The sequence below is a fragment of the Perognathus longimembris genome, chromosome 8 (assembly GCF_023159225.1).
Source record: "Perognathus longimembris pacificus isolate PPM17 chromosome 8, ASM2315922v1, whole genome shotgun sequence".
In the NCBI taxonomy this organism is placed as follows: domain Eukaryota; kingdom Metazoa; phylum Chordata; class Mammalia; order Rodentia; family Heteromyidae; genus Perognathus; species Perognathus longimembris.
The window spans coordinates 65007512-65079600 of NC_063168.1; positions in this window are offsets into that span (position 1 = coordinate 65007512).

The window sequence follows — 72089 nt, forward strand, 5'->3', positions numbered from 1 at the left end:
CTAAGATGTGATCTATTTTGGAGAATGTTCCATGTGCTGCTGGAAAGAATGTATATTCTGGTGTTACTGGATGGAATATTCTGTAGACACCGGTTAAGTCTAGTTGGTCTATGCAGTCGTTTAGTTCTGAGATTTCTTTGCTCAGTTTTGGTGTGTTGATCTGTCCAGAGGTGACAGTGGAGTGTTAAGGTCTCCAGCTATCAATGTGTTTGGATCTATGAGTGTTTTGAGAGTCAGTAGTGTTTGTTTTATGAAGTTGGGTGCTCCTATATTTGGGGTGTAGATATTAAGGATGGTTATATCTTCCTGTAGGAGAGATCCCTTTATCAGGATGTAGTAACCTTATTTGTCTCTTCTTACCATTTTTAATTTGAAGTCAATTTTTATCTGATACTAGGATTGCAACCCCAGCCTGCTTATGGAGGATGTTTGCTTGGTAGATTTTATTCCAGCCTTTCACTTTTAGAATTTGTTTGCTTTTGCTGGATAGATGTGTCTCTTGGAAGGAGCAGAAAGTTGGCTCTTGGTTTTTGATCCAACTTATGAGCCTATGTCATTTAATTGGAGAGTTAAGTCCATTAATAATGAGAGTTAGGATTGAGAGATGATTACTTATTCCTTTCATTATAGCTGTGTTTTTAAAGGCTGTGTCTTCCCAATTCTTGTTCTAATATACCAGATTTTCTATTTAGGGGTCATTTCTCTGTAGTGTGATTTTGATTATTTTTCATGCGTAGGACATCCTTGAGGATTTTCTGTAAGGCTGGTTTGGTGGAGATAATACTGTTTCAGTTTTTCTTTACTGTGCAAGACTTTTATTTGACCTTCGATTATGAATGAGAGTTGAGCTGGGTACAGTATTCTTGGTTGACAGTTATTTTTCTTTAGGGTGTGGCATGCCTCATTCCAGGCTCTCCTTTCTTTCATTGTATCTGCTGAGAAGTCTGGAGTAATTCTGATTGGTTTTCCTTTATATGTGATTGTTTTCTTCTCCCTAGCAGCTTTAAGGATTCTTTCCTTTGTTTCTATTGATCCTGTTTTGATCACAATGTGTAGGTGGGATGTCCTATTCTGGTCTGGTCGGTTTGGGGTTCTAAATACTTCTTGTATCTGGATAGGCTTATCCTTCTGGATATTAGGGAAGTTCTCTGATATTATTCTGTAGAACATATTGCCTATTCCATTAGCTTCTTTCTCTAGGTTTTCCTCGATATCATTTAACCTTAAATTGGGCTTCCTGATTGTATCTCGGAACACCTGAAGCGATGTTTTGCTGATTGGATTGGTTTTGTATTATTTTTTGTTATTTCTCCATAAAGTCTAGGGAATCTTCAGTTCCTGAGATTCAATCCTCTGCTTCTTCTAGTCTGGTTTGTATGCTAGCTACTTGATTTTGAATCCTTCTTCCTTCTGAATGGTCTTTCTTGATGGCTTCCATGTCTTTGCTATAATTTTCTCTTAGGTCCTGTATGGACTTCTTACTTCAATAATTTCATTCTGAAATTTTGTTTGTGCTGTCTCTCAAATCTTTAGTTGGGTAGCAATCTTTTCATATTGCTCTTGAAGTTCATTTATCTTTCTATTTGTGGAAGCCGTGAAATCCTCTATTAATTCATGGGCGGATTGATGTACTGATCTTTGGTTTGCCTCCTCACGCTCTAGAATACTTGTCTGAAGAGATTCAAACTTTTCATTTAACATTTTTGTCAGCAGTGTTTGTAGAGCATTTTGAGGGTTTTCTTCTAGGTTTTTTTTATTGACTGCTCTGTTTCCTTCTTATTTTGAGTGGGAGATGAGATTCCCTGGCTTACCATCTTTCTTGTGCTTCTTCTGCCCACTTGGATTGAAAATGCCAATTTACAAGCACCTGTGAGCACCATTTAAGATCCAAAGCAGGCCTTACCAAGCCCTGTTGTATAAATCTTAGAGGTTCACAATCATATACAAATACTTTCCCTCTCTTCTTTGTATATAAAAGCAGATTTGGTGTCTCTACAAAAGGCAATTTTAATATAACAACCAACCCTGAGCCCTCTATTCAGTAGTTACTTATTTACCGTTACAACCAGATGAGCAAATTTGTTCTTACATTCAGTCCTTTTTGGACTGGTGGGATTTCTCTATGAACCCCTTTGACTCACTTATATTGAACATGGATACTCTCTATCTAGTCTGCCAATAACCAGGGGTCAATGGAGTCTGCAGGTCCTGGAAATAAATTTAGGAGGGTACGTTAGAAGTAGTGAAGATAATGGAGGGAAAAGTACAGGGGAATGATGATTCTGGTTTAGTTTTAGTAAAGTGGAAAGGTGGAGAAGGGTAGAATCAGAAGAAAGAACAAGATTAAAATGATAAACAATGGAGAGTCAACAGAAAAGAGTAAAGGTATTAGTCAAAGGAAAGTAATTTTAAAGGAAAAAATTTGAAAAGAGAAAGAATGAATAAAGAAAAGCACAAACAAGAAAAAAAATTATAGCCAAAACAAACAAACAACACAGAAATGAACGATAAAAAATAAAACAGTAAAAACAATTGGATAAGAAACAAGAAGAACAAACATGCGAAGTGAAAGGGAGTCTTCCTTGATCGGGTGGGCTCTTTCCAGCCTCTGGTTTCCTGGCGATGGTCTACAGTTGGCTTTCCTGCTGCTTGGCTGGTTTTATTTGCTTTCAGCTTGGAGGGGGTGGATCTGCTCTGGCTCTCCTCCCCTAATAGATAAATTCTGGTGTTCTGTGGTTCCCAGAGCTTTCAGGTAGGACTTGGGTGTCTTCTGTAGTTGGGGGATGCTGAACAGTCTTGGGAACTGTGGCTCCTCCTGTCTGCTGTGGGGCCACTGCCTTTAACGCCTCCTTCTGACTGTGCTTTGGACTCAGCAGGGCGGGGCACCTTGGGCCTGGTTTACCTGGCTGAGAGCTGCTTGCCCCAGGGGAGTTCCTCCCACCTGGGCAGGGATACCTTCTCCTGGGTACAGTTGGTGTGGAATTCAGCTCAGTTTGCTGGTGGGAATTGGGCATCCTCTGGTTTATCGGTCTTGGGAACCATTTGCTCTCCCGTCTGTTCTGTGCTGCCAGTAGCTGCTTGCCACTTTTGGTTTGATTTTAGAAATTCTGTCTGCTGGGGAGTCGGCAGCCACAGAGTCGGTAGGGTGTGGCGGGGTGATGGTGGTGGTGTTGGTGCACCTCTTGCTGAGTTTACCTGAGTCTATGAGTCTTGGCCGGGGAATGATCCTCCTGCCTGGGTGGAGCTGGCTCTCACCTTGCAGTTACTCTTGCTATTTTCAAAGATGGCCCCTTCATCCTCGCTTTCCCCTGGCCTGCTTTATTTCCAGTCTGCTCTGGCCTGGTGTATGCCAGAGTCAAAGATGGTGCTTCGGTCTGGAGATGGGAAAAGGGCTCCCCTCCAGATGCTGCTTTGTGAGTGAGAATGTCTTTCGTGGGGTACTCACCCTTTCTCTGCAGTTTTGGCCCTGGGATCCGTGACTGTCTGCCCCTGTCTGGAGGATTTCTTCCTGGGGGCCACTATGTGCTTTAGGTGCATGGAGTGCAGGGTGCTGTGCCGGCGCTGGTGCCGGTGTCTTGTGGGACGCCACCCAGAGCTTAAATTCTTGGTGGCTGCTATGAGCTTCTTGCCATCCTTGATGAGCTCCTTGCCATCCTTGATGAGCTCCTTGATGAACTTGTTGGTCCTCTCGAGCTCCACTTCGTGGGTGTGAATACTCTCCCAGAACCATGGGCAGTCGAGGTAGCAGTGGCTGAACTCCAAATTACTTTATTTTTTAAAAATTATTTGTCACAGCCAATAGTTTTTTTTTTTCTTGCCACATTCAGGTACCTTATAATTGTTGAAATTTGATGGTGACCTCCCAGATACCTTATTAATAGTGAGCCAGTGGGGCTCAGCAAAGCTTGGGTTTTGAGTAATAAATCATACTGTAGAAAAGTGCCATGTTAGCCCTTTTGGAATTTAAAGGAATATTATAACCAAGATTGCAGGTCTGCTTGGGAGAAGAAGGTAGTGAGGGTGAATAGGGATGGGGACTCTTTTTTATTGGACTGACATGTGCTGAGGTTATTAAGAGTTTGTTGTTGTAGGTGGGCATGGGGCTTGAACTCTTGGCCTGGGTGCAGTCCCTGAGCTCTTCAACTCAAGGCTAGTGCTCTACCACTTGAGTCACAGCACCACTTCTGGGTTTCTGGTGGTTAATTGGAGGTAAGTGTTTCACGGACTTTCCTGTCCAGGCTGGCTTAGAACCGTTATCCTCAGATTTCAGCCTCCTGAGTAGCTAGGATTGCAGGCATGAGCCACTGGTGCCCAGCTTATTAATTATTTTTAATCTTACATCACTAATTGATGTTATTATTTCCAGTTATAACATAATTGAATTAAACAATGTGGCTTCGAATGCCAGGCTTAGTTACAATGTACTCAAGCTAGTTGATATCCATGATTTAGGTTATTTGAAATGAAAGATAGGATAAACTTCAAAGTAGCCAATGACATTCAAGGCAGCAAACATAAATTATAGAGGACTCCATCTGTAAGAGAAATAAAGTCCATGAAAGCTATCCTGTGGATTCCAACTAGTCAATTTGCCACCATGGAATCCAGTCTGTTTACCAGAGAAATTCTTCAAGTTAGTAAATATGATTATTTCTACAACAATATTGAGTTAGTATGCTTTTTGAAATGTAATTTCTCTTCTGTAAACATTGTTCCTAATACTATGCTGAGGGGCAGTAGCTATTTAGAAGATGCTAGTTACATTAGTATTCTTGGACCATATGACCTAGTTCATTGTTTGCAAACTGCCTTGGGTAGAAGCCTCTTGGACAGTTTAAGTAAAATGTGAAGTTCATGTTCAATCATGTATGAAATGGTACCCATTAGAATGTGTTTTAGAAACAAGTGTTGGGGAGAAATAGAGGGTTCTCGGATCCCAGAATAGGAAAGACTACAGCCTGGACAAGCTAATAACTAATTACATCATCTCACATCATAGGGACTGGCTAAGGAGATTGCTCAGAAAATTAAAATATATCCTTTAGTTCTTTCTTTCTTTCTTTCTTTCTTTCTTTCTTTCTTTCTTTCTTTCTTTCTTTCTTTCTTTCTGACTCTTTCACTTTTCTGTCTTTCTTTCTTTCTTAAAAGGACAAGTAGAAGAATAATTAAAAATGGAGTTAAATTTCTAATTCAACTCTTTGCTTAGTTAACATTAGTAGAGCTACCTTTAATAGTACAAACATGATGTATTAATGTGACACTTAATTCTTCCACAGGAATAAATGAATTACAAATTTGTGCAAATGAACAGACCACCTGCCCAGGCATCTCTTCCACACGCAGGTGCTAGAAGCAAGATGTAATTTGTCAATCCTGAAATTCCAGCCTGGTCAGTGCTACACACAGTCCTACAAAGGGTAACATTGCACCCGTGCTGTAGTTTACAGACATAACACTTTTCTAGCACATTTCCAACCATGTGTACATTACCTGGGACTTCAGAATTACACAGATTGTACTGTTCATATATTCCATAATTTTTAAAGATGAAAGACTGGAGGTCTGCTAAAGTGTAGTGAGTCTTCATTCTCTCCAGTCAGCATTGGAACTGGAACAAAAGTAGTGAAGAGCTCTCAGAGTTGGGCTGTATGTGTCCTCAGAGAACCCGGCTCCTTGGGATTTAACAAACCTACTGTAACTGCTTTCAGGCAGAAAGAAGCCAGGAAACAACATTATTGACCTCTGTTAGAGGGAAGCCCCCTAGTAGATCTAACAAAAGTTCGTGTGTAATGGATGTGATTTTTAGAGACTCTCTGTAAGGCAAGATGCCTTTAACAGCATGTTTGAAATTATAGCACTTTGTTCTAGTTTCACAGTCAATGCTCTGATGGCTGTGGGGCCTCTCTTGGGTTTCTTCTTTCCTTTCTGTTCTGTGAAAACACATACTGCATTACACTGTTATTGTCATTGTTGTTAAGGAGTGAGAGAGCATGAGTTTCTACCTGCTCATCGGTACAGGGTAAAGGCAGAAAATCCTGCTGGAGTCTAATAACAGTGCATAAATAATCCAGTCATGGTAAAGTGGATCTTAAAAAAATATGGCGATTTATAAAAGCACACCAAAGTTGTCATCAACATGAGGTAGCTGCCAATTAACTTCTACAGAAAACACAAAAGGGCACAGTATTCCAGTGTAAAAAAAATAAAACCAGATAAAGTAACTGTCTCAAAAAATAGATCAGAAACAAAAGTGAACATACCACATAGTGTTCTTCAAGATATGTTAGCAAAGGGTGCTGCTGTTCAGGCTTTCATGTTTTTTAAAGGAGATAATAATAGAGCTATTTTTTGCACAAATATGTTTACTTAAGTCTCCAGCCATTGTGCCTTTATAGAGTGATTCACTATGTTTTTATTCACAAAGAATTTTAATTAAATGGAAAGTACACTAACCATTCCTATCATGCATTGTACTTTATTTCCTTTACAACAAACTACTACCTCACATCAGACATTCATACTGTTCACTTTTTTCAAAATCACCTGCACCCCGAAGAAAAGTGAGCAAGGGCAACACACATCCCTGAGACCAAGAGGAAAATTTTCTGGAGATCAGATGAGAGGCTATACCTTTTCCAAACAACTCATTGGTGTGTTCCAGTTCAAATCCAACTACTCGACTGAGATTTGTGCCCAAACAAATATGCAACAGTCACAAACCGTGTTCCTAGCTTTACATTCTGAGTGTTGAATGTGGCACTTGCATTTGACAAGCCAGAAGGTTAGAATCAATCCATGCTTTCCATTATGTTGGGATTTTGAGAAATCTCTTTTGCCTTCTGATTGGTTCAAACACAGAATCAATGAGAAAATATTTCGGTCATGAATGTTGTGGAATAATTACCCTTTGCCCAGATCTCACCTTCATAGCTCACCCTTGCATTAATGTGCTCTTCATGGAGAGCCTGATTACACATCTAATATCCAGTTTATCTATCAAACTTTCCTGTTTCACCATACCTTTAAACAATGCTCTCCTAAAATCACATGGATCATCATCCATGTGTCTTTGTATTTGATCATATTTTTTACCATATAATTTCATAAATGTAAGCCTACACTATCTCTGGTATTGTAAATACTATGAAACAGTAGAAATGCTGTGTCCTATTTCAGCATTCAATATATTGCAGGAAATAAAAGAGACAGACAATTAGCATATATAATAACAAGTACTTTGTAGAAAAATTAATTGGAACAAAGAGATAGAGTGCTTGAGTATTGTACAATATTGAAGAGAATAGTCAGGAAATTCTTCATGGAGAAGGAAATGTTTAAGCAAACATCTGAAGGATGTATAATTAGACAAGCAATTATTAAACAGCAGTTGTTTCTCTACTCCCTAGATAGTAAAATAATAAACAATCAAATAAATAAATTAGATTCTTTTTGGCTATATTATTTCTAGCTCATGTTAGGCATTAAATACTTTAAGTGAGCAGCCCTACTTACCATTTTTGTCTTTAATACGCAAAGCAGTTTCATAGTGCTTATGAAAGAGTGGATCAATAATTGAATACAAGAATAGACTCATCATTTGCATGATTTTCTGGGCATTTTAAGCCTTAGTTCATCACCCAAACTACTACAGCAGGGCTAATAAGTTAATGAAATATACCATGGGCTCCCTCTATTTCCTGGACCCTATGGCTAATACCAGAGATTTCTCTACCTGTTTTACTTAGCAAACTTTGAAAAAGGAGATGAGTTATGTGGGGTCAAGGCATTTAAAAGAAAATGAATTACCCTGCAACTTTTTCTTTTCTCTTACTGGGGCAATCCTGGATGCCATGCTTTGAGATTGGAATGTCAAAAGTAGAGAGTTTTCAACTGCTTTAAGAACAGTACCATTAATTGTAACAGATGGTGGGAAGAGAGAAATAAGCTTGGATTTCCTAAATTATTGTAATCTTCAAAATTATTTATTACCCTAATATTTTACACTCTGTTATTCCCCAATGAGAATAACATTTTTGGAAAATTCTGACCAATATTCTTCAGATTCACTCTCGACTGTGGAGTAGAAGCAGTATTGAGTATATTGCAAGTTCTTAAGAACTGTGGAAGTATGCTTAAGTTCATTGGTAACTCATAATATTGGTGTTAGGTCAGTTCTAGGGAGGCGATGAAGCTTTCCAAAGATACCCAGGTGGTTTCCAGATATACTTGGAGGAGGCTTCAAGCAGTTTCTTAAGATTTTAATTATGGATCCATCCTCCCTGGTTGAATTGTAAGCTGGTGTTAGTGACCATCTGTCTGGTGTAGCTCAGAGTGCTGATATGTTCCTAGCTAGCTAGAAGTAACTGGAGAACAGAAACAACTATGGCCAAGGAGCTCCAGTGTCCACAGCAAACTTGAGTATTGATTCTCATCATTTGAAATAGCTTATATAACTGCTCTGTGTCCTTCAGGATAATATGAATCTTCGAATATTATTAGTCTACTCTCTTCATAGCATGGAGCAATTACATTTACTGAGACAGCATTTATGATTTCCCGTTTTACTTGGCAATTAAAAAGCAATGTTATAAACAGAAGAAAGCAACTGAGACTTGTGTGAACACAAGCATCTTTAGGATGGTTTCAGTGTCAGAGTTTGAACTACAGTTTCTGCATTTTTTATTAGTTTTTAATAATCTGGTCTTAGGATCTATCAGTTACAGCATGAATTTTAAAATAAAGTGAAAGAACTAGATTATGCAAGTAAAAAAAGACAAGTAGGTGCAGAATCAATGTCAGGTAACTACATGTAAAAACATACACACATATTCACCCATAAACAAACCACACTGCTGACATTACCTACCACACACTGTGCACTAAACAGTACAGATGACCCAACAAATATCACTAGAATTGGAATCTGGAAATTGACAGAATCACTTCATTGTTTCCCATGAGCTGATTTTTTTTCAGTACCTTCTTCCTTTCAAAGACTATTTTTAACATGTCTCAGTGCTATTCATAACCAATCTTCTAAGAATAGTATATGTCATTTGCTGGATTAATCCATTCACTCCACTTTCATTGTGCATCCAAAAGCAATTACCTTTTCTCTATTCCACTCCACTAATGCTGTCTTTTGGCGAAGATCCCACTGATTATCTGATTGGCAAAGTAAGGAGCATTTTCTCTAACTTAACTCTGATAGACTTAAATATCTTGACCGGTCCCTATAAAGCCTGTGTTATTGTCCCTATTGAGCCTGCCTGTGTCTTGTGTGTTATTTTCCCAAGAGTTTAACCCTTAATGAAAGGGTCAATTCATTCTGCTTCCCAGGAATTGAATCCATTCTTGAGACTCACAATGTCCTTTACATGGATTAATGACACCTGCATCTGTACTTTGAACCCCAACTTGACTTCTGAGCCTCAGATTTGTATATGCAAATTTCCCATAAATGTTTCTAATTTTATATATCACGGAAATTTTAAAATTACATATTTCAAATTCACTTCATCACATATCCCCCAATATGATTTTCTTTTTTGTTTTTTTTCTGTCTCATTATTCAGTCTACCTCTATGCCAGAATTCTGGTAACACTCTTCAGTTTTGTATCTGGTTCACCTCCAAAATGAAATCAAACAAGTCTTTTATATGGTAACTTCGTACATTCCTGTGAATCTGTTCAATTATCAGTAATAACCTCTAAATCCAGGATGTCACCATAATTTAGTTCGTTACTTTTGACACAGTCTCTGAAGAGTCACCTGTAGCTTTGTTCTTGAGCATCTTTCCTTCTACCTTCCTTCCTTTAATTCCTGACACGTTTCTCTTACATACTTGTCAAGTTGATATAATTAAAAGTGAAGTACATAAAGTTTCTCTTTGACATTTATAACCACTCAGAAGCAAATTTCTTCCAGTATATATGTGTGGCCCATCTTCTCTTATTGCATTCTGGAAACATAGAAACTGGTGCATTTGCTTGAACTATCAGTGTGGTTTCAACATTCTGGCTCTGTTTAGAGATTTTCTCTTAGAAGTAAGCTCATTTAAAACTAATCAAGTGTTATTCTTCCTTCAAGACATTGCTTTAGCTTTACTTCCTCTAAAAAGCTTTCCTGGAACTCTTCAAGCTGAGTAGAAATTTTCCCCATGTTTATCATCACACACACACACACACACACACACACACACACACTTCTCCCACCAGCATACTTACAAGTGTTTGTCACCAGGCCTTCTAACCCATTCAGAAAAAAGAAGTTGGCATCTTATTGTAAATGATATTCGAATCTGATCCTGTTTTACTTTTGTTTTATTTTAAGCACTTATTAAACATTGTGGTCTGTGAACAGAGGAGCTACCTGTAAGGAGAAAGTTATGAAGCTTGTTTATAAGCAGTCTTTGAGTTTAGGCTTGTTTGTACATTGCCTTGCTATAAACAATAATTGTTTTTAGAATCTCCATGATTCCTGTAAGTAGACTATAATAGATGAAATGACCTTCTAATACAGAGAAAATACTGAGAACAGGATATGAAGGGTTCTCAAAGTGACATTCCCATTCATATGGATGTACTAGGGTGTGCTACCTCCATCTTTGTTTTTCACTTATTCCTGTTTTTTTAAAAAATATATTTCCTGTTTCTCCTTCATTCCTCTTCCTTTCTTTCTATTTCTATTGATCTCTCTTTGGTTCTCTCTATTTACTCATTTCTTTATATTTCTCCTTTCTGTTCTCTTTTGCTCTCCTTCCTCTTTTTTTCTTTTTTCCTTTCTCTTTTCCCCCCTTGCGCTCTCCCCTCCTCTTGTCCTGTGACTTGAACCCAGGGCCTATTCGCTCTCGCTAAGGGTGTTGTTGTTGTTGTTGTGTGTGTGTTTCTCAAGGATGGCACTCTACCATTTGAGGCACAGACAGCTCCACTTCCAGGCTTTTCAGGGGTTTATTGGAGATAAGAGTCCCACAGACTTTCTTACCCAGGATGGCTTCCAGCTGCCATCCTCAGATTCCAGCCTACTGAGTAGCTAGGATTACCACATGAGCCACTAGAGCCCAGGTTATCACTTTATTCATCCTTTTTGGTATCAGTTGTCTTTCCTCCTTAGTAACTATGGAGGAACTCAAAATTAACACATAAAATTTGCATGCCTATTTTGTCAGCTAATGAGAGAACACAGTTTCTTTTAAAGTTGGTCCCACAACTCTGAAAAATCTTTAGAATATTACTAAATCAAGTATCTCTATTGGACAAAAGGAAAAACAATTGTTCAGGAGGCACAGGTTAGTTATATTGTCATGGCATGACAGAGGCAATTCTGGGCATTGAATGGATATGTTTATTTACAGGGTTAAAGAAGAAGAAAATTGTGCTAGGAAAAATGATAGTTGTCCACCATAACTATAATATTTTACATATGGACAGAATACCGCTTAATTTTTTTTATTTGTTTGTTTGAGGGTGGTCAAATTTATGGCTTTCAAGACACTAAACAAGTATACTCTATTACTTTATTCATACCCCCAACCCTTTTGTGTTTTGTTCTTGGGATAGTGTCTTGTTGACTGAACCCTGTCTATTTTTGAGCTTGAAATCTTGCTGTTTCAGTCTTCTGAGTAGCTGGGATTACAGGCATGTATCATTATGTCTAGCTACAATTTATTTTGATACAGGATATTCACGGCTCTTTACTTCTGTATCTCATGCGTTTTCCTGTGATTGAATAGATAGCACCCTCATTTGAGAGACGAGAGAAGACAAGATAAGTGAATATGAAATCTAATCTGAATAGAAGTAAGAAATTTAATCTATAATAATAATAATCGAAAATAGCTCATGAGACTAGAATTAAGGAATGAAGCCTTGCCGACAAGTGCCTTGAAATATTGATTATCTTGCTGTAGCTACCTCAGGAGCTCTGAGATTTGGTGGTGCTCAGGATCAAAGCTGAGCATTTTGCTAGATATGTCCCATCTTTGCAAATGGATTTCCACTTCTTGTGCCTTGAAAAATAAAATCTGGAATTTAAAGGGGAGATATTGATGAGATCTTTGCCATGATGCATCTGATTTGTTTGTTGTGAAGAGATAGGCACTCTCTGCTTTCAAATTGAGAAACGCTGTTCCTTGGGAAACACTCATCTATGTGGAAAGTGATTTTTGAATCCTTGCAATGAAAAGGGACCATGATCCTAGGACAAAATGGGGAACATAATATGCTTCTATGCCATCAAATAAATCAGGGATAATTGAGTCAGGGATTGAAATGTGTGACTATAAAAATATTTGCTGGTGATAGAAGCCATAAAATAGTTGCAAACAAAATCCTTTAAGATCTCTGAGGGAGAAAATTCACTGCACAACGGGATCATACAAACCATCCCTATGAAAGTGTCCCTGGAATTGGGACTCTTAGGATGGAATTGAATCACATGGCTCAGTGGGAAACTATGTGTCCTTGTACTGCGTGGGCTTCCCACACGAGGCTTTGCTCCTGCCAAAATCTGTCAGCTCATAACCTTATAGTCTATACCTTCCAAAATGGTTCTTCATAAACATTTAAGAAGAAAAAGGCAAATATCTACAAAATTTCCTGACTCTCCACGCTGTTTCTCACTGTCATCTAGGGGTAGAGATGTGAATCCGACTCAGACCAGCTTGGAGTCAAGGTGAAACACTACAGCTGGAGAAGAGTCCTGTGAATGAGCACACACACACACACACACACACACACACACACACACACATTTAAAAGTATGAAACTAATTTCATTTCAAGGCATCATGATGCATACCTGTAATTTCAGGACTCAGGAGTCAGAGTTGCAGAAGGATTGTGAGTTTGAGGCCAGCCTGAGATGCACAGTGACACATTGTCTTAAAAATTTTATTTTATTCAGAGACACCCCCCCCATATATTTAGAGCAAACACTTTGGACAAATTCATGTGGATCTGTAGAAATCAAGTTCTTGGATGACAATATATTACAGAGGGAGATGAGGACTAAATAAATAACTCATAATAATATAGAATGATAATGCAGGCTTTCTAAAACATAATGTAAGGAGAGGACATAGGAGGTTAGAATGGGCCCGTTGGGGGTATGGACATAGGAAAGGATATGCATGAATTAGAGGTAAGTAATTGGATCTTTTTGCAAGAAGCACAACAAGCAGAAGAAAGAACTGAGAATGAAGTAGCACTACAATTACTCTGTTCTTTCTAGAAATAACAAAAAGGGTATTTAGTTTAGAGCAAAGTGAGTAGAGAAGATGTTGAAATGACACCTTCTAGGAAAGAGAACACAGCCAGATTAGTCTTGCAAGCTCAGAATCAGGAATTTCTGATGTATTCTGAAAGTAATAGGAAGCCATGGAGTGTTTTGATAGATAAAAATAGCTATTGCCATGGGAAGCAATAACTTTTCTAAAGGGTGGAGCAAGAGTGGAACAGAAAAAAAGTCTTGTGGCACTTGTCAGGATCTAGGGTTGGGCTGAGGTAATACTTGTCCCAAAGGGAAGAAATAACCTTACTTTGTTATTTGAGTGGAAGCCAGAAAATTACTGGGAAATTGGGAGTGACACCAATAAAGACTTCAACAACTGGCATGATGATATTATTGCTTACTGATGTGGAAACATGGAAGAGGGGACTTGCTGTTGATGGCTACACTAGGATCTCAGTGGAGAGTAGCTGGCATAGGAGCCATCTTCATGGAGATGTACTGTTCACTGCTGTTGCTTAGAGAGAGGATATGCAAACTGAGGAGTGTTCAGAATATAGACAGCCTTTTATTCCATGGGTTGAATGAATCATCCAGTGAAGGAACTAAGGAAAGGTTGCTATTCAAAGGCAGAGGTTTGAGGCACTCTGCCATAGAATATATAATATAACTTCTGAAGTCACCCTAATTTGAACAAGACTTTCAAACACCTGTGGGGGGGGGATGTACACTGTATAGTGTCAGTTTTCTTGTCATCTCTTTGGTCTATGCTCATCTGAACCCCAGAAGGCTAATGGTTAGGAAATACTTTGACCAGATCAGGCTACCCGGCTATCTTCTTGTGTTCTAGTGTAAACATTAGGAGGGATTCCACCAGAGATAGGAAAGGGAGAGAAAAAAGAAGTTGTGATACTTATTTCCAAGGAACAATTGTTCCTCAAGGACAGTTGTCCCCCACCATTCAGTCCCCCACACTACCCAAATCCACAGTTGCTCAAGGCTCTTGTGCAACACTTGCATTTAACCTACATGCATCCTCTCCTACACTTCAAGTCCTCTCAACATTACTTAGAATAGCTACTGCAATGCAATGCTTTGTAACTCGTACTTATAATATACTTTTAAGGAATAATGGCAAAGCATAAAAGGGCTGCACACTTTTAGTAGAGGGAAAAGCCTTTTCTGAGAATATTTATCCAATGTTAGTTGAAAAGGTGCACGCGAACCCATGGATAATGAAGGCCAATTATACAGGCACGTACATATTAGACAGGGCTGAGCTAAATGCCCACTTGAAGTTAAGAGTCGCTTTGTCATCCCATATGTTTCCTATGACAGGAATACCGACTTGATCCATGTACACTGTCTATATACATGCACTGAAATTTCATACTGCACCGTGTAAATATATTCGCTTATCGCATGTTAAATAAAGTAAGTGTTGGCTGCACTGCCAAATCCAGTTAAAAGAAGGAAACCTCTGAAGTGAAAGGATAGACAGTCTCCTGTATGTTTATCCTCACACACGGTCTTCATGACAAGCTGATACAAATAGGAGCAGTGGAAATCGTGGTAGACATTTACATGTGCATTTTACACTGTCCTAATTCTGAAATAGCCTAACACCTGCTGATATTCAGCAATAGTGCTTAATGTCTTCCCCTGGAATACTGGAGTGTCTCAGGATCTGAGCATTTGGGCATGTGTTCACCAGAACACGTTCCTTCTTCTGGGCCTGACCTCCAGGATAGAAACTCCCCAAAGCAGCATTGACTTCATCCCATTTCCTGTACTCCAAGAAGTTCCAACTGTGTCCACTGCTGATTTCCCATTATACCACCTTCCTACTGTATTCATTCTCAGTCAGAAGCCAGTGTTCTCATTCACCATGGCTCATGCTAAATCCTCCACCCCATAAAAGATGCTCTGTGTCTTTCAGTTAAAATCACTTGGAAAAATGAACACCTGACACGGCCATGAATCTAGATCTATTGACACCCCTGAGTTTGCCCCTGGGCCTTTTTCTGAGACTTTAGATCACGTGGATCATTTTTACAGGAGATAGGGCAGAGACAGAAACTGAACTCAATGGCAGGACTGTGTTTTGAGAATAAAATAAATCTATGCTAAACAGTCCAGTTTTGCTGGATTGTGATGGATGCTTATCTCTAGCATAAATTTCTATATGATTACATGAAGAACTCAGCTGAAAAACCTACTTGACCATTACAGAAATCGTGGAACATCAAAAGTTTGAACCTGACTGACTCCTGCCCCTTCCGTTTTAAAACTCAAAAGGATTCAATTCTTTGTGGGTCAACAGGATCAAAATCAGAGGTGACCCTTACAAAGCCCATGATTTGTAAGCACTAAATAAAGTATCAGATGGAAAGCACTTTTAAATATTTTTTGCAAACGTTAGACACTTACTTATATTTTACAAAATGTATTATTACAGTATTTTAGGTAAAAGTTAAGGTTACAAAATTCCAGAGGACCTGTAGCTCAATGTCCCTAACAAGGTCATAGACTAGGAAAAGAATCATTTATGTCCGATTCATTTAGGTAGTGATTGTATGTAGTGATTGTATAGAAGAATTTAAGTTTGTCTCTAAGACTAATTAGGAGTATTAAGGAGACTAGGAAAGTGGGGTCATCTCCCAGCCTCAAATTTGGATGATAAGAAAAAAAATAATTCAGTTTGTTTTTACACATTACCTTTAATCTGAGGGAAGTATGACAACATCTTTGACCTTCCCATTGCCTTTGTTTCCCAACTGGGTCATGGTGGTCTTGTACTCAGGGGAATTTTGTATCTCTTGAGATGGAGTGTTCTGAGGCGTACACAGAGGAACAGACTGTGGATTCAACTAGCTTCCTGCATTTCAATCCCATGTTTAAATGGAAAGCAAAATGTCATTTTATGCCTGAAACAAAGCAAGACTAAATGTTTATCATGGGTTCAATGAAGTGAGGGGCAAGCAGATTGCTCTGAAGGCAGCCACAGCCTGACAGTGGTTCGGTCCTGCCCTGTGCACGCAGCCCACAGCCTCATCCACCCTATTCTCAACACCTATGGTTATTAATGATGGATGAAATAACTCTTAATGCTTCCGCAGGAACCCAGAATTTCAACGGCTATACACAATAACTGTCTACTGTTTCTCATTCCTCTTCTTCTATTAATAATACATTAAACCTCAGTTATAAAAAATATGCTCACAGAAAAGAGGGAAAAAAAGATGATAATGATTTCTTGGCAGATCTTGAATGAAAGGCTTTAACGGGCTTTAACTAAGCTTGACACGCCATTTTTTTAAATGTGTAAGTCCCCACTATTCTCAATTTCTTTATACTTAATTGAGAAGTCCCACTTATGGCAGAAGCAAAGAATTTAATGAACCTCTTCCCCCACATCTCTAATTCAAAATATCTGATGTTGATTATGTGTTTTTTAGTGATAAGTACTCTTCCTGTTGATGTCGGCATAGAAAAAGACCGAATAACTGTGTTTTGTGAATAGAACCCACACTGTTCAAATTGGAATGTTTTATTAATCACAGTTCTTAAAAGATATTGAACATTGGAGGGGGTAGATCAAGAAATAAATAATACATACTCTTGAAATGGCCCTGAGATGAGTAGATGTTCTCGTTATAAATATTAAAAACCTCACATAGTCCCTTAGGTAAAGACACAGCATTCAACACACATAATGATGAACAACAAAACACCATTTTAATTTGAGCCAGAGTATCTTTAGCTGTGATTTGCTCATCTGGTTAAGTGCATTGCCCCTTGGGTCTTGTGAACTAGGCGATTAGTAGCCCCAAGTAATAGAGGTTTATCCTGAGATTCAACAAGGGCCTCACATTTGTTCACTCTCAGTGATTAAATGATACTAACTATAAGGAACAATCACTATGGAAAGGGTTTGGATATCATCTCAATATCACTTCTGGTACTTGCTGCATGCATAACCTACATACAAACTTGCTTTAGAAACACATGTTATTTATAGTTTTGTAGTTGTTAAACTAAATGTTGGGTGTTTCCAGTATTTGGAAGATATTTTTGGTTGCATTTATTCTTTAATGGGAATTCTCATGTTAAACATTAATGCCCTAAAATTAATTGTTGTTATTGCTAAATATTATCAGTATTAAACTAACAAATATTATTTTATTTCCTGTGGCTACCATTTTTAAAAAACTGATTCAATGAAGAGGAAAAATTAAAAGAATTTTCCAAAGAGCTATGTCTATAGTCAACAGGTCATTGTGGCCAAAATTGCCACTGTTCCATTACGATTGTGTCTTAGATCTGGTTATTGATATCAGGAATAGTATTATGGTATCTCTTATCCCTGGAATTTCCTTTGCTCTAATGTCACTAAATGCTATTTCCACATTACTTATCTTTTATTTTTATAGCTAACTATGTGTGCTATCTTTTAAATTCACCTCTCAGATGGAATGAGGCTGAGAAGTTTCTTATTTTGCTTAATATGACCAATAACTGAGTGTGAAATAGCAATATCATACAATAATTTTTATATACTGGTAGATTCACAAAAAAGTCAACTTGATTTATTGGTGATTGAATTAATTAAAGAACAACCAGGATATTTTGAAACTTATTTTCTATGAAGTTAAAACAGAGCACATCAGCTTGGACTATGTTTAATAGAAATGACATATCTTATTTCTAACTGTTGACCCTGTTCAGATTTCAGTAAAGGCAAATAGCCTTGTAAATGTCTCTTACAAAAAATTATACAGAAAGGAAGAAAGTTTTGCAATGATGAAGATACAAAAAATTATACAAGAAGGCATTGGTCTCAAGGTATATGTTTGAAGAAAAGAGGGGTATAATTGTATAGGAAACAGATATAAGATGAAAGAAATTTTAAAGAAGTATAATAGATTTCTTGTCACCTGACATTTAGTGTTCTATACCTTACTGAATCACAAAATCCCTTTAATATAAGCCCTATATTTTTATTTCCTGTTTCATTCCAGTTGTTAAATTTATCCAAAAGATATACTATTATTATGAAATATATATATATATATATATATATATATATATATATATATAATAGATTTCTAGAGTTCTTTGTTGTGATTCTGTTAGCCAGTAACTGGCTCATATAGTAAACCTATATGATACAATGTTACCAGATCTACATATGTATTTTTCTCCTCTTTGTGACATTGGTAAAGGAGGAGCAATCATACATGGAGATGAGGAGACAATTGTTCTCTCAGTATTTGTTCAGCCTCTTCAAAATGAACAAAGTGTTTAGCAAGGTAAAATGTTGATTTGGCAGTGTAGTTAATACTCTGAATATGTTATGGCTCTAAACAGACACAAGAGTTGTACAAAATAAAATTATAATGATTGTTTAAATGCATAAATATTGTGTTTTGTTTATTAGATCAGCAACTATAGACTTGAAATGATTGTAAACTTCTAATGGATTGAACTTAATGTACTGCTATTGTTTCCCTCTTTTTTGCTATTTTGGGGCAAGTGGCCTGTATGGCTTTGTGTAGCCACTTATGTTGCTGTGTTTTGTGAGCCTGTTCCTTCACATTTCTATCCAAGCATTCCATGTTGAGTACTGAGTGTGATTTGATAGAAATGGATTTCCTAATGTATGTGTATGTGTGCGTGTGTGTGTGTGTGTTCTTTAGGATCAACAAGTACTTCCAGCAGCTGGGCTGGAAGAACAACCAAGAGGTGTAGTTACCTTTGGAAATTTCTCTGCATCACAGTAGAACTGTATAGACATAACTCTAAGTGATGGAAATCCCCAAATGATTTGCTCTGGAATAATGTGAGTACTTTCTAGAGATCATAAAAGAAACATAGTGCCACATCCCTTATTAACCTCTTCTGAAACTGGATTTAAGGAGCTTAGAGAGCATGATGAGCATTTTCCAGCTTTCTTGGTATGTCGGGTCCATACAGGTTAGTTAGGGCTGCCATTCTCTTTGTTGCCTGACGATACACTACTTTCTGCAACCTCAGGCAACATAGGAGCCTTCTCCCACCTTAAAATGTTCTTTTGCAGGCTGGGAATGTGGCTTAGTGGTAGAGGGCCTGCCTAGCATGCATGAAGCTCTGAGTTTGATTCCTCAGAACCACATAAACAGAAAAAGCTGGAAGTGATGCTGAGTGCTAGCCTTGAACAAAAGAAGCTCAGAGACAGTGCCCAGGCCCTGAGTTCAAGCCCCAGGACTGGCAAAAAAATGTTCTTTTGCATCTACTGAACACTTTTTGAGTGGCCCTGCCTGAATCAAAGAAGATCAAAGGGCTGTTCTGTCATCTACAGAATTCTGGCATTCTCAAATAAATACAAATATTTTCAGACTGGACATTTGATTGTGTGGGTCTTAGGTAAATTATGAAAAATACTTGCTCCTCAGATTTTTTTAAGATTTAAAATGATTCAATTGGATGGCTCTCCTTTAAGCACTGCTTCAAATATTAGACTGAACCAAGTAGAATTGCCTAAAATGCTCCCTGCCCAATGGGAATATTTCATATATCGAATATGATCTACAACACAGGCAATTTCTCAGTTTTCTATGTCTTTTCCTGCTATATCACCTAAGTTATGAGATTTCACTTGTCCTTGTCATACGTGTGTGTGTGTGTGTGTGTGTGTGTGTGTGCATATGTGTGTATAGACTTGTCTTTAAACTATAGACCTTGCATTTTTTAGGAAGGTGATCCTTTACTTGATCCACTCTGCTAGTTATTTTTACATTTTATATTTTTTCAACAGTGCTTTGTTTTATGCCTGGTTGGATTGCAACACAATTCTCCTTTCTATGTATCACTTCATTGTTGAGATAATGGAATTGTACCACTGTACTCAGCCATAGCTTGAAATAGCATCTCTTTTTGCCTGGGCTGGCCTTGAACTGAAATCCTTTGATTTGTATCTTTCAAGATACTAGGATTATAAACTTGCAACTTATCATGCTGTCATGTTCTATAAACCACAAAACTCATTTGGTATGACTCTCATACACAGGTTAGATGAAGGCCTATGAAAGCACTGTCTTGAGGACTATGTGTATGTTGTGTAAGTGCATGTGTGTGTGTGTGAAAGCACACCTGTAGGGCAGTTCTGCAGGGAGGACCAACCTCCTTGCCCAAACTCTCTATTTAGCAATCGCTAAAGAAGCTCTCATAACATTACATAAGGGTAATAAAGATTCAATAAGAATGGCTTAAACCCATTTATAGAACTAGTCTATGGTTTTCTACCTTAAGCATAATTACATATTTAGCAAATTCCAAATTGATGCTGGAAATGTGCAGCGATGTTTCTTCCATTGTTAATGCACAGCAGATGCTTTCAAATTACTTTATTTCATTCTATTCTTGATATATTATCTTAAAAAATCAACATGCTACTTTCTTCTGACTATATTTTATGCTTAGGAGTGTGCACATAAACAGAAGTGAGAAATAGAATTAGTGTGTGAAGGACAGCTTGATGGAAAGCAGTTTTTTTTTTTTTCTAAAGAGGAAACGTTGGGTGGCAGTGATAAGACCCACTTCCACACCTCCACCCACCCCAGCTGCTTACCCTGAATATTGAGATTACTGAGATCTAGTCATATTTTTAAGATGACGGGTTATGGAGTTAGTGAGGCCTGTGGCCAAATTTTGTTTCTGTCACTCACAAACAAGGGAATTATGAGATATTCATATAGTATTTTCAAGTGTCACAGTAATTAAAAAATACTCTGTTCCAGGACACAGCCATCCTCTTTCATTACAGATACGATTACTCTTTCCGGTGTTACATATCACTGTCTCCTGGGGTGCATTTGGGTTGGAACAAGCCACTTCTATGTAGAAAATGATCATTTTAGGTCCAAATGGAAGCCAGAGAAATAGATCCATTCTGACTTCCCCTTGGTATTTACTCTTTACAAGTTCTCACTAGAACTTGCTTCACTAGAGGAAGCCCAGGCTTTTAAAGGATGGCCTCCCCACAACATTCTGAGACATTCTCCAAAGCAAAGATGTGCTGTCTGGCTATTTCTCAGTGCTCTTATTTAAGCTCTATATCCTTAACGGGGCTCTCAAGGTCATGGTATGAATGTAATCGACAGCCTAGTCATTTATTTTTTTTTATGCTTTCTCATTTTCCATTTCCCTGAAAATACTCCTAAGTTGAGAAGGAAAGCACATCGCACATGAACTTCTGTACAAAAAAAAAAAAAAAAACAAAACAAAACAACTTCACTACTCAGAGGAAGAGCAAATAATTTTCTTTTATTACTTGTGTCTGGGTTTGCACAGACATGTCACCTCAACTGTCCCAAGCTGTTCCAAATTAATGACATGCAGTTCACACCTGATCATCCCTAGTAGGTCAAGGAGAGCCAGCCAGTCTGGGAGATGCCCAGGAAGGTCAGAAATCTGCACTCCTCTTTAATGCCGCCTCTAGACACCATGTGAGATTCAGAGCTACGTTCTTACAACCCCAAATGCCATAGCACTGAATGGCACAGTGCTTGTTAGGACCACAGTTAGGTTCCTTCTACACAAAGCAAGTGGAAGGACCTGAGTGAATTGCAGTAGCAGTAATACATTGTGCATGAATTTCATGTTCAGTGTGGTACAACAATTTGAATTTGGTCTTCCAGTCCTTCCTGCTAATAGGATTCCCTCAGGAATCATGTTTTTCCTTTTCCTCTCTGAAAGCTGATTGTTCTTAGTGCCTCTCCAAAATGTTAGCCAATGGCATACATGAATTAAGGGGAGTGTCCCTACTTAATTTGCAGGAAGCATCGGAACTAAGGGATTTGTAGATCTAATAACTGCATACAATTTCGATCTCTATGCATGTGGTCAACACTGACATTTTAAATGCATGATATTTTACCTATAGCATTTCTACAATTCAATATTTGCATCCTTACAGAAATTCAGGCAAAAATACATGAAACAATCATAGTTATATAAAATATAAATTAGATCCTAGGCACTACAACTTGTTCTGTATATGTATTTCCATTTTGAATTTTCAAAATAATCATATGAAGAAACATCCAATTGGAAAAAGGTAAGTAACATGCACACAGAAATAATGTGATTGCAAATCTTGGATTCGGCTCCTGACCTATTTTTAAAAAGATTATTAATTGATACAATGAAAAAATGATGGCAGCAATGAGTCTGATCAAGTTGTGCTATACTCATAAATTGATATATTAATTAAAAACCTCTTCTACAACTACCTTAAGAAAATAAAAATATATAAAAGTTTAAAAGTGATATCTTTTCTTGCCCTTAGGTAACCATTGTCTGGAAACTTTCAGATAATACAATATTCTCATGTTAATGGGCAGTGCCTTGACTTCATGTATATAAACCAGACATTACTGCAAATTCATGAATGCTCATCACTTTAGAGTAGTTTGCAAATCTTTCAATACACCAGAATCCCATGGAAGCCTTGTGAAAACACTAGGTTCAATCTCTAGGCTTTCCAGTTTAGGTTGATTGGAGTGATTCCTAAAAACACACTTCTAAGAAATTTCTAAGCAACTCTCATGCTACTGATTCTGAGATGACTCTTGGTAACAACTTCCAGTTACTAAATGCGAAAGCAATCACTTCGAGACAAGGATCAAATCTTTGTTTAATTTTATTTTCTGAGGTAGAGCCTACTTGAAAGCTCTGGGTGCTATACTCATTCTTAGAGCATACATGGGCCCTGTCAGGATGCAACTAGCAAATGCTTAGAGAGGGCTGATTCATGAACAAAACACTTGATATCTGCATGGCTGGAAATCAAAAGCAATGGGTAAAGTACTTTGCTCAGTCTCCTAGTATGTTACCTGGGAGGGGACTTGCTTAAAGTGTCCACAAACTACCGGAGTCCTCTCTCCTGATTCCTTTTAAATTACTTCTTCTATCGAAATTTGTTATTTATTTTCCCCAAATAGTTCTACAAATGAGTTACCATTTAACAAAGCAGCTTAGGAATACAATGAATCTTGATCAGAGTCAACCCCTTCAGCATTTTCACTCCCCTTCAGCCCACCTCTTTCCTTACATTTCTTCATGTTGTAGTATATTCCATAGATTCTTGACTGCATTCTCCTCCTTTCCTCCCTTCCTTCTTCTCTCCCTCTCCCCTTGGTTCCAAAAGCTCCCTTGAAGGTACCTGTTTTCTAGTGCTGATTTTGTTGGGCTTCAACGTTGTCTTTCTAAGGACTCACACTATTCAGACTCTCCACAGATTCTAGTGGTTAGTCTTACATTTCTAACTGGAAGTTTTCCACCCTTGGACTTGTATGCATCCTGAGGCCTTCCCAGGAGTGAAAGAAGAGGGAAATGAGCCAAACAAGAGCTATAGCTGCGGGGTCCTCCCAAAGCCGCTCAGAGTGTTTTGCCAGTTGTGTGGTTTGCAGAGGTGAATGGATAGGCAGAAAGCTATCTGGAGCTCAGTAGTGCATCCTATATCCATCGGGCCCTTGTATTCTGACTGCAATTTTCACCTTGCCCAGGTGTGAAAACCTTTCCTGGGGAGAGGAAGATGCGAGCCTCTGTGTCAGCAGCAGGTTGAAGTCTCTCTGTCCTCCTTGTTACTGAGGAAGTAAGTCCACGGCTCAGCCTCTGATTTTGCTCAGAGACTTGAACTATTCATACTCTATTAGACACATATGAAGGAAGGAAATTGGACTTTCTCAGGTTTCAGATGTATCAGCAGGGATGTACGACTGAAAATTAATTCCCTGACACAGAGTGATGAAGCCAACCATTCTCTGAAATACTCAGATGTATTTTTATATTTTTCATAACTCCTGATCTCAATGTTACATGTTTTCCCTAATTCAAAATGCAGATGTCTTCTTCACAATGGGATCTGCGTCTTCTATTTTCATAAACTGCTTCCTTGTTTATTAATCAAACTGTCAAGAACTTGGGCAGCGTACACAGCAATGAAAGTAATCTAATAAAATCTACATGCCTGGTAATGAATACACAACGTCATTAAGCTATAAGATGCAAGATGAGTTAAGACAGATTAGATTTAGAGTTTAGCTATAACTAGAAACTGAAAACCCTTTCTGGAGGTGATTTTTGTCTATCCTAAATTTTTTTCAATATGTCATGCTCTGTTTTTTTCTTCTTATGCAAGTGTTAAGTATAAGCCCTGATAATTATTCAAGACTCACAGTTGACACCCTGGTGGATATTACTAAATCAACACTGGTAATGTTTACCTAGGGTCTTATATTGTTTTATTTCATTTTAATTATAATTTATTATGCTAAGCTATAATACAGAATCTTTAGATGATAAATCTTAAGTGCAGGTTACCATTCATAGCATCTAAAGGAAGCCCCTTTCTCATTCTGAGCCTTTGTTCACTTATTTGGGAAATAGAAACAGCCACTTAATTTCACATGATTGTCTTGATAAACAAATGGCTGATCTATGCCAGATAAATTCAAGACCTATGAAATATTAAACAATTTGTAAGAATGTTGTTGCTATGTGATGCTACTAACTCATATTTTACTTTATAACTGAGCAATCAACTAATCAAGATGATTAAAATCTATAACAAGAATAGCATGCAGAGGATGTTCAATATATTGACTGGAAGATAAGAGTGAAGGATTTAATGAGAACTAACCGAAGTCTCTTGACTGTACATTGAAGATGAGTAATTAGGATTTCTCTCCCTGACATTAGAAAATACTTAGTGGAACAAAGAAACTAAGAAAGCTGAAACAAAGAACCAATAAGACTCAGAATTTACAGGTAACCTGGAAATACATCTCAGAACATATTTCTCCAGTGCAGAATCTCTCTGCCAAGGCCAAGCTGAGTTCAAAAATTAAAAACAGCACTATTTGTTTACTTTAAAATATTGAGTAGTACTGTAAATGTGGGAAATGTGGTCATCTATCAGGCAAAACATGGGTCTCTCTGAGTTTTAAACAAATCACATATTAAGGAAGTATTAAAAACTATTTGAGTAAACCTGCCTGTCTTACTACAAGCTCATCAGCAAGCTCATTACATCATCCGTGAATGGCTTCTTTGAAATAAAAATTAGTGTGTGTGTGTGCTCACGTGTGCAGGTAATAAGAAGCTTGTTATAAGGAAGCAATTTCTTTATGTAACTTCTGTTGTTTAAAATGAAATATCTGGAAGAGCAAATAATAAAGCAACCTATCACTCCTGGAGAAAAAAAAAGGTATGTTGCTTAGGTGTGTTGATATATGGGATCAAGAGAGAAATTATACTAGAATACATAAATATGAAACAAACAAAAAAAATAAAAGGATGAAGCAACTGATAGTTTCCTGACTTAGAATGCCTTTGGGTTGGATCAAATGGAAAAGGGACCATTGGAATAAGGTGTGTTTACAGTGGAATCCTGAAGAAAGGTCATCTTTTGAAGTCTTTATAGAAAGAAGGTACCTATAAGGCACCTATATATCTGTTAGGATATAAAGACCCACAGTGCAATGGTCACCAAAGGCTTCCGAAGTCTAAGGCCCTGTCAAGCTTCAAGTTGCATTTGCCTTGATCTTTGAGTATGCTGCTGCGAAGTAGTTTCACTCTTCCCAGATCTTTTGTAGGAAGAATCTATTTGAAGTTTGCAAACTGATCTCTTGTATATAGGTCATTCCATGATCATTTTACTCCTTCGCTGTTTAGTTTCTCTGTGTGACCATAAATATGAATATATAATAATAATTAAACTATAGTCAAACATCAAATTAGCTTTCTTGAGTTTTTCCATGTCTGCATTTGTCACGTGGGACTGTACTTAGCGACATATGCTACAATATCAGTTTAAGAATAAATTCCCCATTTTTTGTGTGTCTGAGAAAGAGAGCTATGTTGAGATTTTGGAGAATATTACAAAATACAAACAACTGCTACAGTAATTATGAAGCATCAATACATTGTAAATGAAAAGCTAGAAAAATAAATTAGTGTTGGGGGCAGTCTGATGGGGAGATATCAATATGATAAGTATTTATCAAAAACCTTTTGTTGTGTGTTCCTGAAAACTTAGGACATCAAATAGAGTCAGTCACAGCTCTGGTTCTCTGCTTATTTATAATCTTTAAAGCAGGTTTGGACAAATAGGAAGATGAATATAAAAACAGAGGTTAGTAGGCAAGCTATTATTTCGACCAGGAGGAAATTTAAAAACAGAAGTTAGAGTTAACTTCATATTGCAAACATCCAATCTGTAACATTTTAACCCAGTGCCACTCTGTTTTCTTGAATGAAAGACTTACACTGTTTATGGTTTTTCTCTCTGAGTCCATATGTGAGTTAGCTTGATTTTGTAACTGAGGTAAGTTTATCTTTGAGGCCCTAAATCCTTTCTGAAATGTCATTCCCATGAGTGAAGACATCTTGAAATGGTGTTTTTGCTGTCCTCTACTACCCAAAAGACCTTTTTTTTTCACATAGGGTGAGAACTGGAAAGAGGATTTTAGAATTTTCACTGGCATAGGAAGTAAAACCTATTATTCTTCTTCATCGTAGTCTACTTGACATGCCAACAAAGTGCTATTAAGTACTTTTTCTCAGAGAAGCGAGAAATCATGCTTGGATGGTATATCAGGAAAGGTTTTACAGAGTGATTGGAATTCAAACCTACATCTAAAATCAGATTAAGATTTCAATGGGGAAAATAATGGGAGAGAGGACACTTTGGTTGTAGCAGAAAATAAGAAAAGAGGCACAAGAATAAAAGAATTTGGGCTGCTAGAGGGCCAGTAAGAAGCTGTCATCTGTAGAAATGTAACATGCATTGCAATGATAGCACTGGGCGAATCCTTGGATATAGTTGTTTATCTGCTTTTGGACACTTTCAATAGTGAGGTAAATGTTGATTAAACTATTCAGTGGATGAGTCACCGAATATTTTATGAGAGAGAAGTATGGCTGAAGTTTCTCTTATAAAAATGACTACATCTGTCATAGTTATAATGATCTGAGGCAGGACAAGGAGCTAGAAGATTCAAATAATAAAGCATCAAAATTGCCAAGGGAAAATATAACGAGTCTGAATTGATTAATATGGCAAAGGCAGGAGAGGAATAAGCAAATATGATTGATATTATGAAGGGAGAATTTTACTTGGTTTGGCATCTATGACTTGGAACACACTGAGCTGTTCTCACGAATACAAGGGAAAAGCCTATAGAGTGAATGGATGTAATTGCAAACCTGTGTCTGGTGTATTGCCAACAGGAGGATGCAGCTCATATTTCTAATGAGGAGACACTGATTGATCCAGATGATAGATTAACATCCGAGGCAGCCCAGATGTGTTAGGGGTGCACAGGAGCATTGTTTGAAAATGAAATTCTAGTTGAGAGAAAGTGTACATCTTGAATACTGTCAATCCATTGAATGGAGTGGCTGAAGTTTCCAAGTGACAGGATAGTTAGGAAAGAGTAGGGTCTTATAGCAAATAATGATGGTAGGTATTCTTATAATATAAGATATTATGTCTACATAGTGGTCATTCGCAGGTTTTTTTTTGACAAAAAAAAAGACCTGGGTAGCATAGAGCCTACATAACTTAAACATGAAAGCCATTTCGCACTAAAAAGAGCAGTAGTTCTTACTAATTCTCCCTGCAGGCACATGCATCTACAGGCAAGGAGCAGAAGACTCCAGGAAATTTCATTGAGGACCCCCCGCCGTCAAAGGATAAAGACAAGAAAGACACATATTGATAAAGAAATTTTAATAACTGGAAGGAAAGGATAACACTTTTCAGCTTACAGAACTCAAGTACAATTACCTGACATCTATTTTTTTTTTCAGAAAGAGAAGGAAATTTAATTGAATGCACAGTTAGACATCTATCAAAATGAATTTTCTTTAAAAACCTCCTATAACAATATCCCATTTCTTTCTCAGCATAATGATTTCTTACCAACAACGCCTGTCAGTGTTTCCTAGAAGCAATATTGAAGTGACTTCTTGCTGGAAATTCAGCAAATGAACTTTTTCTGCTCCCAGAATCTCGCTCCTCATTAGGCTAGTTAGAAATCCGCCCGGGGCTCCCAGCCCTTCTTCTTTCTGATGGATGCTAAGTGTAGAGCAACTAATGGACATTTTAACTGTTAGGGGGATTTCAATTCAATCCCTGGCAGCCTGGCAGCTCACTCTGAGTCCTTTCAGAAGAACTGCAATCATATGCACAAATATGATAGTAAAATATGGGCTGGAAGGGAAATAGTTTTTTTTTTCCCCCTCATGACTAAGGGAGATACTTGTTTAAAAACTCAGGCAATAATTTGTGAAGGTTTCTAGCAGGCTAGGACCCTCACCTTTCAAAAGACCCTTCCCAAGAGGCTGTCCTGCAAGCCATTTTCTGTTTGCTAGGAACAAAGGATGAAGAAGGAAACTGGTTTCCAGTTCCAGTTCTGCTGAACCAGCCTTTTCTTATGGGTCATTGTGTCACATAATTTTCCTTGAAAATACCATCTAATAGCAAATACTAATGGAACAAAACAGCCTCAAAGTAGTTTGAATTTCAAATGAAGGCAAATTGATAAGTACCCCATGAATGTGAAACGTGTTACCATGTAAATATGTATTATCTGAAAATAGGCATAATTAGCCCTTTTTTCTGAGCTCTAGTAACTTTCTCCTTGTGTTGTCCTTGCTTGGATATCATCACAATAATTGGTCAGTGATTGCTTTCTGTGCATGCTTTTCCCCCCATCTAGCTGATTTATTATCATCACCATTATTATCTCTACTACTATTAAGTGCACAATTCATTTTATTGCACTTTCTAATTCTCTCTTAAGCCCTAGTAAAGAAGCTCTGATTTTACAACCCTTGATTTTATTCTTAATCCACATGTTAAATTTAACTTGAGAAAACTTTGGCTTGATGTTTCAGATGGTTATGAGTTGATAAGCCACAAATGTCTAGACATTCAAACGAGGTCAGAATTTTTTTTAAAAAAAAATCTATTCTTTGAAATTTATTTAGCAAACCCAGACATCAATTTAGAGAATATGCCTTCCACAGAATATGTTCCCATTCTAAATATGAATCAAAAGTGGCAAGACCCAGACTGTCTTATCTTTTTTTTTTAAAAAAAGATCATTTTGAAATGTAAAAGATGTTCCAGAAAATTTGGCTGATGCTGAAGTGTCAAGGCACCATTTATCCCACAAGAGTGTCATCGCTAAGAGTCAGGAGTTGAATGCAAAGAGAAGCTGCTTTGACAGGGCACTGGAGCTCAAAATTCAGTGCTGATGGGGCTGTTTTCTCCAGAATGTTACCTCATGATTTCCTCAAGTCTGGCGACTGCTTTTTGTTTCTCCTTGAGAAGGGAGATATATTTTGCAGGATGGCTTCAGGACTCAGTGCTATAAGATCCAGGCCACCAGACTCCAAGACTGTCTAAGAAGCAGTGACTCCTAAGGGTGTGCCAATGCATCATATCTTATTGTTAATTCTGATGGCATGCGCTAACATAATATGACACCTACTAGGAGCAGGGATGTGACAAAGTAGATCAGGCAGGCAAGGCTGCACATGAAGTATACGATATCTCATCTGAAGCCAATCCTGCTGCTAGCAAAGATCCTACCAAAGCGCACATCACTCTTGTCCACATCATTCAAGCTTTGTGACTGTGAAGGCCATGGGCAGGCTCTACCTGTGGTAGGTGCAAAGCAGAAACCAGACAGTGACAAAAAGAATTCATTAAGAAATGATGTGCCCCAGAAATCAACCAGAGGAGATGCAAATAGACTGTAAGCATGCAAGTACTCTGTCGGTCTCTTAATATTTGGGGTCTCACATATGCTGACACCTATAACAAAGTCAGATTGTTCTTAGAAGACCGAGGGACAATGGATGCTGCTGCTGAGACTTAGCTAGGTACTCCTAGTGTGGCACTGCCGAGAGCACAACTTGAGCCACATTCATTTCCTTATTCAAAATATGTGGTGCTTACATTTAGGTTCACTTGTCAAAAAATGTCCAAAAAATTTCAAACAGATGGAAACTTAGTACAGAAATGCATGCAACACTTGTGGGAGGTGGGAATAGGGGATGTTAGTGGATGGAAGTGCTAGCTGGAGATCAGAAAAGAGAGCAACCCCACTCCCGTCCCAGGGATACAAAAAATGAAAGGGAGAAAGCAGAGTTAATTCCTCACTCCAGTCTACAGATGCTATTTGAGCCCCAGTTCTTCTTCATTTTCTAACTCAAACTCATGATCCTCCCACCTCAGCCTCCCAGTGATGGGATTATTTATGTGCACCACCATGCCTGACTGATCCCCAGTTTTCTTTTCTTTTATCAGCTAATTCTGTGGCAGGGATTAAGCATAATCCAACAGATAAAAAGGTGTTAAAATAAAAAGTAATTTCCAACCTCTCAACTTCTACAAACACAAGATTGGAGAGAGAAATGGGAATAAGGTATAGTGCAAGCAAGTGGCGTTTAGTATATTACCAATATTATAAATATGTTCTGCAATCATTTATACTCTACAGCAATTATTGCAATGGAAACTGAACAAAACAAATAGGTGTGTTGGGGGGGGTAGGTAGCTACAATAGATTGTAATACATGCTAGAACTAAGTATCAGTTGAGTGTACATTTATAGCTAGCTATTTCATTGATCCGAGACTGGAAAATAATCCTGATTTGTGTTCTCATTACTAAGAAGAAGAGGATGAAACAGTATCTAAACCGATGGCTTGTTTAGGCACAGTACACATTCAGTTCTTCAATAGGGCTTGTCCTTTAATCTCATCTGATAATAATACTATAAATAGTGTCAACACAACTGTTCTTTCCAAAGTTTGGTATTGATTTGAAATATGAGATTAGAAATCAGGATTTCTTGGTTCCTGTCTCAATTGTGACACAATGACAATATGGTATTTTAAAGATTGACCATAATACCCACGGAAAAGTGCCACCCATTTTCTATGTTAGTACAAATCTTGTTAAATAATCATAGTTCTCTTTTTAAGGCAACAAGCAGCCAAAAATAATAAATATGAGAGAATTGAGAATTTGAGGCTCAAAAGGAATTTTCTAAGCCACTTTCTTTTTCAAGCCACAGAAATACCTCATGATATCTATTGTCACTGAGAAATCAGTTGTTCCTCTTAGCTGTTTGCTTTTCATATAAGTAAAGACTAGTTTTTTAATTTATGTTTAATCATTTCAATAATTTAAAAAGTAATGTTCATTATTTTCCTGCAAAGTAAATTAATATATGATGGAAGAGTGGGATCAGATTTAAGAACAGCCTGTGTTTTTCTTTTTTTATTAAAAATTAACTGAAATCACAGTAAATTATTAATAAGCAATACATTTATATGTGCAATAAAAATAAGAAAGTTTCAAAGAAGAAATTTTTAAGAAAACCTGCAAGAAAGCTAATTGTTGAGATAACTTTTTAGAAATGAAAGAACTGAAGAGGTTCAAATATCAATACAAACTATACTGCCCTTTCACATTCAGCTTGAGAAATTTTAGGGTAATGGTGACAAATAGAAAAACATTTGAGGGCTGGGGATATGGCCTAGTGGCAAGAGTGCCTGCCTCATATACATGAGGCCCTGGGTTCTATTCCCCAGCACCACATATACAGAAAATGGCCAGAAGTGGCGCTGTGGCTCAAGTGGCAGAGTGCTAGCCTTGAGCAAAAAGAAGCCAGGGACAGTGCTCAGGCCCTGAGTCCAAGCCCCAGGACTGGCCAAAAAAAAAAAAAAAAAAAAAGAAAAACATTTGAGTGCATCAGAGTAATAAAATTATTTTAGATTTGTTGCAAATTCTCTGTAGTGTCAGTTATTCCAATTGAATCTGTGTGTCTTTATTTTGGGTGGTGTGTGAATGTATGTGTGGGGAGGGCAAGTGCACACATGCATATATATATATTAACTGTATTGAGAAACAAGTATTGGAGGTGAGAGTTGTCTGTCTTCTATACTAAATAATTATTTAGACAGATTTTGTTCTGGGAATGTGTACATATTTGTCATTTTCAACTTTTTTCAAGTCCTATTTTTATTTAGATATTCAGCTGAAAGAGGTCAGTGCAAGTTAACATTTGGTACAAAGAACCTGGCTGAGAAGAGACTTGGATTTTACTGAACCTTTTCTGCCTAGCTTCTAAGATCACTAGTGGGAGGTTGGTGGGCAAATAGCCTTACTCATTTACTCACCACATTTTAAATCTCATGTAATCCTGGGGGAAGAAGTTCTTGTTACTTCGCACTTACTTTTTTTTTTAAAGCTGTTGAATTTTTTTTTTTTTTTTTTTTTTTTTTTGCCAGTCCTGGGGCTTGGACTCAGGGCCTGAGCACTGTCCCTGGCTTCTTTTTGCTCAAGGCTAGCACTCTGCCACTTGAGCCACAGCGCCACTTCTGGCCATTTTCTGTATATGTGGTGCTGGGGAATAGACCCCAGGGCCTCATGTATATGAGGCAGGCACTCTTGCCACTAGGCCATATCCCCAGCCCCGCTGTTGAATTTTTTTTAGTGTATGAACACACAGGAGCTGAAAAAATAGGATTTAGTCATTTGCCAGATTATTAATATGTCAGGATCTGAAGCTAATTGAGCGCCCTCTCCTAAAACTCACTTAAGGACCACCGCGTAGCCATTTAGTTGTCATCAAGATTTTTACTTGGAATCCCAGGACAAAATAAATATATAATGTTTAAATCAAAGGATAGGCGAGAGGATTCCAGAAGTGAAGTAGCTTTGGATACTTCAGAAATTATCTCCCACATATTAGAAGGTTTGTGGAATAGAAAAAAATGAGATTTGATTAATTAACATCTATCTTGGGAAGCCATCACCATTAAGATGAGTGGAAATGTACATTGTTTCTGTATTTGTACAAACTTTTCATTCTGAAGATTAAATCATATTAGATCCCTCCTACATTTTTTTGTTGTTGTTTTTGGCCAGTCCTAGGGCTTGGACTCAGGGCCTGAGCACTGTACCTGGCTCCCTTTTGCTCAAGGCTAGCACTCTGCCACTTGAGCCACAGTGCCACTTCTGGCCGTATCACTGAGGAATCGAACCCAGGGCTTCATGCATGCTAGGCAAGTACTCTACCGCTAAGCCACATTCCCAGGACCCCCTCCTAGGTTTTGAATCAACAATCTCCTCAATTCCAGGAAAGTTAAAGCCCACATCACTTGTTTAAACTTATTTTAATAAAATAATGTGATTTAGCCACCACCTCCTTATCCAGGAGGTATAAAATATGTATTATATTCATTTTGAAGATGGCAATTTTTTCCCCCTTGGAGACACAATTTTAAGCAATTTATCAATGATGAAATAGCATCTGGCATGGAGGACTCAATGTAATTCAGCCAGTGTGTTTCTAAAGAGCATGATCTTTAATTTTACTCTTTCAAAAAATTGTTTAACATAGCCTATAATCATTGAGTTGTGACTTAAATCAGGGCTTCACATGTGAAAAGGATTTTAACAGTCACGTAATGATGAGAAGGCACGTGAAGGCTGGGAGTTATTCAAGTCTCAGCTATTTCAGCAATCACAACTGATGGTTTTGTGAGTTCACCTTCAGGGAAAAACTTATGCATGGCAGGGTGGCAAATGAGATGATGATAGTGAAGATGCTACACTTCAAGCCTGTGTTCTGCAAAGGAACCATCAATAAACTTTTGATAGAATTTCAGTTTCATTAGTTGACTTAGTTTGGAAACCTAGCAATATATAATATAGAGTTTGTTGTTGATGGGTCCTAGAACTCATAAGGCAATTTCAGGCACTTTGGGATTGGATGTAAGTTATAGATGAAATAAAATTAACTTTGATTTGTGAGAATTTGGGGGGTAGTTGAACACAATAATTGATACATTGGGTGGCTAAAAATGTCAATCCATCACTTGAGCCTAAGAAGAAGGTTGATTTTTATTTTAATTTTTGAATTAAAATGATAAATTTTAACATAGAAACTCTGAGATTGGAAAGATTATAGGTCATTCAGGAGATGATGCGTAATAACCAATTTTAGATTAAAACCATCATATAGCTAAGGGGAGCATTTTAAAATCTTCCAAAATAGAGGTGATAATTGCATCCAGTACATAGTAATTGCTTGAATATTAATTAAACTGGATTGAATTGCATTGAAATGAATTCAAGAGAACTAGGTCATCAAATACAACAGAGGAGAAGTAATCAATTAGAAGAGTGCAGAGATAGTTAGTGATCATGGATAAACAAATAACAGAGGAGCAAGAAGCCATCAGGTGGTCAGAGAGAAAAAGACTGAAAGAAGATTCCAGAAATAAGACTTCGGGACGTGCATGCAGCCAGAGCCCAGGGAATACTGAAGAATGTGAGTGATGAATAAGCGGAGCCAATAATACAAATTTAACAAGGACAGAAATTAGTATAATCTTGCATTAAAATGATTACTACATACCTACTTGAGTAACTGCAGAAAATACACTAAAATGATTTGGTTTACTAGTGTTATAGCTTACAAGGCAGAGAACTATGGCTGGCTTTTAGGTACTACAGAAATATGCAGGTTAGATTCTTCTTTCTGTGGGAAATAAAGCAAGCACTGAGGTAGAAATAGGTAAGTATCCTAAGAGAAGAGAATGATTTTTGCTTTTTCCTCAGCAACATTCTCAATCCAAGGGACATCTGGTGCCTCTCCATTAGTTCCTGGTGAGTGAACGTGACCATAAGTTAAACTCCTTGCTGGAGCTGACACTTTTACAAACTCAATGACCATGCCTGCCTGGTTCATATTACTTTCACAGTACCTTGGACAGAACCCAGCCCAATAATTTCTCCATTAAAACCACATTTAGAAATGAATTAATGAACAAATATATTAATAGATTCCTATCCATTGCCCCTGTTAAACCATCTTCCTCCTTTCTCTAGTTCCAGATACTGATTTACATATTCCTCTCATTATTAACATTTCCCCTTGTAAAGAAATAAGGAATTCAACCCCTCATTTCTCCCCTTGAAGCCTACCACGTTGTGAAACTTTGTGTCCTTGACTTTTTTTCCCCCAATCATTGGAGCAGCAGCCCAACTACCTTAAAAATATAATAAAAGATACTGTTATATTTTTTGAAAGATAGGACAATGTAATTTTCTTCACTTTCTTAAAATGATACAGCTTTTGAAAAATATTAGACTTTTGACCAACTTGTGAATTCAGGGCTAAAGAGTTACATTTTCCTTGCTTCCCACATGAACATAATGTGGTTTGATATTGTTCACCTGGTTCAGATAAATGGAAAGTTATTTGCAGTTAGTCTGAGAGGTATATAAGGGTTCTTTCTGGAGAGTTGATCAGGTTTTGTTAGACTCTGAACTCCTTGGAATCCCTCAGACCACCCAAGAACATCAAATTGGAGGGCATGATGAGAAAACTCGTTGTGATTAAACTGAGACCATGCTCTGACTTTCTACCCCTTCAGACAACTTAGGCACTAATGCACACTGCACGTGTGTCTTTCAGAACTAGTCTTCACCTTTGCTTTGATATGAGAGGGAAAGCAGTGTTCTGCAATATGTGAAGAAGTCTATGGATTCTGTGGAGACAGGAGCAGTGTGAAATAAATCTCAGGAAGGCATCTTATTTCATAAATTTCCCAACTGATTCCTGCTATTGTATGAGTCTTGGCTCTAATCTCTATCAAAATCAGTCTTGAAGCCTTGTAAGATTGCCTCCTGAGAAACTAACAGTCTTGCAATTGGACCACAGATGCCGTAGGCTCGAATGCACATTTAAGCATTGGTGTGCTTTCAAGTTATTTTCTAAATGTGTGGCTAAATTGGTATATGTACTATTTATATTGGGTCCTAAATGGTTTTATAAGACAAGGAACACTGAGTCCACTCTCGGGGTGGGGATTTTTCAGAAACATCAGAGAGTCATGTAACTACAAACGTACAGAGTCAGTTGCTAGAGAATAGAATTTGATATGTTTAGAATATGTAGGCACATATAAAAATGTTACTCTTTATTATGTTTCTGCTTTAGTAAACAGATTTTTTTTATTAAAATCGCTTTATAAACAAAGCTGCATGAATTTTTATCTTAATAAACATGCTCCCACACTGGGAACAGAATCAGCTTAAAAAGCAGCAAAATGGCTGCAGTAATATTGTACATCTTTTAAGATTTTTGAATTCTGCCAAAGACTCACTGAAAAATAATCCTCCTATTTGCATTGTCCCATTGAAGACTGACATAGTCAATGTCCTCAACACTTACAAAATGTGAATTATCTTTAAAAATAACTTATCTTGACAGAAAAATCTCAGCATAACTCACTGTAGTTTTCATTTGAAATTTTATTATAAATCAGAAAAGTTTTGTTTAGTGGTGTGTGTGTGTGTGTGTGTGTGTGTGTGTGTCTCAGAATCTGAAACTGTGCACTAAAACTAAGATTTCCTCTTTGATTGTGTTCTTCTTGCAGGTATTTGGGCTCCAGCTATGAAAATAGGGTATGCACACGCATGCGCACACACACACCACTACACATGAAAGTATTCAAATTTTCTGATGAATATTTTTGAAGTGTGAAGGAGATGGCTCAGCTTATGACAGATCAGAAGCTGAGAGGGAAGAAGGAAGCAGTTGCCAGGCACAGTATCAAGGACACTGCCCTAGTGAACTACTTCCTCTCACTGGGTGCTACTTTCTAAATTCCTCTAACTCCTCAGACACAGAGCCACCCAAGGGCATTCAACACATGAGCATATGGAAGATTTCAGTGTATAATGATCACTTGCAACATTACATTTATTTTGCAAAATTTTAGATATGTAACTGTATATGTTTTAGCCGCAAAATATGCTTCCACACTATGAATGTTTGATTCGATGATTAGAAAATCTTTTCCAACTCTCAAGATTATACTGTTACAGTCTTTATTGTTCTTTATGGGTTTCTTTTGTTTAAAATATACTAAAACTTATTTCATTTATCTATTATTTTTATTATATATTTTATATTTATATTATATATCTTATATATTATATATAGTGTATATATTTATATATCTATTATTTATTATCTATTATTTTATGAAATTGATTTTAGACACTAATGTCATAAACATCATAATTTTTCTTCAAACTATTAGCCTGATAAATATATTAAATAATATGGTATCACATATTGTTATAGATTTATATTCTAATAGAGCAAGTCTTTTTTAAAACCTTCATTATCATACTTATTTTTATTTTACTGTTAGAAAAGTTGTTTGTAATTACACAAATTGTGCAAACATTTTTTATTTTACTAACATATTTTATTTACATTGAGATGTTTTAGGTTCACAGTAACAGTGAAAGTATAGAGATTCCCCTGTGCATGTCTTGCCATTATTTAGGTAAAACTTTTCCCATTAGCAACATGTCCAATTGGAGTGGCACTTTGATTAAATGTTGAAACTTCATTGACATGCCATAATCATGGAAAGACTATAGTTTTATTAGAGCTCGCTCCTGAGATTTGTATAGCTATATAATGACATGTATTGACATATACCATTAAAATATGGAGTAATTTCACTGCCTTGATAATAATCAAGTCTGCCCCTTCAACCTTCCTTCTCCCTTGCTCCTTTTTGTCCTTGGTGATCAATGGGTGTCCACATATGACAGTACAAATTCTCAGGCTGACTGGTGTTTTCTTGAGTGCTATGATCTAGTACAATTTACAACACCAAAAGTGAGTACAAGACTCCTGTTATAGTGTTTTAAAACCTTTAGGTAACAATGGCCAAATCACATTCTCACTTGTAATTCTGTGAACAGTGTGTTTCCTTTCATTTTTAATTGCTGTTCCTTGATGTGGATATGAGTCTTCAAGAAATTTAGTTATTGAGTAAATCACTTGAATTTGTACTATTATCTAATTGTGTTAATCATAGCCCATCTTTCTAAAATTCAATGTGTTGCTCTTAATTAAGGTTAAAAAGTTTATAAGCTTTAAAAAGACAAAAAAGCATGAAAAGTTATAAAAGATTTCTCCAGTTACATTTGGTTTTCATATAAAAAGTTTTGACATGAAATTTGGTTCTAAATGATAAGTGATATTTTAATTACAGTTTTATTTACTTTTAATGAAATAATTACATAGGGCAGTTGAGTGGATTTTATTTCTTAATGACCTTACACTGGTAAATCCACTTGTAAGTAATTACTACTAATACTTCATTGCAATTATATTTTGTTTGTAGGTTGTTTACTTCATTGAATGGAATGTGATCAGTGTTATTCCTAAACATTGCAAAGGCAATTGAAAGAATTATATATAGACTTTGTTTATGAGACTCACATTTCAATATTTACTAACAAAATCAAGTCTGGTAATCAACTAAAATTCTCTGTTTTTATTTGTTTTACCCAAAGTTTATTGAGATATAAGTGATAATTAAAGATTGTATTTTTAAGTGGTATGACTTAATCAGGATCTAAATACACTTTATTAAAAGCCCTGCTATTAACATAACACATTGATCTCTCCATAAAGCAACATGTCTTCATAGTCAAAACACTTACAGTCAACCTTTTTAGCAAACTGTAACTGTCAAAAAGGAAGGTCTTATAAATATTAATCTAGATTTGTCAGAGAGGAGAGAAATGCAGTTAATATCTACCATAATGTACAGAATAAAGTCCTAAAAACTGTAGTGGCACTGTGAATGTGGTTCAGTCAGATAAACTCAAGAGATAAATACTACTCTAATATTGACATAGTGTTCCATCCCTTTAACATCATTTAAATTATTTTTTCCAACTATTTGAGTAACTTTGTTCCTGATAGATATAGAAACTTGAACAGTTAAGTAGTTCAAAAGACTTTTAGTAAAATGTTAGTGCCATTAATTGTCTTCCCACCACATTGTATATGACTATATTGTAATCAAACTAAACAAAACTAATACAGAAAGCCAGGAGTTTGGTAATTCCGGTGATTTTCCATAGCCACACAATTCTTCCGGGTTTTTTTCCCCCATTATCCTTCGCAAGTCTTCATTTATCTTAAGGTTTTTCCTGTAATGGTCTCAAAAAGTTGGCAATGGCTGAAATCATCCTACCTTCATAATGCAGCATCTAAGTTTCCTCCACAATCACACAAAATAAAATAAAAAAAACTTTTTTGTGTTACTTCTTAATGATAAAGGAAACTATCTGGAAATCTCCTCAGTACATGGTGAAGGAACTTCTAATGCATATCCAGTCAACCCACTTGGGAAAGCTAAAAAGGATATTATTGTTATTCACATATAATGGGCAGAGGAGAAATATGAAAGATTCTCCAATGAAATTGCAAAGAAAAAATCTATTGTCAAGAATGGTCATAGGGAGACTTTGGGTCTGAGAGAAAAACAAAATCTGTGCTACAAATACAGGTTGGAGACAGAAGCAAGAGAAGATGAGTTGAAAACTATTACAGACCACACATTCAGGGAAATGGGAAAAGGAGATTATTATTGAGAGAAATAGGAAAAGAACAAAGACATGTCAGGCTTGATGGAAAGATGATGGCTTTGCTTTGCCACAAGTTGGCCAGAGATATGGGATTCTCAAAAGGAATTGAAGTCACATAGTTACAAAGTTTGAAGCACACAAGAACAGTTAGGCTACATACAGATCGAGTTTTGAAATCTTCTTCACAAGTATGGCAGTTGTTGTCATGGAATTTAGTATGATTGCTGAAGAAAGACACTGAAAAGCAGCAAAAACATAAGACAAATAGCTTAGGAAATCTGTTAGAATACGAAGTGAGAGATATCAATAAATAAAGAGATACAAGTAAAAAAGAGACCAGCTATTGATTTTTAAATCATTATGCTATAAACTATTAAATATTTAAAAATACAAAATTAAACTCAATATTGAGCTAACATATTTCATTTATTCTGCATTAGAAAACATTGTATCAAGTAATTATAATATTAGTCAGTTAACCATTTTTGATAATATTTATGTCCAGTTACTTTTTCAAAGTGTCATACTTTAATGGAACTATAGACACCTATCTCAATTTATCTTCTAAGAAAATGCATATTAAAAAACACGTATTTCGGGCTGGGGATATGGCCTAGTGGCAAGAGTGCCGGCCTCGGATACACGAGGCCCTAGGTTCGATTCCCCAGCGCCACATATACAGAAAACGGCCAGAAGCGGCGCTGTGGCTCAAGTGGCAGAGTGCTAGCCTTGAGCGGGAAGAAGCCAGGGACAGTGCTCAGGCCCTGAGTCCAAGGCCCAGGACTGGCCAAAAAAAAAAAAAAAAAAAAAAAAAAAAAAAAAAAAAAAAACACGTATTTCAGCAAGACTGTCTTGAAAACAATATTTATAAACACAACTTTGTTCTCTGCAGCATTGATTACCATAGCTAAGGTATGTAATCAACCCAGGTGCCCTCCCTCAGTGGATCAATGGATCAAGAAAATGTTATGTATATATATATATATATATATATATATATGTACATTAATAAATATACACACACACACACATATATATGATGAAATTCTACTCTTCCATCAGAGGGAATGATATTGTACCACTCATAAGGAAATGTAAAGACTTGGATAAAATTATATTCAGTGAAGTAAGCCAGACTCAAAGCAGCACAGGCTGCTTGGTTTCCCACATTTGTAGTGGTTTCCTTCATTGAGAGTAATTCAAATGTGCCTATAAATTTACAAGTAAACACAGTGGATGGTAAAAACACAAACAAGAAACACTGGGACATGTTTGCAATAAATTATATAGGGCTCTAGACAGTCACAAAGTGAGACCAAAGGTGAATATTCATAGAAAGAGATCACAAAGGCTCAATAGCTATGTGTATATGATCATATACAATAATATTTATCAAATGAACTCCAAGAAATGGAAATGAGAGATTGTTGTTGTTTCTGTTTTTGTCATCTTTTCCTTTTGTCTTGTTTGTTAGGTTGTCTGTGAGAGGGTAAGGGGGAAACAGAAAAGGTAGGACAAAGGGAGAGAAAATGCAGCATTAGTACTCACTAGACACTATGTGTAAAATGAAATACACAACTTATGGGTGGGGATAGGAGGGAAAAACTGGGAGAGAGCAAGGGAAGGAGTGACATTGTCCAAAGAATGTACTCATTAACTGACTTGTTTAACTGTAACCTCTGTGTACATCATCTCTATAATGACAATAAAAATATTTTTAAAAAGTGTTTGAAATCATTTTGACATTGCATAAAAACTAGACCACATACTTTATCCCTTAAATTCAAATGGTATATTTAATCTCACAGCTTAACCAAAATCCTAGATTCAGAGGAGAAGGGGAAACAAAGAACAATCCAGAAGTAGGAGTCACACTCATATTTTGTGGTGCTAAGGAATGAGCCTAGAACCTTGTACACGCTAGACAAGTGCTATACCACTTGAACTATTCCCCTTGCCCTTTCATTTGTTTGTTTGCTTTAAGACAAGGCTTCTCTTCTGCCATAGTCCAGGATAGCTTTGAACTCTCAATCCTCCTACTTCCCAAACTTGAATAGTTGGGATTGCAGGCAATCCACTACTACCTCAGATCTCATTTCTTACTTTATGTACACGAAAGAGTTGCAATCTATGTCTGTATTCAGCTTGAGTATTGGCTTCCCCTTGGAATTTGCTTGGCTAACAGAATGTGGAATACAGTCTTCTCAAATCTGTGAGGTTAAACCACTAGAAGTCTTGGAGTTTCCAGGAAATTCCGAAGAAAAGCTACCAAGACATTTGGGAACCTAAAGTGAGCTCCCGCTTCAGACAGGAACGGTGTCTTCATCAGCCTTGATGACATTTTAGATGCATCTTTCACTAAAGCTAGAACTCTGAGAGATTTGTAGCTAGAACTCTTCAGGTAAGTCTAAACCATTTTAAGAACTGTGAAAGAAGTAGTAGGAAATTCAAAGTGAATACCAAATTCGAGAGACACAGGGTAAAAAAAGAGAAATAACTACAAAAGCAATACTTGCAAAACTGTTTGGTGTAAGTGAACTGAACACCTGGGGGGGGGGGGGAGGGAAAGTGGGGGAGGGAGGGGGGCATGAGGGACAAGGCAACAAACAGTACAAGAAATGTATCCAATGCCCAACGTATGATACTGTAACCTCTCTGTACGTCAGTTTGATAATAAAAATTTGAGGAAAAAAAAAAAAAAGAACTGTGAAAGATATCATTTGTTTTCCCTGAGTTTGGAGTGGTTTGCAAAGCGTCAAAAGAAAACTCGAGTCCATTATGTCAGCTCAAATCAGTGTGGATAGGTGATTCCCAAACTAAGCCTGAAATGAATCTTTGGTCGAAGGACAATTAGTCATGTCAACCCGCCCCTAAAAGTGTCTTTGAGTGGAACTTCACTCCCTAACACCTAAGAGAGAAGTCTTCTGTTTTCTCTACAAATACTAAAACTCATAGTTGCCAAACATCATTAATTTTACAAATAACTATCCAAGACCACATATATTGCCTATATTAGATTAAATATAAGATATTAAGGAAAAGCATTTTACACAGGTCATAGGATACAAGGGATTAAACTGAGAAGAGGTCAGTTTATTACTGACTGTTTTGGTAAATATTGTTTGATTAGAATCCAGATATACCCATTTGTTTACACATTGTCTGACATTTTTGTTCAACAGTGTTTGTCACAGAGACTGTCGGGCTGCAAATATTTGCTCTCTGGAAGCTTGAAGCCAAAGTTTATTGACCCCCAATAAATGTTGAACCATATTTCATAGATCATAGAGAAGTTTTGCGATTGTGTTCCTGGTTACAGCAAAAAAGGAATTTCTACTAAAGGTTTTCAGAAATATAGTCCCAATTTGTCCTTAGAAAATCTGGGCAAGTGTCAATGACATATATGAACTCACAAACTGGACTCCAGTGGCTCAAATTTCTAAGCCTTGCTTCTCAGGAGACTGATGTCCAGAGAATTGAACTGCTGAAAAGGCCCCAAGACAGCATTTTCAAAATTACCCCCCCAAAAGCCAGGCTGGAGATATGGTTCATGTCAAAAATGACAATCAGTGCACAGCTCTGGGTTCCAAATACTTACCAGCAAATAATAATAAATGAAATTATTTATGTATGTAGTTATTTATTTTCTAGGTCCTCTCTCATCTCATAAAATTGACTTTTTAGTCTTTTCTATATATAGTAGATATTTGAAAATAATTTTTTTCTGTACTGAAGATCATTAAGATATTTAACGACAAGCAGAATCATAGGTTCAATTGATTGTATAAGAGAAATTAATGTGAGCTCATGTGTCTATATGCTCCAATATTAGTTTCCAAGAAAGTTGTACCTATTCTACTGTATCATTTAAGAAACTGGCATAATAATTTCATTTAAAATGATTATTATAAATCATATCAACCTACATTATTTTAGTGTTACCAAATTATTGACATGTTAAGACAAAATTTGTGTTTCCTATATGTTTTAATTGGAAAATTAAAATATTTTCTACAAATTTGTTAGCTATGTTTTCTTCTGCAAAAGGTAAAAAGAGTTGTTTTGGACTTCTTCATGAATTTAGAAGTATATTTAAAAATATGCAAATTTGTCTGCTATGTGATTATCTTTCCGCTCAGTTTCTGTGTTGACATCCTTCCTTCCTAGTCTCAGTCAGAAATAATTATTATAGATAGTGATATCTTTTGGCATTTGGTGGAGTTTAGATATATTTTTGGTCTTTACGTTTGAGTTATTCATATTCATTTTTTACATTCAGATTATTTTAGAAGCATTCTGTCAAAGTCCATAAAAGTTCTTTAGAAATTTGCAGGGAGATTGACCTAGTCTATTTGGAATATTATCTAATGTTTTTGGGAGACATTTCTTTGTAAAACTTAGTGTGAATTGATTGTAAATTAAGTAATTTCAGTAATAATTTGAAGTGTTTTGGGTTGTCATAATGGGTTTTGGTACTTATGATTCTTTTCTTCTATTGAGATATTTGAAATGGGAACCCGGCTTGTAAATAATTAAATAAAATATCAAGAGAAAAATAAACATATGTTAAAAAATTTTATAATCTGAATTATAAAGGATATGCATATAAACTACTAGGAAGATGAGAAACTATTGAAACTTTCAAAAAATAGCTTAGGTTTAAAGGCACATGTTATTTGTAGGCCTTAAAGAGTATGCATAAATCATATTTTATCTTAAAGTAGAAATGTTTTAGGCTCAGACTTCACAATTCATGGTGTTCAGAGCTCATGGATATTTGACCCTAAGAGTAAAGTAGACTCATAATATGTCATTTGCTTATCCACTTCTTAGTATTTTTAGAATAGAATCAGTCTTTAGTTGTTTCTACTAAGATTTTATATGCTTAGGCAGAGTCTACATAGCCTGATATTTCATATGCATCATCTGGCACATTTTTTCTTACTATATAATTTACGTCTGTGGTTTCTTTAGCTGAAATGGTCTTCTTACTAAATTTGAACTCCTTTCTTTCTTTTTCTCTAGGCCACTTATTCCCTCTTCTGTATTTTGAAGGCAGATATATTTTACTTATTTTTTGTTCTGTGTACTTGGGTAGACAGGAAAAGGGTTTAGTCTGTAAAACTCTCCCAGCCACTGCAGTTAGGATGCTGCAAAACTCTGTGTAAAGCGAGCAGTCGTTGTAAAAGCTAAGATGAGCTTTGATTGTGAAAACATAATAGCAACAACAGAGCACTCCAGAAGGCATTCAGGAGATTAGGCCATCCACCTCCTAGCGTCCATCTTCATGCATCTTAATTCAACCTAAAATGGGGCAGCAAGTGAGATGATATCACCATCTCAACAACCCTGTGTGAAGACAATCCAGCATTAAGCACAAGTTAATGTCAGATTTGTACCAAATGGAGATACAATGCAAGGCTTGAGATACAAGGACTATGTGTGAGCCATGGGGCTGCTACTTTATTCATTGCTTTACCTTGACGACACCCCACACCACTAACAAGGAAGAAAGACAGTCATCGCTTGATAACCAGTGTGGCTCCATAGTTTAGACCCTTTGTGGGAAAAGAGCTTTACTCACGACAACAGAATCATTTGGCTTTCCATCATAGCTGCTTTTATATGTTTGCCTGTTCGGGGGCTAGAACTCAGTACCTGGCTGCTTAGCTTTTTCACTCAATGGCTGGTGCTCTTCAGCTTGAACCACAGCTCCTCTTGTGGCTTTTTGATAGTTAATTGGAGATGAGAGTCCCAGGGACTTTTCCACCTGGCTTGGCTTTAAACTAGCAATCCTCAGGAAAGCCTCTTGAGTAGCTCAGTTTACAAGTAGGAGCCCACAGCATCCATTTTCCATCACCTTCTCTGATTTTAGGTTACCATTAATGGCCTTTCTTGACACTATTAGCTTCATATTCTTCCCTTTGGGAATGTCAGAGTGAGATTTAGAGACTGTCCTATGAGTCTCTGTCCTTAACCCTCCTTTTGCTTTCCATGAAACTTCTGAGGCCCAGCTTGCATTTGTCTCCTCTGCTTTTCTCTTGAAATCGTATTCATTTTGCCTGTGTTCTCATACCCTAAGTTTCTTTCTTCTCAATTTCTGATTCCAAGTTTTTTTTGGCACTTGAAGGCCCAATAGTCTCTCTAGGTAAACCACATCCAGCATGGAAATAGTCTTTTTTGACTTGTTCATCAATCTGACTTTTCTTCAGTAGCTGTTCCCCCACATGCCAGGGAAATGTCCTTTTTCTGCTGACAATATTTATCCTATTAATATTCTCAGGTGGGGAAATGGCACTTGCTTGCTACTCACATATGCCATGCCATGCCAGCATAGACAAGGGCCTGTGCTGGCTGACCAATGTGAAACTTGTCTGGACTTGCACATGAGCACTCCTGATTCCAAGGTCCTTACCAGGCTGGAAGAAAATAGAATAGCAAACAGAAAATAATAATGAAAGGAATGAAAGGGTACCACAGAAGACTTGGAGTTGTAAGTGTAAAAAATAGAAAAGCATAATAAGTTGAGAGTAGTCTGGAGCTCTGGTAAGGCTCCCAATTAGGGTGAGATCTGGGTTGAATGAGGCCCAGATATCTGGGAGGCAGAGGCTAGAGTATCATGAGCTGGAAAACTTAGTGGGACCTTATCTCAGACTTACAGATCGGGCTGGATATAAAGGTGAAGAAGTAGAATACTTTGACTGGCTAGGATGACATCTTGGATTCAAATGAATATAATGTTAAAAAGTGAAGGAGTAAGCTCAAAGACTGAAAGGTGATGAATCAGGTAAAGAAAACCTGCAACAAAGCAACCTGCAGTTTAAGGGTCTTCAGCTATGAAGATTCATATGCCTAGCAAGCTAAAGAAGCTCATGTGTATGATGTCAGCAACCTTAGGTCAACAGGAAATGAGGACAATGAAATAATGGGACCTCAGTCACATGGATGACATGGGCCACAGTAAGAAAATTGCTTCTACTTCTGCATTAATTGACAGTGGGTGTAAGGCTTTGAATAGAGCAGGGAGGCGATCTGATTCCTTCCAGCATCTCCCATCTGCATCAAGTGGTGTCCCGAGGAGGTGATCCAGACTTTGAGGTTGCACTGGAGACTCGGAAGTGATTAGGGTGGGGGACTTGAGGTGCATCTACTGTGAGTGGAACAAGAGGTTTTCTGGTGCAGAGAATATGTTAGAACAGAAGGGGAGGAGTTCATGATGATTCCTGAGTTAATGATCTGGGCAACTAAAAAGACAAACTGGTGAGAGAGAAAGAGAGACAGAGGGAGAACACAAGCTAAGCAGATTTGTGGGCAGGATAAAATTGGAATTTTGTTTTAGACAGTATGAGACAGGTCTCAGGAAGTGTCTGAGGGAAGTTCCTGGGGTTCAGGAATGAATGAATCATTCATTCTCTATTACTAAGACTTCTTTGGCTCTTCTTCATGTACAACAATTTCTTCACAGGAATGACTCCATGTCAAAAGTCAACCCATCTTTCATGTGCAAGATAGATCCATCCCTTCTTACCTCTGCCCCCCATTCTTCTCACCCTCGCTATCCTCCCCTCTCCTTCATTCCCCTTTTCATTTCCTTTTTCCTTTCACCTTCTTTCTCCATTCATAGGTATTATCTTTTTACTGGATATGCTATTGTAGTTTAGAGGTTAAGAACAAGAACTTCAACGCTGGACTACTTAAGAGACTGAATGTGAAGTCTTCATATACCAGGTAAATGGTGTGAGCAAGCCACAGAGCCTCAGAGCTGCATGGCTATAAAGATAAACTTATTGTCAGATTATAGCCTTGAAGGCTGCTGTAAGAATGAAATGAGCTCATGTTTGTAGGTATTCATATATCTAGAACAGAGTAAGCACTATGCAAAGATCATTGTCTCATCATTAGTACCTTTATTGCTAGTCATCTACTTACTATATATTGTCTCACATCAGAGTGATTTGTCAACATTTAATTATCTTAAACTTCTTGCAGGAAGTAACCATGTCTCATTTTCATTTGAATAATTATAACAGCCCATTTATACAACAGATGTTTATCATGGACTGGGAGGGATCCTGGAGAACAAATAATGTACAAGATGGGTTATTTCTAATGCATGGAGTTTAGAGTCATGGTAAAAAGTGTTTAGGTAAAGGAAAAGTGTTTAAGAAGGAAAACGGAAAATGTAGGAAATTGGAAGGACGAAAATAAACCGGGGGGGGGGGGATTGTCAGATGAATCCAGCCTTTTAAGAGTTCTTCTGTTCAGAGTAGGTTGCAAAGGCAGGAAGGAGAAAGCCAGTGAATAATTTTAAGAAAGATGTGGGGTGAACATTTTTGCAACCAAAAGGAAACATTCTGTTCTCTGTTCATTTTAAAGGTGAGAAAAGAATTAGAAAACTGTTCTGGTGATCTAGTATTCAAAAGAATCAGACAATTTAGTCAACATAGCTGGAATAAAAATGGTTTTGAGTAAAATATAGTAGAAGTAGATTAGGATAAAAAGTAGGCTGCACTTTGATTGATGAGGAAGAGTTAAGATCCAAGAATTACATATGAACTTATCTTGAAGATGTTATAAACTGAAAGAAGAAACACAGAGAGAAAGGTTTGAGAAAGCAGTGATGAAAGTAACTTTACAGTTTCATATGGATCCATTAATTGTAAAGGTCAATGTCATAAGGGGACATTGAGATCAAGCCTTAACAATGCTCAGTGCCATTTACTGTGTGTTGTATCATCTGATTTCCAGAGACACAGTAAGTTAGGTGGACAGGTACTATTTTTTGGATACAAACAGACATAGAATGCACATAAACCGAACAGAATGGTACTTATCCGTGTTGGTTTCATTTCAGGACATGTTGGGCAAAGGGCATAAGTTCTGGGAAAAGAACACATTTACAGATTTTATGTGCATGATGAAAGACCACAATTCACATTATGTTATAGTGTACTGGAAACCAGCTATGAGAATAGATTTCATGAGCTCTTGCACTGGAACAAAAGTGATTTATGCCAGGAGATGGATATGTTAATGTTTAACTGTTGTAATCATTTCACTATGTACACTTAAACTAAAAAAATCCTGTTATTGATCTCGAATCTACACAGTAAAAATAAAGTGGTTTAGAAGGAGCCAGGATAGGGAGAAACAGAGACAGAGATAGAAACAGACCAAGAGACAAACACAAAATAGAGGTAAAATGTGGAGGATGGTAAGAGGGAGAGAAGAGAAGGAAATGAAGAATGAGGGAGTAGATGGAGACAGAGGTAAGGAAGAAAGAGAGAAGGAAGGAGAAAGGGCGGAGGAAGGAGAAAGGGAGGAGAGAGACTTAAGGGAGAGATGGTGAAGAGTGCACAGGAACAGAACTTTTGTCTCCTCATTTCTAGTGTCTAGCACAATTTGCCTAACATCTCATCATCTGTTAGAAAGCATTCCTCAAAGGTGTCTACAATGGATCCATTTTAATTATTTGTATAGAATAAAATAGATGATTTTACCATATGCATTATGCAAGGTTATTTGGCAAAATTGAAGGATGAAGTGAGGAGACCATGAAAAATGAGAGAAATTACAAAGGACCTAAAAATAAACCTCCTTTTTTATTGAAAATGCACCTCTACCCTTCAGTTTTAAGCACACTTAATTCTTTATTTTAAGAATATGTGTCAGTGCCAAATGATCTAAAATTGCAGGTTTTTTTTTCATGCTGTAGATGGAAATCTGCTTTTGAGCATGTTGATTACATATTAATCAACATTATGTGGGAATAATTTGTGGGAGATGGCTAAAGAGATGGAGAAATAATATTTCCTGAATAGTTTCTCTAGTGTCATTACAGAAATGACACCTCATATAAGGTTATCATAAGGATCACATTTACAGAATAAATGATAAACAATATTAAATGAAATACCAGTAAAGGAAATGAGGGCGGGGAAGGACGATGACACAAGAGAAAGAAAAATGTTAAAAGAAAATGAAAAATTATAAATGGTTGCACATAAAAATTGCAGGTTAGCACTGGGGAAGTATTTGAATATACAGAAACAAGATTGGAAAATGGATGGGGAAATAAATCCTAGGCAAGGACAGAAAAGAGCTATGACATTAAAAGTACCTGTCACTTTCTTCTTGGGGAGTTGGTCCTTCCAAAAACCTCACAGGTATTTTATTGAAGAAGCCTCAACCTGGATGGCGAGACAATGTTCATGCTTGTTTTGATGTTCCATATACAGTCTTCTAGCTCCATTAATTTTATATCTGAATCATTCTTTTCTCATTCTAAATATATAGAGGGCTGAAGTTCAGTGCTAACTTTAAAGAAAATCTCTAGCTTGAAACATTTTAGTTTGCAGGCTAAAATCAAGATTTTTTTTTCATTTTTAAAAAAGTTTTTTATTATCAAACTGATGTACAGAAGGGTTACAGTTTCATACGTTAGGCATTGGATACATTTCTTGTAATTTAAAGCACTCTGACTACAGTTTTGTAAACTGAATGTGGAAATAAAACTCTAGCTTCATCCTTGGCTACAGTTTCATGGTAAAAAAAAAGGGGGGGGATACATCTGCTTTACAACTCCCCAAAAGAAGAAAGAAAACTTTTTGGTCTACTAACCAGCAGTCTTTGTGAGAAGTAATTAACCCCAGGTCCCTGACCAAGGGAATGAAGATGTTCTCCAGAATCTCAGAATACTTTCTATAGGACTCATTGAGATTCTGACTTTTGCTTGCCATTCACTTTGCCCTCCCCACATCCCAGAGTGTCTTAATCTCTTCATAGAGGGATTTCTGTTTCTAACACAGTCCCAAGTGATGCTCTAGCTGTTGGTCCAGGACCAACCCTTGGGAAGTACTGCTTTACATCTCGGTGATAAATCAGGGGCAGGGGCAGGTCAACGGCTGGGGTGAACTGGCAGCTGGCAAAGGGCTACCCCCCCATAGCAGTGAGCCCCTTGCTCCTACATGATACGTGCTCAGCACACTCATCAATCTATGTACTTACTTGTTCCAGAATTTCTCTGTTTGAATTAATTAAGCTATTATTCAACAGGACAGAGGAAGCTCTGCGTCTTCTTGTCAATTCAACTTGCTTGATGTCCAACATTACGATGTTTAAATAAATCACATTCTGAGCTGGTTAAGCTCTATGAGCAGATTAGTGCTTAAACTGTCTGACCCGTAAACTCAGAGTGGTCATTATTACAGGGGTGTATCTATTGAAATACTCTTAATCTACACCCCATAATCTGTATCCAGGCAACAGTGGGACATTACACCCACCACTCCTGTCTCTTAACAGTGTGTCCAGGAAGTCTTGTATCCCATGGGGCTTCCAGCCCTGGTACTCTATATCCCATCTTCTCTATTTTTTTTGTGTGTGTGTATAATTTCTGCACTTTCATCTCCGTACAGTCCCAAGCTTTTTTCATTAGACCTGTTAAAATTTTTTTAGGACTCTCAGCCAACAGAAATTTGGAATTTATTCTCAGAAGCCACCAATGGTCATTTAAGTACCAAAACTAATGACAAGTAGGATGTGGGCCAACCACCCTTCATACCTACCTTTCAAGAGATGGGCCCAACTTATAAAGGAAGGCTAAGAGAGAACCTCCAGGTTAGTGCTCCCCTCGGAGATATGACCAGTCATCTTTAGACCACTGGCTTTCATTTCATCACACTTATTAAGAAACAAGGCAAGGGCTGGGGATATAGCCTAGTGGCAAGAGTGCCTGCCTCGGATACACGAGGCCCTAGGTTCGATTCCCCAGTACCACATATACAGAAAACGGCCAGAAGCGGCGCTGTGGCTCAAGTGGCAGAGTGCTAGCCTTGAGCGGGAAGAAGCCAGGGACAGTGCTCAGGCCCTGAGTCCAAGGCCCAGGACTGGCCAAAAAAAAAAAAAAAGAAAAAAAAAAAAAAAAAAAAGAAAGAAAGAAACAGGGCAAAACACGTAGGTACATCTCAGTGATAGAAGCCACTCAGATTTCCCAGAGTATCACAAGCGAGAGGGCTCCCATCTGAATTACTGGTGAAGATAGTTAGAGTTGCCTATGACTGACTGACTGCCAAGCTTGAGCAAATAACTTTTTTTAGACAATCAAGTTTTTTTTTTTCTAAATCGTTAATTTTAAATAGTTGTATGAAGGAGTTGACATTTAACAAAACAGTTATGAATATGATGCAGCTTGATCAGTGTCACCCCTTCTCACATTTTCTCCCATCCCTCCCCTCCCCAACCTTTTCTTCACTCTTCGTAATTTTGTAGCATATGCATGGAATTCCTGGCTGTATTATCTCCCCTATTCTCCTCTTCATTCATCTACAACTCTGCCCTTGCCTCCACCTTACTTCTTGCAAGTAACCATTTCCTGGTGCTTATTTTGTTGGGCTTTGCCTTTGCCTTTCTGAGGAATTACACTATTTTAGATCTCCCTTGAATCTACCATATTTCTATTAATACATTTGTAAACACTTCCATACCACCCTACATATATACTTACAGTTTTATATGCTAATTATAGTTTCCACGTATGAGGGAAAGCATGAAATCTTGTCTCTCTAGGCCTGACTTAATATCATTTTTCCAAGTCTTTCAATTGCTTTACAAATGGTACAAGATTATAATTTCTAAGGGGCAAATAAATTTCCTTTGTTATACATATCACATTCTCTTGATTCATTCATCCATTGAGGGACATCTGGGCTGATTCCATATCTTGGCTATAGTGAATTCCTTGAGTAAATAATTTTACTTCTATTATGCTATTTAGTCATTACTGTGGCTCCACTGGAGATACACTTCTTTCTCCACATTTCCTAGGTGAGGAAATGAAGGCAGAGAGATGATTAGCAGTTTTTCCCAAGTTCAGAGCTATTATTTCAGCCTCTTAATCATATGCCAAACTTCACACTTGTGCTGATATGAACCTACTTCCTCGTCACAGACAGAATCAGCCAATCATATGGCACCTTCACAGTTTTCATTTGACAGACTTGAGATGAATATCTTGTGAGCAAATGGGCCTTACTTCAAGGCAGATATGGAGAGCACCAACTGGAGTTCTAGTTGGGGTTTTTTGCAAGGATCTTCTATGAAGACATGAGAAAACTATGAACTTAGTACTTACCTTAGAATATTTTTATTTGCAGAAAAACTGTGGAGTATTGAACAGTTGAACATATTGTGAAGTGACCAATTGTGTGAAAAGCTAGGTATATAAAAAATTTAGCCAAAACTGACAACCAAAAGAAGAGGTTCTTCAGAATAGTGCAACATTTTCAAGAATCAGTGGCAGGACTGTCAGCTCAAATGGCAATGGACTTCTTGCCTAAAATCCTAGAGACTTAATCATGTATCCTTTGCACTAAGGGTATTTATGATACCGTCTCATTTTAATATTTATTTAGAAGTTAATTACTGTCACCGTCAGCTCTTTTATCTGAACAACATTTCCGAGAAATGTATTCAGGCATTATGTGACTTGTAAGTAAGATTAACAGGAAAGTTCAGAGAAGTGTAATAATCAAGGGATTTGACTGTTAATAAAGAACTTAATGAAAAACAAATGAGTTAACACCACCTAGAATTTGAATTTGGCTAAAGCAAATTCTAGAATGGCACATACTGCAACTTCCTTTAAGCATATGTCACCATGAACCTAGAATCAGAATTAAATGACCATTTTCATGTGCAAATGGGTTAGGAGAATAACCAGCTCTGAGAGTTCATTTAGACCCAAAAGTCACAGCTCTGCACTGTGTTATTTAAATCTTTAAGTAAACAGAAGTGTGCATTCAGGTAGGCTTATCTGGATGCATTGTGCCTGCTCATACACATGCCTGCATACACACACACACACACACACACACACACACACACACTACTGATGAGTTGATGGAGTGCATTACTCTGGCTTTACAGATGGCTAAAGGGATTAAGCAAATATTGTCGCTGCAGCAGGAGGCTGAGCCTTTGTATTCATTTATAAAGTTAAGGAAGTCAAGGAAAGAGAAAGAGAAATCATGCAACTGGAATGGAGAAGAAAAGCTCCAATTATAGTTCCAGAATTGCCTGCCACCTTTAGTGTTAACAGAGTGTGCGCGTTTCTCAGAAGTGACACCTGCATTGTCTATTGGGAAACATTTAATCCCTGAAGCTGTATTAAGGAGCCTGGTGCGCGTACCACTGAATAGAAATGATGTCAGTTCTCTTCTGTGAAAGAAGAAACTGCACTAATTTAAGTAGGAGCAGATCAGAGGGCTCAGTCCCCCCCACCCTTAATTTGATTCTACTTGCACCGTATACCATTCTGCCCTTGTGAATACCAGGAAATTGCATGCACAGATGATTATTTGAATATGGATCTACTTCTGGCATCCCCCTTGCCCTCTGTATATGCCTTTACCCATGATTTGATTAGCTTGTGTCTCACAGTTGAAAGGAAAGGTATTTTCTTAGCATGTCAGTCATGACTGATGAATGCTATACATTCAAGGCTATACATTGTGAAATGAATGAAAGTATATGCATCTTGAAAAGCACCTCTTTTTTCACGTCTTTCTTAATTTTAGGGTCACTTTGCACAGTCTAAGATATTAGGGCCGGAGCTGAGAATTGGAAGAAATGTAAAAGTCTACACACTGCCAAAGTAGAAGTTATAATAAAGCTCGTCAATTAAAACCAGTATTTCTTTAGAAAGGAACACTCAGGTATTTACACAATATCTACATTTCTACTCATAATTGTTTTTGTCTTCAGTAGTGGTCTCAGCAGCTGAAACACAGTTAGCAGTCAGTGAATGAGTGTAACAAGAAAGAATTTTGTGCCTGGTGAAAATTTTCAGTCTGAAAGATGTGATAGTGTATAATGCATGGGCATTAGAAAAGCGTGAGCTTTGCTTCTCTCACGTGGCAGCGGTTGATATTTTTGTGATTCCGGAAATAGATGACATACTATATTGGTTATTTCTAGGCAACATCACTGACTTTTCCCCATCAGGAAGGGATCTGGGCTGCTCAGCCTGCAGCTCAGTTTTGAAGAGTGCATGAAGTCAAGACAGGCACAGAATCTAACAGGACACAGACACCTTTCTAGATAACTGACTTCATGTGTTTATATGGAGAGCTGATTATCAGGCATGTGCAAATGCAGGGGAACTGATGTGATCTCTGTGATAGTTCACACTATAGACAAAGCCATCTTTACAGGCCTCATTCACTCAGTGAGGCAGGAAATAGAATTCACGCATATTCCCACAGTATCTCAAACAGCCATTCAATCATTAAGAGAATAAAAAATAAATACAAGAAAGGAGGTTGTCTCACTAGAGTTTGCTTCTGCTTTTTTAAATTTCTTTTTCTGAATTTATTGTTAAAGTGATGTACAGAGGGGTTACAGTTTCATACATAAGGCAGAGAGTACATTTCTTATCCAACTTGTTACCTCCTCCCTCATTTTTCCCCTGCCTCCCCCCTCTCCATTTCCCTCCCTTCCACGAGTCGTACAGGTTTTGCTTCTTTAAAGACACCCTGTAAGAATTTAAGAGTTTGGGGAGGCAAGGAAAGGGATGTAGGCAATGTGAGGTATGGTTAGGGCTGGCAAGAACTTAGGGATTGAAAGGCAGGAGGGATAAAGGCAACTGTGGGCAACTTTATCTTTAGCACCCCCACCCCACGCAACATCTAATCAGAGAAAGAAGAATATCCACAGTGCTTAGTAGGAAAATGTAATGGTGATATTTATAGAGTGCTTTGGTACTGGTGGTTGTATTGCTAGAATGTGGTGCTGCTTAGACTGCCATAAGAGTTGCAGAGTTCTTTTGTCAGCATTAGTGGAAAAGTTTCATAATAAAGAAATGTTAATGGGCCAAGAATCGCAAGACTTGGATAGAAATCTAGACTTCTGAATGGTGGTCTGAGTTTGAACAACCTCGTTGCTAGTGTATTAATTTTCCTCATCCATAAATTGGATGTGCTAAGTCCAAATCATGGTATTGTGAGGATTCCATTTAGGAATGTGTGTGATATTTGCAAAGCAACTTGTAGATAAAACAGGCTTCAATCATTTTTCTTGGTTTCATTAGGCTTTTAATGGATGTTTTTCAGAATATGATCCATGAAACAGTAGTTCAAGTAGATAAATTAAGAATAAATAAGTGGGATACATTTAGAAAACCATAGTGCTACTCAATAGATTCTCTCCATTTTGAGAGTTACAATTAGGTATGCCTAAACCTTAAAGATTCTGAAAGAGTACAAACTTACAAATAAGAATAATGCACACAAAATAAAAATATGTGTGATTAATGAATTTAGCAGTAGGCCCAGTTTTTCTTGCATGTAAATCTGGCTAAGGGAATTATAGAATTTAGTTTTCCATATGTTATACTTTGGAAAAGTTAATTCTTTTCAAATTTTTGAGCTTAAAAATATCTGGGTAAAACTCTGCCTCATACCATTGTAAGGTCTTCCAAACCATCCTGAAATGGAAGAGAAAGATTTAACATTGCATGTCAAGTTTGCCCTCTGCCTTCACAAATAACTATATTTTGCATCCATACTTGGAGATTTGGGCAAAAGAATAATTTAGTACAATCTAGATAATTACAAAACAAAGTAAAGTTTAAGGATGAAAGCAACAGATAAACCAATGCTGTTCTCTGTAACCCTGTTACTATATATTTTGAATCCAGATTTTAATATAGGGCTGTGATCTGTATGTGAACACAGAGGAATCTGATAAAGTCTGAAGATGGGAGAAAGTATCTCTGTATCATCTTTCTTTTATTAATTCCTTTAATGGGCATAACCTGATTACAAAGGCAAACATCACTATATTCAAAAGTTTTCATTCTGCTCTCCTTGCTCTTGGTAATCTCAGTTCTCACAGTTCTTTCTTGTTTCTCATGAACTACTTCTCAGTTGACTGCATAATAGCTTACATAATGTTCTGCCCAGTCTTTTCCTTTCTGTTTGTGTACAGCTTGCATAACCTTACCCATGCTCCCTACTGCTGTTTTTCTGCTGAACCACTTGCTCCTATACTCAGACATCAGCTATAAAATTATAAAATGAAAGATGACATCATTGACACACACCTAAGTTTAGGCACTGTTTTTTATCTATTAATAGATTTCCCGAGAAAGTTCTGTGATATCTGTGAGCTTGGGACCCTTATCTAGAAATGTGATGTTAGTCTTGGCCAGCTTCATGGTTGTGAATATTCTATGGGGTAAGGCACAAAATGTCCATAGTCAAGCCAGGTGCTGGTGGCTCACACCTATAATCCTAACTACTCAGGAGCCTGAGATCTGAGGATTGCAGTACGAAGCGCCAACCTGGGCAGGAAATTCCCTAAGACTCTTATATCCAATTAACCACCAGACAATTGGAAGTGGTGCTGTGGCTCAAACCTTCATTTGCCTTGAACAAAAGAAGCTCAAGGACAGCACCCAAGCCCAGACAGAGTTCAAGTCCCAGGACCAGCAAAATAAGTAAGTAAGTAAATAAATAAATGAAAGGTTCAGGGTCCAGAGGTTGAGGGCATACCATCAGATATGGTTACACAAAGGAAACATTTCTTATCCTGTTTTGTCATTTTCAGACCTTAGCTTACTATCCCCACACGTCTATTGAGCAAGAATACTGACTCCTTCAGGATACTATTGTAACATGCTCACCTCAAAATTCAGAGGGAAGATTTGATTTGGGGGAATTTCATTGTTCTCCTGCTATACAAAAAATACAAAGGAAGACTTTATAACATGGTCATATTGACACATGAATTAAGGAGAGTATATAACACTGTCCTGGATAAGTAACATCTTTAAGTATAAATCAATTGGATAGACTAGCATCATAAAGTAAATGCAAGAAATATGATGCTATTTTATCTCAGTCCTCATTGAATTATTTCCAAGAATATACCATACGGAACCTAGCAAGAGAAAACAGGAAGCAGATTGGAAATCTATGATGGATGCAATATCAACTTATTTTTTATGCAATGAAAACTATAATGAAACTGCTTAATGAGGCAACAAGGCCTCTGTGCATCTGTGAGGACCTGTGCCTAGTGACAATATGGCTTTCCAAGTTTAGATGTCTACCTCCTGGATTTGGCCAGATCAAAGAATAAAGTCATGAGAATACATTGATCATTACATTTTTCTACTCATCTTCCCTTGACATCAGTAAACAGGACGCATGTATGCATTCTTTGAGCCTTCTTGAGGTACTCTAGGCTTAGCAAATACAGCACTCAAAGCACCTGTACAGAGCACGTTTTTTACTAGACTGCAAGTAAAGTGGTGTGGAAAACAACATCTTTCTTGTCCCTGTGTGGTCACACAAAATCCAGAGCCAAGACCACTATGGAGAGAAACAGAAAGGAAAGATGCTAACAAGCAATTTCTACATAACCCTCAACAGAACTAACATGCCTGAATCTTTGCTTCATTGAGGATTTTGTCTTGGGAATTAGTGCTCACCCAAGATCCACTTGGACAGAGATGTTCAGAGGCTCAGCACCCTTGGCAGTGTGGGCTTGGAATCCATGATGCAATTTCTCAGGAGGATGTCCAGGGTGAGGGGTACCAGGGAACAGGCAGCTTTAAGAAGATTCCTGCCATATAACACTCGTACTAGACTGTTCACCAAGAAACATGCCATATCTGCATTTTGAAACAAGAGAATGTGATAATAGTCGCTATTATTTCATCCTTATCATGAAAGAAAGGAAGGAATTCACAGACTCAGGTAACACAAAGAAATTTCAGGAAGATAAGAAAATGAGAGTAGTTCATTGGTTTTAGTAGTATGGAGGTCAAAAATAACCTGATAGGATTACTTCTGATCAAGTTTACTGAGCAGTCAATGGAACAAGGGAGAAAGACACAGAGTGTACAAAGCCTTTCAAAAAATGGTGTGAGAAAAAATGGAAACTAGTCTTCAACTAGAAATCAATCCATACACCAATAAAATCATGCTTTTTTGGGGGGGGCAGTGCTGGGGCTTGAGACTCAGGGGCTGAGCACTGTCCCTGGCTTCTTTTTGCTCAAGGCTAGCACTCTACCTCTTGAGCCACAGCGCCACTTCCAGCTTTTTCTGTTTTGGTGGTACTGAGGAATCGAACCCTTGGCTTCATGCTTGGTAGGCAAGCACTCTACCACTAAACCACATTCCCAGTGTGCCCCACCTTTTATTGTATTTTATTGACTAAAATTGGCAGCACAAGGTAATGTTAAAACCTTCATGGGTCCCAGTCCTTCCATATTTTCCACCTCCATGATTCTTACCTAGTCAAGTTCTCCACACTATTTATGGCTTTCTTGGATTCCACACCTTGCAGGAGTAAAATCTCTCAGGGCCACTGGAAATTCATGTATAAAGTACAAGGCTGCAGAAAGGATGTAAAACAGAATTAATGAAACTATGTTTTGCCCCACAGTACTTAACACATCCTTATGCCCTCAAGCTGAAAGATTAGTATTCTTTGATTTCTCAAGATATAAATTATCCAATTATCATTCTGGAGATCCAGAGGGAATGGTCTGACCCATTTAGCTGAAGCTTTACATCCATGGCTAGAAGCTGCTCAGAAGGAATCAGTTCCAACCATGACTATACAATAGTGACTATCTCCAAAGGGGTCAAGCTCTTTCCCCAGAGAATGATTTCACTCAATAGCTTCCACTTGCAACTGGCTATTTCTGGAGCTGTGTTCTTTAAAACGATTTCCAAGAGCTTTTGAGTCCCAGATAAACAGAGACTATTATGATATGGTTTTGAGCAGAACTACCGGGTCATTCCTGAGAGTTTCTTTTTTTTTCTTCAATAAGAAAATACAGCAAATATTACTAATTAGTGGGGCAGAGAATTGTTCACATGCATTAATGAGTACATATTAGGAAATAAAATTCTAAGAAAAACATAGACTATGGAAGTGTTTAAAGAACTTTGAATGAGGTGTTATAACCAAAGATAACTTTTTACTGATCTGTTGTCATGTCAAGAAAATTAGATACAAACAAACCTACAATCCAAAGTGAAATTTTGTGTTCACTGAATAATTCTTGACAAACTACTTGTGCCTGAAGCACTCCCAGGGGAGCTTCTTTTCACCAGTTGTTTCCCTTGATACCTGTGGAAAGTTGTCCAGTATGACTCCTCTCTAAATCAGAGTTAAGTTTTTTGATACAATGTGTGCAACTCCATGCATACAAAAATAGAAGCTCTTTACATAGGCCTTGTCTGCTTCATGTTGGTCTTGTTAAAGAATCAAGACATGGATAAATAGCTTATCCAAAATGTCTCAATGATCTAGAATCAAATTCAAAAACAGCACGTAGGTCTCCTGTTCAACATCTCTAAGATAATTGGAAATATAATTTGATTAAGAATGAGAGTATCTCAGGGGATGGGGATATGGCCTAGTGGCAAGAGTGCCTGCCTCATATACATGAGGCCCTGGGTTTGATTCCCCAGAACCACATATACAGAAAATGGCCAGAAGTGGCGCTGTGGCTCAAGTGGCAGAGTGCTAGCCTTGAGCAAAAAAAAGAAGCCAGGGACAGTGCTCAGGCCCAGAGTCCAAGCCCCAGGACTGGCCAAAAATAAAAAAGAAAAAAAAAAAGAAGAATGAGAGTATCTCAGTCCTATATTTTGATTTTGGCATTAAAAAGCTGGGTGGTTCAAAGCAATGCCCTTATATTCTGAGTTTTGGTTTCTTTGCCAGGCACAATATGCTGGGAGAATAAAAATGTAAGAAAGGCATATTCAGGAATATCTTCATAAATTAACTCAGAATGTGCTCATAAAAATATTTATCATAAAATACATTTTAGTCTGTAGCAAATAAAGTATGCTGTGGATCTTTGGTCAAACACTATAGTCTTAGGCTAGGGAACTTCTCTAAGCTGAATGCATGTTTCCTCTGGACTATGTCTCACATTCTAATTCAAGCCTCTTATTTGAACCGTGAAAATGGTAGGATTACATCTTCAGCCAGTCTGTCTGTAGCAGAAAAAAAATACTTAAAAAGAGATGGCAGCTAGGGTTTTTTTTATGTATGACTGACAACACCTTTGCTCTGTAGTGATGGTGGCAGGGTTGTAGGAGGAAGGGAAGGGAAGGATTAAAACTGTGTTTGTGCAGGGAACATAATATTCAAAACCATTTACAAAAGCCCTATCTCTTCTTCCTCTTCAGGAGTGGTATAGTATATGCTGCAAGATGCACAGAGTCCATGTATGTGTGTGTATGTATCTACACATCTACATATGCATGTATATAACATATATATATACATAATAACATGCCTACTAAATATTTACCACTTGTCCAGGTCACTAATATGTCCAGATACACAGATGTTGAAGTGTGTGTCTATTAGGTAAAGCTTCCAGAGACATTACATTGTTTGATGAATAAGCACATTGCTTGGTAGATACCTTCTTATCTTCTTATTAATGAGATGCCCAGAGCTCAGATTAACTCCCAGAGACTTTGAAGATTGCCTCAATAGGCTTTATTAAGAATCAGAGTATTATCACCACCAGTTACCCTTTAGCCACCCATTTTGAAATTTGGATATAAAAGTGGTCCCATTTTCTTGCCCAGTTTTATTTCCCCTGGTGGGTCTATTATCTCCAAGGGACACCCATATTTATCCGCCTTAATAATGTGCTTCATTGTTTTCCAAAGCACTAAAGATAAATGGATTTAGAAAGAGGAATGGAATTGAATTTCTCTCCCTTTTTGATAACCTAGTAGGAATTCCAAAATGATTACTTGAGAGATTTTCCTCACTGTGAATAGATTATTGTCCATGCTACATTTTAATTTCTCTCCTTCTACATCATTTTTGACAAAAAAAGAATAGTATTAAAGACTGCATTATTTACTCCTTGTAGGGCTGAAGTAAAAAAGGTGAACAAGATTCCATTAATTAAGAGTGTGTGCTGGAGGGAGAGATACTTGTGGGTCACTCTTTTGGTTGTTAATTTTGTGGTAAGTAAGTTGTGCCCTGTAGCACTTTGTGTCTAATTCACTCTCCCTTTAGACATTTAAATGTTAATTATCTTGGTGTTTTTGTTTAAATTATTGCATGTGGCTTTTCCATGCCCAGTGCCCTGAATATCATGAGCCATTACTGAGCTTTGTGTTTGCTAAGATATTGCAGCTTCTATTTCTTGTCTAATGATAGGATGAATACTTCATGCAGAGTTGTAGACTTGATTGATAGTGTCTTCCAATCTGTTGGGCCATTAGAGGGAAATCTGAAGAAGGAAGAGGAGACAAAAGGCCTTGAGACCTGTGTGTGACAAGGTAGGGAAGTAGAAGTCTAATATGAACATGAAGAGATCTTAATGAAGCCCTAAAAAGATTGGCATGTATGTCAGGATTTAGCTAAGATGTCACATAACAACAAAATTGTCTTGAAATGCTATCTGGCACAGCAATATATGTTGAAAAAAACATTGTCTTTTGATAATAAATTTTAACTGACCTCCCCTAAGAGAGAGAGAGAGAGAAATAGACAGTGTGTATATGTATTTCATGACTTATTAAATAGATTAGCTGCATTGATTTTTACTCTGAGATTTCCAGGCAATCACACAATACTTGAATTTTTCAATCCTGTTGCTACATTATATGTTAATAAAAGCCAATAGCAAACATTTTAAAAAGTTTTCCTAGATTAGGGCCTTTCCAAGAATCAATACTCTCATTGACATGGTTCAAAAAGCTATCAATTCTATGAGGACTATTAATGGCTTCAGAAGCATGCATGTAAACACCAGGAGAGAAATCAATGCCCTTTCTAAATCATCAATAATTCTAGATGGCAATTGAAATTATGAAGAAGTTATATGCACTGCATATCTCTCAGCATTGGAAAGTTTCCAGGATCCCATCATGGATTCTGGCCTCCACATATTCAGGGCACAGTTGTAGGTTAGGCCTTGTTGAACTGGTAACACAGGTACAGGTTGTTACCTCAGAGCTTCTAAGATGTAGAGTAAAACCTTACTGATATGACAGACAGCAAACTCCACTCCATAGGAAGAAAGGCAAAATAGCTTTACTGTAGTATACGAAGTTCCAAGAGAGTAGAAGAGATTATAGAGTTGAGAATACTGTCTACTTTTTCTGCTGTGTTTCCCCAGTCCTTCTCATTATATATTCCTCTGGGTGACTTTAAGACTATCACCTGAAATCCAAGAAGTTACCAACAGTCACTGGCTACTCATTAATTCTAGATAAACTGTAGTTAATCAGTTTTCTAGCAAACCCCAAACTGTTAAGAAATCTACAAAGTCGAATTGCATATTACATTCCACTTGGGCTAATAAAAGGATCACTCAGGAGTCCATATTAAATGGCAGCCTCTATTTTATTCCATCTTGTTCAAATGCCTCAGTGGTTACCGGACAATCCTTACTTTCTCATGCAGGGAGTATTCAGCACTTTTTATGTCCTTCCTCATATTATAGGGTGAGAGTAAAAAGTGTGTCAAGTGAGAGTACAACCTCCCTGCCCCAAATATTGCCTTGTACAGCAGTGACCAGAACTTTCATCCTTCAACATGGTACCCTCTTTTCCATAGTCAACTCTGTTGTTGATTGAATATTATTTTAAGAGTACAAAATTTTTATTAAAATAAAAATGTTTACATATGAAATGACAGCTCCTGCTCAAGAAAAGAATTAATAGGAGAAGAAAACGATCTTGGGAGCTCCTCAGTGCAGTAATGAATTCAACATTCTTCAATCAAATTTAAATTTTAATTATAGGTAATTGTTCTTTTTTAAAAATGAAGTACTTTTGATACAATGCTCCATTATTATATAATTAGGTAATTAACTCCCTTAATCACATAATAACTTACTTTTTTTCTTCATGTTTTCTTTAAATATTTATATAATGTGCCCATTTTTATAGCCACGATGCTTATCATAATCATATGTAAAAATCAGGGTAGACAGGGGAAAAGCTTGGAGGAAATTGTCTTAGTCTGTTTTCTGCTAATGTAAGTAAAGACCTGAGGATGGGTACTTCCTAAGGAGCAAAGTTTTACTTGCCTTAAGATTCGCATGCTGGGCTGTCCAAATGGTATATTACACCAGTACCTTGGTGAGAACCCCCATCAGTGTCACAGTAAGGTAATGAAACACAAAAGGGACCAAGTTCAACCAGCAGAGACAGAGGGGCCTCATTTTATACCAATCTGCTTTCTTAAAACTAATTCAGATCAAGAGACCAGCAGTAATCCCTTGTTCAGACCTTGTCCTCACAACCTACTCTCAGTAGGCCCAATAGCTTAAGGCTCCATGCCCATTACCAAATCACCATCCTAACGACCAATTTCACATACAATAGGACCTTGAAAAACAGAGTCAAACCAGACACCCATTGCTATTTCTATTATGTGTACTTGGTTTACCAGTTAACTAAATGTTTGTGATGTCCCTCCTGTATTGCCAAAATTATGGCAGACACTTGATGCATCCATCAGCTAGCCACTTTATGTTACCATTCAAAAATGCTTCTGGTACTGAGCCCAGAGAAAAAGGATAGAAAAAAAGAACTAAGAAATCATCTTTGAGAAAAATGAGCTGACAATTTCATGAAAGATAATCATGACTCCTCCTGATAAGGAAATCACATTGAAATTAGGAAAGGATGTGCAATGCCTGTCATAGATATGAGGAATAATTGAATGCACTGCAGCACCGATGGGAGAATGCTGATTTCTGGCTATTTCCAAACTTCTGTTGACCTAGAATTGGTTATAGTTTACACTCTGGGTTAAATCTGCATCGCATAGAATTTCCTACAAATTTGTTGGGTGGGTTTATCCGTGCCCCAGTTTTTGCTTCTTACTCAATAAGTTAGCATGAAATGGCATTCCTTTTTCAATGTTAACACATGGCCAAGGAATTTGTATGTGTGTGTAATGGGGGTGAGAGGGCTATACTAGAGTTTAAACTCAGGGCCTGAGCTCTGTTCCTGAGCTTTGTTGCTCAAGGCTAGCACTCTACCACTTGAGCCACAGCTCCATTTCCAGATCTTGGTGGTTAACTGGAGATCAAAGTCTCATGGACTTTCTGCCTCAGCTAGCTTTAGGCTGTAACCCTCAAATCTCAGCCTCCTGAGTAGCTCAGACTGCAGTTTTAGACCCAGCCAGGAATTATTTTCAAACTTCTATTTCTCCTAGAGATGGATATCTAAACAGAATTTCAGCCTTTATTCCTGGTTAAAGTTTAAATAGACCTCAATTTTCTTGCAAGACTTTTAGAACTTAACAGAGTCAAAATTGTTTCTAGAACACAGAAATGTAGTATTATAAGTATTGCTGCTTTTGTATTTTAGTTTTTCTATTTTGATTAGGTATAGATACAAAACCAGAATCAAATCACACTAAATGTTTTGGTTTAGGACTCATATAAAACAGCCTTCAATGCTGAGTATGGGAAAAACTGGAGGGTTCTATGTCTTGCAAATTTAAAAGGCATTTGAAACAACTCCTGTTTCAGGAATCTCCTTCCTTATGGTGGTGTTCTAATGATTATTTCCAGTAGGTGTAGAACTAGAATATTCTTTGAACTATAGTAGTAGATTTAAATCATTTAACAAATAAAAGAAGAAAAAGGTAAAAGAAGAGAAGAAAATCAGGAAAACAATATCCTCTAATTGCTGATTTATTCAAACATTGTTGCATAATGAATCTACCTACTGGTAGTTACACTGGTCTGTGGAATAGGGGTGTTTTTGTCTAGAAGAAAACTATACAGACTCCAGAGGCAATCTAAAACTAAGGAATGAGAGTCCCCACTTACAAAACAGTGGTAATTGTTTAAACAGTCAGTTGCACTTCAACATTAGTGAGAAATTTAATGAGTAATTGTGCTTGTAACACTTTTTTGAAACTATCCTCAAGTCAGTTTTTCCTTTTCTATAATTAATAAAAAGAGCATATCATGAGCTAAAAGCAATATTATAATGAACTCCCTAGCTGATTGTCTGCTTCACTTGAGATGTCTACTACGGATTGAATTTACTCCAGGATTTTTGTTTTTTGTGAGGAAGTGTGGTAAATGTCAGAGGGTCACTGGAAAAGTGACATTGCCCCTAGGTTGGCCCAGTTTACCTACTATTGGGAGCTACTCTTTTTCAGGGAAATGCCATCTACTGGGAACAGTAGAAGAACAGTTGAATATTTCACTCAGTTCCTGGGATCATTATTCAATGTACATTCTGGCTCTGATGTAGAGATGGAAAACAGAGACTCTGATTTGCTAAGGAAAAGTTCCATAAGTGAAATCAGATCTCTACTTTATTTTTTTTTATATTTGCACACTGCTTCAAAGAAACCAGGTTTAATGGCACAGAATTATAATGCTTATAATCATTTATTACTTCTATCTTGGCTAATCAGTAGTATTTGAGCTTGACGAGTGACTAAATTCTCTTTCCTATAGTACCTTGAGGGATATAGATTTTCTTTTTCAGTATTGTTTCTCTCTGTTTCTCACCTGTTATTATTAAGTTCCTTTAAAGTACACTATGTGCCTTGATGTGTACAATCTTTAAAGGAGCAGATATTTTTGAGAAATTTTAATAATGGCTTTAAAAAAACACAATCTTGAAATTCAGAAGGCTAAATTCAGATCCAGAGATTAAAAAGCATAACATATGTAGATTCCAATGGTGTAAATCACTTGAAAAAACTAACTTTGAGTTGAACAAAATAAATACCAGGAAGCAGGACTATGTGTTGTCTGAGAGTGGGAGTTCTCAAGGGGTGAGGAGAAGACTAATGGAGGGAGGACATGTGTCAAATGTGGTCAAAAATCCAATGCATATCTGGGAACACAGAATTTGGTCAACTGGGGTGATGGGTGAGGTTAGGAGAGATGGGGAAATGATAAAATGGGTGACATGAATCCAGTTTCATTAAACTCACACACTGGCAGTTATAAATAATAGTATAATTCAAAATAGTGTGGAAACAGCAACCTGGAAGTGTTGAAGTGTTCTTCCAGCAACTAACTTTGCCAGATATGAATCCACATTGAAGTCCATCCTCTACTGGGGATATGAGATTTCGTTCAGTTAACTACACCCGCGCTAACACATATGTAAGCACCTGGGTTCATTCTCTTTTCCAGTGGTTTTATGACTACTGAGTTTTCGTGGTAGATAGAGGATGGTGGTGGCAGCATAAAAAAGCAAATCCCTCTGAACTTAAATTTCATACTCTGTTAAAAACAAAAGCCAGAATTTTCCATTGTTGTTAGCCAAAGGAGGGGGTATGCAGAGGTCACAAGTTTTAGCTCCACAGCAGGATTCTGGTATATTGAACTTACAGCCTCCAGTTTTTCTACTTCAATGCACCATTTTTATTCCTTCCTCCGTTCTGACCTCAGTCCTGTCTCTTGACGAAGTTTGTTTATAAGGTTTCTCTGCCCCAAAGCATCGTCTTAATATACATGCCATAAAGCAATGAAACCAAGTTTGTAAAAACCACACTTTCTTCTACTACTACTATGTGGCACAAAGTAGAATTCATAAATTTGAAGTGGAGATCTTCTCACAGGCACCTGAACTTCAAACAGGTGCTGATAATAGAGGATGACCAGAATTTTCAGTGGAGCTACTCTGGGATCCGGGCAGTTGTGGTACTCTGCCTGAGACTTAATGAGGAGTTAAAAATATCTGACAATCCTGTCCTGGCTGGTTCAAGTGTATGCCATCCTGCCTTGCAGGGGGACCATTCTATCAAACCAGTCAGTTGATGAGCAGCAGAAAGTCAGTAATGGCAAAGGCCATTTTCCCTGCATGGGATAGATTCAAATGCACAGAAAGTACCAGGTCAAAAGTTCAAAGTGGTGCTTTTTCCTTCTTCTGGTAGGAGTAGTGGGATCACAAGGGAGAGAAGGAGGTGCACTTTACAGGAACTGAAAAGAGAGGATTTTGAAAGTCCATAAACTAGTTACAGTCAAAAGGCAGCTACACGACATTAGACTCATAAGACTACAACAAAAGTTTCAGGCTGACAGTGTGCCTTCATTCTGATGGGAAAAATAAAAGTGCTTCCTCGCATTCTGGCATCCCAGCAAGGAAAAAAAAAAAGGTATTAGCAGAAGTCTGAGCCTTTGGGGGTCTGGCCCGCATCCCAGCCATATCCTGAGATAATGGCAGGACTTCCAAAAATTCTTGTGGCAGCGTTCTGCATTTCCTGTCCTAAATGGTTGGGCCATCTGGAATGTCGATTATGGAAGCATTAAATTTGTGGAACTGTCCTCACAGACTCTCCAAACTACTGCAAGTGTTTTATACAGTAAAAATAAGAGGAGGTGAAACAAATTATATGGATTAACGACACCACTAGTGAAGGAGCCACGAATATACTGGAATCATCTGGAAAATGCCAGAATATAGAAACTAAGACACTTCCCTGAGTAATTTTTGAAGTATACATTTTTAGGAGTTAAAACTGAACCTTACAAGTTAGCATTTTGGCTATGATTACTTCCTGGGTTCCCCAGAGCTTTCTCCCTTGGGTATATACATGGATGGTCGCCATGGAGCCTTGATGAAGAGAGCCACATAGAGAGCACAGCAATCACATCTTCCAAAACCTACCACATCATTTTAATGCTAGACAGGCCAGACTCTCTTACAAAGACAAAACAAAACAAAACAAAAAAACAGAATTGTTCTTCTTGGATACCATTGTCATTCTGGAATGTATGGGGGAAAGTACTGACAAGTAAAAACAGGTAGTAAGAAATTTAGAGGGCTGGGGATATAGCCTAGTGGCAAGAGTGCCTGCCTCGGATACATGAGGCCCTAGGTTCGATTCCCCAGCACCACATATACAGAAAACGGCCAGAAGCGGCGCTGTGGCTCAAGTGGCAGAGTGCTAACCTTGAGCGGGAAGAAGCCAGGGACAGTGCTCAGGCCCTGAGTCCAAGGCCCAGGACTGGCCAAAAAAAAAAAAAAAAAAAGTATGTTAGGAGAGAAAGATGGCGCCGAGACAATAGGGAGGCACCCCGACTCGCACCAACTGAATAGCGAGCTGGGAACTCCAACACCCAACACTCCACCAAGAACCCAGCAAAACCAGCATCCAGAAGCAGTGGAGAAACGCAGGAAAACAAAAAGGAGCAAAAAAGAAGAACCGAAAACCTACACGGAGCCGGAGATTAATCGGGGCACCCTCCCCCCACCAGCCGGCCCTGGCCCAAACAGGGTCAGGCTGGGAAAGGGAAACCCGGCGATCGGCAGACAGGTTGCCAGGAGCGCAGAATCCATATAGCGGGAGACCCCACGGACACAAAGCAGGGTGCGGACCAAGACACACCCAGCAGCGACGAGAAGTTCGGGTCCACACCGGATTCGGACAAGGGAACCCAGCGCGGCAGAAAGAGGGAACGGGGGAGCCACCACGACACTTCGCCAACCCCTGAAGGGCCAACGGCGGTGCGGGACACACACACAAAGCAGCAAAAGTGAGTCCCCCATAATCCCTTCCCCCAACGGGAGACCCAAGCCCGACAAAGACGATATATCTCCCTCCCTCCCCCTCCCCACTCCCGTGGGAACAAAGATTCCCCAAATCAGGCGGGAAGCTCCCAGCAGGCACTGGGAAGCCAGTCTAGCAGGGGAAGGGCGGAACAGCCCCAAGCCCCCAAAGGTTCCTGAACTGGCAGAACCGGCCCCGTCCCCTTCCCAACAGGGGCCAGGGACGGCCGGCAGGGCAAGCCCCACCCGAGGCGCCTAGACCTTGCGGACTCTTACAACTAAAATCACAGGCGCTGGTGGGCAATACCAGCCCAGCAGGGTCACCTGAGCCTGATCTCGTTCCCCCTCCTCGAAGCGGAGGCGAGGTCTGAGGGTGCCAAGCCACACCCGGACAGTCGATCCCACTGGGCCCCACACATACTGCTTCCCCCCCCCAACGGACTCGCGGGAGGGCGCAAGCACAACCCAACAACCCAGGGCTCGCTCTGGGAGGCAGACCCCACTTAAGTGCCTGTTGTAGGGGACTCACAGTGCACAGGAGGGCGGGGCCCCGGCGAAAGCGCCCGCTCTGATAGGCGTGCCCTGCACTGGTGGGCGGGGCCACAGCGACAGCACCTGCTGACGCAGACACGCCTACACAGAAGGGAGGGAAGATCTACACAGACTTCCAGATGCGCAAATCACAAAGAAACATAACTCAGTTCATCAAAGGACAAGCCAACTCGCCAGCTCCAAAAAGCAGCACGACTGGAGAGGAGATGGAGAATAAAAAAGCAAATGAGGACATGTTAACAGGAATGATCGAAACCGTCAGAAATGAAATCAGAAAACAATTCCAGGAGTTTAGAGCAGAAATCTGGAAGGACACCCAGGAAGCCAAGAAAGAAATGGAAGCAAAACTGGATACAATGCAAGCCTCGTTTAAAGAAATGGAAGCAAAAATGGATACAATGCAAGCCGCCTTTAAAGAAAATCTCCACACCCTGAGAATTGAAATGCATGAAAAAATAGATTTAAAATACAACTCTTTAAAGGAAGAAATTTCCACGATCAGAGCTGATATGACAACCATGAATAGCTCTCTGACATCCATAAACTCCGCAATTGAAACCATAACACAAAGAGTGGACCATATGGAATCCAGAATCTCTCGCCTGGACGATGAAGCAGCTGACAACAACCAGAAAATGACCACACTCCAAGAAAAGGTGAAGCTTCAGGGAAGATTACTCCAGGAACTAATGGACAAAGACAAGAGATATAATCTGCGCATAATTGGAATAGAAGAAGGAGCCGAATATCAGAGCAGAGGGCTTAATCATGTTCTCAATAAAGTTATTGCAGAAAACTTCCCCAATCTCACAGGGGACCCCATCCAGGTAACCGAAGCCTATAGGACACCTGGCAGGCCAGACCCCAGGAAAACCACCCCAAGGCACATAATATTCAAGACTACAGACCTCAAGATTAAAGAGCAAATTCTGAATTCAGCCAAAGTGAAGAAGGAAACTTTTTTCAATGGGAAGAGGATTCGAATAACATCCGACTTATCCACACAAACTTACCAAGCTCGAAGTGAGTGGAAGAACACCATCCAAGTACTTCAGAATAACAATTTACAACCTCGGATCAAATATCCAGCGAAACTGGAGTTCACATTCGAAGGGAGAACCAGATCTTTCCACACCAAAGAGGAGCTAAAGGAGTATGTGAATAAAAAACCAGCCCTACAGCGAATATTAAGAGGGGAAGCCCACCCAACAGAGATCGTAAAAGACACACAGACAGATTCAGAAAGAAACTTCAATAGCCAAAGTCCAGCAGAAACACAAGCTCACTAAAGACAAGAAGAAAAAAAAAAAAACAACAGGAAAAAACAGCCCAACAAGAAAATGGAAGGAGAAAAAACACCCTTATCCTTGATCTCTTTAAATATAAATGGCTTAAACTCCCCGATCAAGAGGAGCAGACTGGCAGAATGGATCCGCAAGCAAAAAGTTGACATCTGTTGTCTACAAGAGACCCACCTTACAGCAAGGGACAAAAACAGGCTTCGAATGAAAGGATGGAGCAAGATCTACCAAGCAAATGCACCCACCAAAACGGCAGGTGTAGCCATCCTGATCTCAGACAAGCTGGATTTCTCTTTAAAGTCCACTCAAAAAGACAAAGAAGGACACTACATATTGATACAAGGAAAAATCCAGAATCAAGACATCACGGTGATAAATGTATACTCACCGAACAAAAGAGGCCCGACATATGTCAAGCAAATTCTCACAGAATTACAGAGCAAGATAGATGCAAACACAATCATAGTGGGTGACTTTAATACTCCTCTCTCTCCAAGAGACAGATCCAACACCCAGAGGATTAGTAAGGGAGCTGAGGACCTAAATAACACCATTGCCCAAATGGATCTAACAGACCTATATAGAACCTTCCACCCTACAGAGACCCAATACACCTTCTTTTCAGCAGCCCATGGATCATATTCCAAAATAGACCACGTCATAGCCCACACAAAGAACCTCAGCAAATACAAAAGAATTGACATCATCCCATGTATTATATCTGATCACAGTGGATTAAAGGTAACCCTCAACAACAAAGGATACCACAGAGCCTATACACACTCTTGGAGGCTAAACCCCACGCTGCTATCCAACACTTGGGCCACAGATCAAATTAAAGATGAAATCAACGAATTCATAAGCCACAATGACAAAGAAAACACATCACAAAGAAACCTATGGGACACAGCTAAGGCAGTACTGAGG